The 71413-nt window shown below is 39.6% G+C and overlaps 1 protein-coding gene and 1 pseudogene across 4 annotated transcripts; one reads left to right on the forward strand and one right to left on the reverse strand.

Annotated features, from left to right (window-relative positions):
• LOC129148761 (60S ribosomal protein L24-like) overlaps window positions 1–2113 on the forward strand; it is a 2261-nt pseudogene extending 148 nt beyond the window's left edge.
• Window positions 2114–9605: 7492 nt separating this feature from the next.
• Window positions 9606–60063, reverse strand: SREK1 (splicing regulatory glutamic acid and lysine rich protein 1). Of its 4 annotated transcripts, none has more exons than XM_028139557.2 (12): window positions 59785–60056; window positions 48013–48146; window positions 42105–42220; window positions 37104–37268; window positions 36813–36991; window positions 35479–35609; window positions 34491–34605; window positions 24939–25058; window positions 23943–24317; window positions 17861–17956; window positions 12892–13033; window positions 9606–11796 (listed from the first exon to the last, which is right to left on the reverse strand). In XM_028139557.2, exons 1-12 carry the CDS (start codon window positions 59943–59945, stop codon window positions 11647–11649), a joined length of 1884 nt encoding a protein of 627 aa, XP_027995358.1. In that variant the 5' UTR covers window positions 59946–60056; the 3' UTR covers window positions 9606–11646. The 4 variants fall into 4 exon arrangements, with proteins under 4 accessions (XP_027995358.1, XP_008160108.1, XP_027995361.1 ...); XM_008161886.3 differs by having other exon boundaries at window positions 12892–13036; window positions 59785–60055; XM_054715208.1 differs by lacking the exons at window positions 9606–11796; window positions 12892–13033; window positions 17861–17956 and adding an exon at window positions 22205–22317 and having other exon boundaries at window positions 59785–60063.
• Window positions 60064–71413: the final 11350 nt, after the last annotated feature.

Below are 71413 nucleotides of genomic sequence, written 5' to 3' on the forward strand. Positions count from 1 at the left end.
ACACACACACACACACTAGTGGCCCGGTGCATGAAATTCACACATGGGGAGGTGTCCCTCAGCCCGGCCTGCACCCTCTCCAATCTGGGACCCCTCGGGGGATGTCCGACTGCTGGCTCCTAACTGCTCACCTGCCTGCCTGTCTGATTGCCCCTAACCACTCTGCCTGCTGGCCTGCTTGCCCCCAACTGCCCCCCCTGCCAGCCTGCTCGCCCCCAACTGCCCTCCCCTCTTGGCCCCTAACCGCCTCTACCTCAGCCCCACCACCATGGCTTTGTCCAGAACGTCCGGAAGGTCTCCTGGAAGGTCTCCCAGTCTAATTAAAATATTACCTTTTTATTAGTATAGATCAGTGGTCGGCAAACTCATTAGTCAACTGAGCCAAATATCAACAGTTCAACGATTGAAATTTCTTTTGAGAGCCAAATTTTTTAAACTTAAACTTCTTCTAACACCACTTCTTCAAAATAGACTCGCCCAGGCCGTGGCATTTTGTGGAAGAGCCACACTCAAGGGGCCAAAGAGCCACATGTGGCTGCGAGCCACAGTTTGCCAACCACAGGTATAGATAAGAAGCCTGGTGCACAGGTGGGGGCCAGCTGGGCTGGTTTGCCCTGAAGGGTGTCCCAGATCAGGGTGGGGGTTCCCTTTGGGGAGCGGGGCAGCCTGGGCAAGGGGCCTGTGGTAGTTTGCAGGCCTGCCACGCCCCCATCGGGATGGGGGTCCCCACTGGGGATGGTCCGGCCTGGGCAAGGGGCTGAGGGCTGTTTGCAGGCCCCTTCCTTGGCAGCTGGCCCAGGCAACCCAAGCCTCCCGCACACTCAGGCCGGTTCTGTGGCAGCTGCCCACAGGCCCCTCCTTCAGTGGCTGGCCAGGGCGGGCGGGAAGCTTGGGTCACCCGCTCGTTCTGGCCTGCTCTGTGGCCGCCGCCCACAGGCCCCTCCTGTGGCGGCTGGCCCAGGAGGGCGGGAAGCTTGGCTTCCTCCATCGCCAGGGGCAACCCAAGCCTCCCGCCCCCTGCAGCTGGGTCCGTGACCACCGCCATCTTTGTCCCGCTAATTTGCATATTCCCTCCTGATTGGCTGTGGGTGTTGTGGCGTGATGGTCAATTACCATATTTCTCTCTTATTAGTATACCTATTGATTTCAGAGAGGAAGGGAGAGACAGAAACATCAATGATAAATCACAGATTGGCCATCCCCTGCATGCCCCCTCAAAGAGGATCAATCCCCCAACCCCAGCATGTGCCCTGACCAGGAATTGAATAGTGATATCCTGGTTCATAGGTCAATGGTCAACCACTGAGCCATGCCGACCTGGGCCAATTTCTTAATGCAAAATGCAAGTGGGCATTCCTGTCCAAGAGGAGTCTGCAAATAAAACTGGACTGTCCTCTACAGAAGAAAACACAAAAAAGGGACAGTGTAGGGAGGGGCTATAGGGTTAAGTCTCAGACTGACCTGTTGGCAAAGCCACAAACAAGTCCCAGCTTAGAGGGCACAGCTCTCTTAGCATAATTAAGCTTGACCTTATGACACTCCCTAGATCCTTCCTGGGTAGCTAATGGGCTGTAGGAGGTGCAGCAAGTGCTGCCAAAACAAGTGAAACTCACAAGAACATTGTAACTATGTTGACCACTACCTTGTTTACCTCTTGACTATAAAATAAAGCATCAGCTTGCCTTCTAGATCTTTCTCTGTGGCCTTAGCCAGGCACAGGAGATTCAACTAGACCCAGCTTATTCTCTTTGTCTGACTTTTCTACATCCTTCTCAACCCTCCCTCAGGCTTGCGGAACCCTTGGCTGTGCTGGCACGGCACAGGACAGTTGGAAGAAATTCAAAAGAAAAGACTCTGCCACGCGGTCAAATTCCAGAGGGTCATGACCAATGCATGTCTTGCTGATATAATGGCCAAGAAGAATCAGACACTTGAAGTTAGGAAGGCTCAACAAGAACAACCTATCAGTGCTGCCAAGGAAGAAAAAAAGGCTAAGCAAGTGTCTAAAAAGACAGCAATGGCTGCTACTAAGGCTCCCACAAAGGCAGCACCTAACCAAAAGCCTATGAAGCCTGTAAAGGTTTCTGCTCCCTATGTTGATGGAAAAGGTTAAGTTGGCAGATCAGATCTTTAAAGACAGACCTGACTATAAAAAATAAAATAAAAAATGAGGTCATACTGGACTAAGAAGAGTCCTTAATCCAATGACTGATGTTCTTGAGAATGAATTTCTGTTGTTTAAGCACCCAGTTTAGCATACTTTGTTATGGGAACCTTATTGTCTGACACTTGAGCAAAATGAGGTACTAAATGATTTCTAAAATAAAATTTAGCTCTAAGGTTTGTGGATTTTATGAATAGTAATTAGCAAGGGAGTGAAGTTAGGTATAATATAGGATTTGGAGAACCTGGAGATAATTCCTAAGGCAGGTTTTATTCCTTAAAGGTAAAATGCTCAAGAAAAACTCTAGTATTTCATCTGAGTCAATGCTACCCAAACCCTTGGATCAAAAAATAAGACTTATTTGATTCATCAAATAATTAATTGCACATTAAACTTTTGCCACCTGACCTGGGAAAACAGAAAATCATATTAGAGTGGTTAGATGTCTTACTGTTTAATATCTATTACACTTTTATTTAAAAAAATATATTTATTGATTTTTTAGAGAGAGGAGGGGAGAGGGAGAGAGGGTTAGAAACATCGATGAGAGAGAAACATCAATCAACTGCCCCCTGCACAGCCCCTACTGGGGATGTGCCCGCAACCAAGGTACATGCCCTTGATCGGAATCGAACTTGGGACCCTTGAGTCCGCAGGCCGACGCTCTATCCACTGAGCCAAACTGGTTAGGGCATAACTATTACACTTTTAAAAGTCACGTACTGATAATGAAGTTACCTTAGCCTTTTAGGACATCTCTAAATACAAACTGCATTAACCCAGATATCTCGGTTGGCTCATCAAGTGTGATAGAATTATTACTGCCAGAAGCCACAATTTCATGGACATGAAAATTGTATTTTTCCAAATACTATAAATAATGATGCTTGGAGAACCAAGATGGAAGCATAGGTAATCACCTATACTTGCTCTCTCTCACAACCACATCAAAACCACAACTAAACGGCAGAACAACTACCACCCAGAACCGCAGGAAAGCTGGCTGAGTGGAAGTTCCATAACTAGAGAGGTGAAGAAAGGGCATTGAGACTGGTAAGGGGTGCGGAGGCACAGAAAGTGCTGGCACCTGGATGTGCTGCTCTTTTAACCAGGAGGGAGATACAAGCTCCCACTTGCTCTGAACTCCAGTTCCGGGCAAGACTCTGGGGGACACAGGCACATACGGGGAGAAACTGGACTGTCTGGCATCGGGACAGGAATGCAAAGGCGGCTTTCTTAGAGGTGCTCGCAGCAATCATTGTTTCTACACAGGGGTGCGGGACACAGAGAACCGGGGACTTCTCCGGTTCAGGGCTGACTGGCAGCCATTGCTGTTTGCTCCGCCCTGGTGATTCCCAGAGAACTCACCCCACCCAATTTACAACCCCACCCAAGCTGTGCACATCGGCTTTTGCATATGAATGGCCTGTCCTTTTGCCTATAACCTGTCAAACTGCAGCTGGGTCAGAGAGCCCAGAGCTTCCAAAAGAAGGCCCAAGGCCCGGCAGCAGCAGCGGCCTTGCTTCACAGCTGGGCCTCGGCTGAGCACTTCCAAACCCCATACAAAGAGGAGGAATCTGCAGATTCTCTAGCTCCTGCTGGGCAGCCCCAGACATTGGCTGACCTGCACCTCCTTGGAGATCCAAGAGCCAGTGTATCCAGTGGTCAGAGTGAGACCATACTGGATTACAACTCTTCACATCCATGAGAGACACACTCAAGGGGCAGATTCGGAGCACCAAAGCCCCACTGAAGCAAGTCCTGCCCCATAAGGGTGTCTCCTGCGCAACAGATCTTCCAGTGTAGACACAGCTGGTCATCACAGCCAACTGGCCTGGAAGTCAATTCCTCCCAGTGATACCAACAGCAATCAAGGCTTAACTACAACCAACAAGACTGTGCAAACCGCCCACAAAGGGGTGCAATAAGAGCATCCACCTCAGGTGTCTGGGGAGGCTGAGCCACTGGGCCCTATAGAACACCAGCCACACAAGGCCACTCTATCAACTCAAGGAGACTTAGCAGCTACCCAGTACATAGAAACAAACACAGGCAAGCAGCCAAAATGCAGAGACAAAGAAACAAGTCACAAATGAAAGAAATGGATGAAAGCAAAATACTGGATATAGCGTTCAAAACCACGGTTATAAGGTTACTCAAGAATGTTCTAGAAACCTCTGAGAAATTTAGAGCCTCAAGGATATGAAAAAGGACCAATCAGAAATTAAGCATACACTGACTGAAATAAAGAATAATATGCAGAGATTCAAAAGCAGACTAGAGGATCCCAAGAATCAAGTCAAAGATTTTAAATATGAAGAAGCAAAAAACACCCAACCAGAAAAGCAAAAAGAAAAAAGAATCCAAAAATATGAAGATAGTGTAAGGAGCCTCTGGGACAACTTCAAGCGTACCAACATCAGAATTATGGGGATGCCAGAAGAAAAAAGAGAGCAAGATACTGAAAACCTATTTGAAGAAATCATGACAGAAAACTTCCCCAACCTGGTTAAAGAAATAGACTTACAAGTCCAAGAAGCTCACAGAACCCCAAACAAAAGGAATTCAAAGAGGACCACACCAAGACACATCATAATTAAAATGCCAAGGGCCAAAGACAAAGAGAGAATATTAAAAGCAGCAAGAGAAAAGAAGTTAGTTATCTACAAGGGAGCACCCATACGACTGTCAGCTGATTTCCCAACAGAAACTATGCAGGCCAGACAGGAGTGGCAAGAAATATTCAAAGTGATGAATAGCAAGAACCTACAACCAAGATTACTCTACCCAGCAAAGCTATCATTCAGAATTGAAGGTCAGATAAAGAGCTTCACAGAATAAGAAAAAGCTAAAGGAGTTCATCACCGCCAAACCAGTATTATATGAAATGATGAAAGGTATTCTTTAAGAAGAGGAAGAAGAAAAAAAGGTAAAGATAAAAATTATGAACAACAAATACATATCTATCAACAAGTGAATCTAAAAATCAAGTGAATAAAAAATTTGATGAACAGAATAAACTGGTGAATATAATAGAATCAGGGACATAGAAAGGGAGTGGACTGACAATTCTCGGGGGGAAGGGGGTGTAGGGGTTGCGGAAAGAGATTGGACAAAAATCTTACACCTATGAACAAGGACAGTGGGGGGGGGGGTAAGGGCAAGGGGTGGGGTGGGAACCAGGTGGAGGGGAGCTATGGGGGGAAAAAAGAGGAACAACTGTAATAATCTGAATAAAGATTTATTTTAAAAAGTAATAATGATACTTGGAAGTCCTGTAATCACTGAATCAGAGAAATTATCTTTTTATATGTATTTTTGAGATGGGTTATAAGTGGCATTTTAGAGGGGAAAAAATCCATCCAAATTTTAATGTATAAAAATAGCAGTCAAATATTCTAAGGAAATTGCTGATAGTCAAGTCCTAGGTCATGCATGGGAAGAACACAGCCTAGCACCACAGCATTCAGGCGCTGAACAGACCCTGCTACTTACACGTTGTGAGATGTGGGGCTACTACTTGCTTCCTCTTTGAGCTTTGGGGTTCCAAGTCTGTTAAAGAGCAGGGAGGGAAAAACTAGTTCATTTCCAAAATCCTTTCAAACTCTAAACTACCATTGTCTGTGTACATTTTATTTTTATTCCTTTGCATATTTTTATTGGCACAGAATTTCAGAGTTGGGCTTTCATCCTTTTTTTAAGCTAATAAATGTCTCAGTGATCACTCAATTCCTCTACCTGCCAAACAGGCCAGGCAGTCTGGGGCTGGAGGAAGGCGGCTTGTTGCAGCAGCTTCCTGCCACTGGTGCCCACGGACAGCTGCTATGTCTGTTCATTGCACAAAGATGCCCAGACCAGGAGACAAGGGAGCCTGAACTCCAAACTGAGCTCCATTTGTCAAGCTGCGAACCCATGAGGCTGCACCACCCAGAGGCAGCACCTTTTCCTAACTCACACAAAGGCACCAGAGGTTGTGATAGCCCTGTTCCCACCTCACTGGGTTTAATAGTTCCTTTGGGAGGTTGCCAGACTCCTTTCTTGGTTCAGAGAACGCAGTTAAAGAATATATTCTGCATTATTGCTATCACTTTATTAGTATATTATCGCTGTTCTTAAAAATGAGTGAAGAGCCTTCATGCACAAGAATCTAGGGAGCTCTCAGACCAAACACACTGGCTATATGATTTCAAAATTCTACTTGGTCTTACATCACCATACTCCAAACCTGACAATAGTCTAATTTGCTAGTTTAAGTTTAAATTATTTGGCTTAAATGGTTAGTTTTGTGATTTGTTCTATAATCATATTATTCTGATTAGGGTGCATATCAGTTCAACCTCAGCTCAGGTTTCTGAAATATGCTTGCTCCCACACCCTGCAATTAGGAGAAGCTTGAAGAACAACAAAGATAAAGGCAGGCAAGATCCAGCTCCCGTGGTACTGTAAAGTAAGACCTCTCCTTTGCACGTGGGCAACTTCTAGGGTGGATGGTCCCCACCTCAATCTGCTCCTGAGCCACCTGGACTCCAGGCCATAAGCAGACCAGACCCATTGGGTCCAAGCTACTGGCTGAGTGAATTCCCAGAATCTCTAAGAAAATGAATTCTTATGATCTTGCAAGAAATCAGTCCTTGTAGACACTACCTCCACTGTTGGTTGTTACTGGCACCTGGAAGAGTCTGATCAGACTGAAGCCTCTAGAGTCCTGCCAAATCTTGTCCTTCCTCCTTTCTTAAGATCCAAAGATGGATTTACTATAAAGACAGTAAAGTTTAAGATGTAAATATACAAATAAATGTCTCAGAAATAAGTGAAATTACCACTCAAGACTGGCAAGGTTTTAAGATTTCCATTTTATTAAAAATATAGCAACACAATAGCAGCATCATTTGATAAATCTTTTCTAGTACCATTTAGTAGTCCTACTCACATAAACACACACCACCTATGCAGCATCTTCCTGCTTACATTTTAAACTCTTCCCTTGATAATTCATAGCATTATGTAAAGAACACTATGTATTAACCCAATTAAGATTAAGGAGAGTACTATTTAACCATTAAACTGAACTACCTATACAATTACACAGTATACCAAAATGTGCATCTCCTGTGGAAATCAGGGAATTCTGTAGATTGTTCCCCAACGTTTTTCTGCCTACCCGTAACCTTAAGTTGGTAGAACTAAATCTCAACTGTAAGTCTTTCAGTGTGATTTTCATGAATTTGAACTTAATATACAGGGTATCCCACCTCCCAAATGTGTACACACTTTGAATAATTATTAATTCCAATGGGTTAAATCTGAAAAGAAACATTAATTGAGCTATCAGCTGTTAAGTTGTGGGGGATGCCCTGTAGTTAAGAAAATATCTTTCTAGCAAATAAATGTTAATCAAGAATGGAAGGAACTATTCATTCCAGTCCTGGGAAAATATTTACTGTAAAATATGTGAAGCTTCCCAAAAGGTGGCAATTTTCAAAATTAAAATGTTAGCTAGATACAAGTAAATTTAACAATCAGGCAACAGGCTACAAACCTGCTTTTAAAAATAATATATTAAGAAATATTAGATACAAACTAATTATAAATTAATTGCCAGCAACCATAAAATTACCCGAAAGTGAAATGGAAAAAAAATCTATTATTTATTAAATCCAACTTAACAGAATATGGACCAAAAGTCATTAATAGCTTTAGCTTTTATTTTTAAAATAATGTATCAGTCTTTAGGCAGAATCATCAATAAAAATGTACTAAGAGAAACAAATTAACCCACAAACCCAAGATTAAGTAGGGAAGTCCATTATATTTTAAAGTATTATTTTATTACATTTATACTGGACTCTTGCTTCCAGAAGTACAATTTAGCCCTTTTAAGGGCATTAACTTTTGAAATCTGAAAATAAACAATTCAATTTAAATAAATATTGCATTAGTAAATAAACATAAGAAAGTACTAAGTATATTAAGTAGCAAAGATTAAACAAAAATTAAACATATAAGAAGCATATTTTGTTGAAATGGCTCTATTTCATGGCCCAGTTATATTCAGATACTATTTTTTAGTGAAAATATAAAAAATGACTAATTGAAATGTTAAGTTATTCAATGGATCCCTCCAAAAGGATTCATTCTAATTGCTATACCAACTACTGAAGATTTAAATCAAATCATATTTCTAATAAATTTTTAAACTTTCAAAAGCCTATTACTATATATATGTACTGAATACATATATAACCATGATGTGTGTGTGTGTGTGTGTGTGTGTGTGTGTGTGTGTATCCCTTAAATTTGAACATTATCTTCAGTTAAAAATTTTGTGGGTTTTTTTTTAGTTTTAAATAAAAATAACGACATATATAGGAATGAATGGGGTCATGAAAATGACTAATATCATAAGATATTTTCTTGACAAAATATTAATTCTAAATGTGTTATTTTTGAGTATGCCAAAATTTAAGCCTCTGACACATCTAAAGATCAACATAGCATGCATTTTACCTCTTGATAAAGTAATTCTAAACAGAAAATCACAAGCTGGCTAGTGTTTGCAATTACAAGTTAGATTAGATGGAAAATAACTAAGGAGATGGTTGCAGAAGTGAAGGATTTATACTTGTTTTCTCACATGAAACTGGCTACCTTATGAAGAGCCATCTTATTACCATTTCAGTGTGCAGTGCTGGACAAAAAGAACAAGAGGACCAACAGAATTTGTCCAGAATGATGAAGAGCAATTACAATTTAAAGAACAGAGTATATACTCTCCATATGATCAAACAAAAAGATATTTACAGGAGCTTTCAAGTATAAAATGGCTGTCATCTTGGCCTTACCTCAAGTTTCTCTGACAACATCTACCTGGGATGAACAAGAATAATCTTAAAAGAAAAAAGCAAATTCCTTGAAAAAATAATAAACAAATGGAAACATTTCAACTGTCATGCGTGAACAAGGAGAACCACACCTTCCCCCCCGTCCCCCCACCCCCCCCGCACGCGCGCGCTCTCTCTCTCTCTCTCTCTCGCTCTCTCTCTCTCTCTCTCTCTCTCTCTCACACACACACACACACACACACACACACCAGTATCTATAGACCTAGAACGCTTTCCTTACATAAGCTCTAATTTAAGAAAATTATTTCACTTTCTCTAGATCTCTTGTATTCCTATTTATGCCTAACTTTTACAAATCAGTCTTTCATTATTTTAAAGCTGAATAAATATAGGCAAGAAAAATAAGTAGCAGGACCCAAATTAAATATGCTAATTATAACATAACAAACATTTAGTAGAGTCCAGAATACAAGAAAACACTCAAACTTTAAATGATTGTTTTATAGACACCACACCAAACATGCACCCTCCATGTCAAAACAATTTCTATGGAAACTAAAAAAATAACAAAATAAAACTAAGATGCTGTTTTGAAATGCATAACAAATACTTTCCTCTAAAATACTTAGCTTTATTAAGAAATTGTACTAAAAATAACAGAGTCAAACATTTGCTCTATTCTACTTACATATCATAAATAAGACAGCTGTTGATGCAAGACATACGTACTCCTTCACGATCTTTCCATAGTCACCATACAAGCATTCTTGTATCAGAATAAGCTGTTTACCAGCCAACCGTATGTGGTTGAAGGATTAAAATGACCATCTATACTTTACATAGTAAAGCATTTTCAAAAAATTTAATGTACACAGTGACAAAAAGGGAAAAAATACCACAGTAATTCTGGACACATGAAGAGGAATTAAGCAGCTTCATAATCAAACCAGGCTTCATTATTTGCAATAAGGGCAATTCTTTCCATTCCCCACCCAATACTTAAGTTTCAATAGTATTAAAAGAAAACTCAAGTTGAAACCAAATAACTGATGTGCTACCCAGCTTTGAAATCTATAAGTAACTCTTCCCGTGAGGTAAGGCAACTGAGTAATTTGATTGTATTAGATTGTATTAAAATAATTATACTTGATTTTTCAATAATATACTAATTAAAAGGTATCTCTTTTTTGGAAATATAACAATAATGAAAAGAGTTCTGAAACTATGAGTTATATTTTAGGGTGGTGGGGAAATATTAGCAATGCTGTCATTTTACTGCTTGCATACTTTCTACAAAAAGTGAACCTAAGAATGATGGATGACCTATATTTTAAATCAAGTAAACAAATCCTTAAACATAAAACAACCTCATGTATTCTCCTTTAACTTCAATTTCTGCACATCATTTATGAGAAGATGATTGAGAGGTAATAATTAAGGCCATCCTATATAGACAACTAAAGGATTTGCTTTAAGTAAATTAAGAACATGCTTCATTTTCAATGATCACAGTATAAAACTGATGGTCCCAAAACTGCACTGTTGTTTTAAGCTCTAAAGTCATTCTTGAAAAGAGGAACTTCCCTCTCATATTAGGTGAACTAAGTAAGAAGCTCTTTTGACATATCACTTGCACACTTCTCTATGGGAGTGAATGGAATATCCATCTAAATTCCATGAGCTGAGAATGTCTAGTACATATAAAATTCTAGAAAACAGTATACCACATTGTAGAAGGCACTAAAGCTTCTGCTTGTGCTCCCATAGCCCATTTTGAAAACCCAAGTTTTCTTTTTATAATGACACCTTTGCCATCTACCGCTGACAATACACACTACAATATTATTCATAAGAAGCTTGGAAGTGTCAAGAAAGTTAAAAAAGAAGTGCTTACTTTGTGGGAAAACCCAATGATTCTAAACACTGAATACTAATACATTATTATTAGTATTCAACACAGTTGTTCGTCTTTTTGAAAGAGAACAGTAGTAGCATGCATTGTCAGTTGTTTTTTAATCCACTTATTTAAGGAATCTGAATCTGTAAAAGTATTGTAAAGAAAAACTGTAGTCCTAAACAGTGAGAAAAAGAAACACAATAGTGAGAATTTAACACAATCACTATAAATCCTGTGGAGTTAAGTGTTAAAACTTCTTACATATTCTGCACTTATAAGGGTGGGTATGTATTTGCACCGATTTCAAGCACATCATCCATCTGTATATATTGAAATTTAAAAAAAGTAAAACAATACAAAATTCAGTAACTAACACTTTTTAAAAGAGCCTCCAATGTTTATCTCCAGTCTTTGTGGAGAGTACAAATTTGGATCTTTGATGTCCCATTTATTTATAATGGTTCTTGGCAAACACTAACAAACCACAGGACAAGTGTGTCAGCCACCATGGAAATGCACAGATTTTAGAAGATGAGTTTGGGTAATATCGTTATCTTCATGATGTCCATGCTTTCTTTTCTTACTCACTAACAAGATGGCCACAAAGCCACCTAACAACTAGAAAAGCTGTTAGCTTATCTCTTTATGCTCAAATGGATTCTTCATTATTTAACATCTTGTTAAGAGTAATTAAAAGCTTTGGATTTTATTCCAGCGCGCATTTAGAGGTGCACTTGTCAGTCTTATACGGCTTCTGTTTTGGTAGAAAGGTTTTCTTCATTTGGCTGACAATTCCCATTTTGCTGTACTTGGTTTTCCTCAGTCCTTGGTGCTTCCTTGTCATCTGCTTCTTTGCTCACAACTGATTCTGGTTCTTTATTGTGCTCCTTCTCCTACAATGAATATTAAGAGACACATTTAATATTTTTCTCAAGAGTTGCCTGTTACTACATCTGCTTATGGCTAAAATATGTAATTTTATGTATTGTGAATTAATAAAACTGGGTTATTTTATCCCATTACCATTTCATATAAGTAGGTTATGCAAACATGTATCCATGTCTTTTGCACTTCTCATAAAAGATGGGCAATCCATAGAAATTAAATTCGAAAAAAATAGATCAACAGAAATTCTAAGGAAGTGTTCAGTAAGTGTTGTTCACTGACTTCAAAAAGTGTGACAGACCTGTAGAAAGAGTAAAATAGTTCCCAAAGACACCGGGATAGATTTGTAATCTGGAAACCAAGGAAGCAAAAGTAAGGAAATGTAGAAAAGCAAGTCACTATTCCTCCAAACAAAGACTGTTCAAGAACATTCAAGTTTTGCCCTCAGCTTAAGGAACAATTAAATGAGAACATGGGGAATAGTGCTTGGCACATAGTAAGTGCTCAAGAAATGCATGTTATTGACAATGATAAACTTCTATCAGTATGAGAGTAAATAAAATTGTATGATAAAAGCTCCAGAACTCATGATGTTCAAATACAAATTATACCATAATTCATTTAAGTTCTTAAAATATTCATCCCAAAAAGTTACTTGGTAGAGTTTGGTTTTCCATTAATTATCTAATTCAAAAACCTAATTTCAGTATATATTACAAACCAAATAATGACAGAACATCTGTCAAATTTGTTGAAACAAATATACTGAGGAAAATGGCATCAAGTAGAAATCTGAATATAAATATCAAATACATTTGTTACATGTACCGTAAATAGTCTAAAATTTTTCTTAGTATATGCCATTCCATGATTCTCTAAAATAGAGAATGTGATTGTTTAAATTTTAATAGCTCTTATCTATCTATCCCTTCAAAATTTAGTTTTAAAAAGACTGTCAATTTAACAAATACGAAAGAATACAAAAAACATACAAGACACTATTGCCCTCAAGGACCTTTTAGCCTAAAACTACTTATATGCAATAAAGAACAATCTCAATTATTAATTATTAAAAGTCGAAACACTGAATGTCCATTGCTTACTTTAAGTGAAGTATTGTTCTTCTCCAATTTTTCTTTCCCATCTCGGTCATTAGAATTCTTTCTTGTAGAGGTTGAACGTTCTCTCTCTCTTCTTTCACTAATATGGTCCCTTTCTTTTTCTCTCTTTTTATCTTTCTTATTTCTGCTATAAGAATATTGATAATATGTCAATTAACGTCTAAGAAATAAAAGACCAGCTATTTTGTTGACGAAATGTTCTTACTTAACACTAAAGCATTGTAAATAAGCATATCAGTAACCTAGTTTGATCAAGTAACATAAATGAGACCTACTCTACATAAATGACCACCTACTCTACCCACACTCCAATTAACATTTTTTTAATTTAACTTTTATTTTTTTAAGAATAGTTTTTACTGATTTTTAGAGCGAGAGAAAGGAAGAAGAGTAGAACATCGATGTAAGAGCGCAACATTGATCAGCTGCCTCCTGCATGCCCCTGACCAGGAATTGAAACAACCACCTTTCAGTGCATAGGATAATGCCCAACCAATTGAGTCACACCAGCCAGGTGTTCACATAAAACACAATTTAGTACTGTCAATTTATTAGTTCTGAAACACTTGAGTTTATTTAGCTACTATAATTAGGATAAAATGAAACCAAATACACACACACACACACACACACACACACACACACACACGAGGCCCAGTGCACGAAATCCATGCACGGGGTGGGGGGAGGTGGTCCCTCAGCCCGGCCTGCACCCTCTCCAATCTGGGACCCCTCAAAGGATATCCAACTGCCGGTTTACAGGGATTGGACCTAAACTGGCAGTCGGACATCCCTCTCGCAATCCGGGACTGCTGGCTCCTAACCGCTCACCTGCCTGCTTGCCCCTAACCACTTGGCATGCCGGCCTGCTCGTCCCCAACTGCCCCCACCGCCGACCTGCTCGCTCCCAAATGCCCCCCCTCGCCAGCCTGATCACCCCCAACTGCCCCCCATGCCAGTGTGCTTGCCCACAACTGCCCCCCCTGCCGGCCTGCTCGCCCCCAACTGCCCCCCACCTGCTGTCCTGATCACCTCCAACTGACCCCCACTGATGGCCTGCTCACCCCCAACTTGCCCCCCTGCTGGTCTGCTTACCCCCAATGGCCCCGCGCCCCACCAGCCTTATCACTCACAACTGCCGTCCCATCCTGGCCTGATCACCCACAACTGCCCTCCCCTCTTGGCCTCTAACCGCCTCTACCTCGGCACCGCCACCATGGCTTTGTCCAGAAGGTTTCCCAGTCTAATTAGCATATTACCCTTTTATTAGTATAGATAGAGGCCTGGTGCATGGGTGAAGGCCGGCTGGTTTGCCCTGAAGGGTGTCCCAGATCAGGGTGGGGGTTCCCTTGGGGTGTGGGGCAGCCTGGGCAAGGGGCCTGTGGTGGTTTGCAGGCCAGTTACTCCCCCATGGGGTGAGGGTCCCCACTGCGGGGGCGTGGCCAGCCTGGGTGAGGGGCTGAGGGCTGTTTGCAGGCTGGCCACGCTCCCCGGCAACCCAAGCCCCCAGCCCCTCCTTTTTTTTTTTTTCAGCGCCTCCTTGAGCAGTGGCCAGGGCCTGCTGGAAGCAGGTATCTGGGCTTTATTTATCTTCTATAATTGAAACTTTGTAGCCTTGAGCAGAGGCCAGGGCTGGCCAGGGCGGGCAGGAAGCTTGGCTTCCTACATCGCCAGGAGCAACCCAAGCCTCCTGCTTGCTCCAGCTCTGTGGCTGCTGCCATCTTGGTTGGGTTTAATTTGCATATTCACTCCTGATTGGCTGGTGGGCGTAGCTGGTGGGTGTAGTGGAGGTACGGTCCATTTGTATGTTTCTCTTTATGTGGAATAATTGCTAATGGGTATAGGCTTTCTTAAAAATGACCCAAAAAATGTTCTAGAATTGAGTAGTAGTGATGGTTACAGAACGTTGTAAGCATATTAAAAACACTTAATTGCACATATAAAAGGATGAATTTTATTGTAAGTGAATTATTTCTCATTTTTAAAAAAATAACGTGTAAAGGTGGGGTTGGGTACAGTCACCGACCATACACACATACATAAACACACACACACACACACACACACACACACACACACACACTCTCTCTCTCTCTCTCTCTCTTCTCTCTCTCTCTCTCTCTGTGTATATATTATAGACTGTCCTTTGTGAAAAAAGGGAGAAAATCAAATATATGTATCTGCTCAATTTTGCAAAAAGAAAGGAATAATAAAATAAACAATCTCTTACAGAGGATGGAGGGGAATAAGGTTAAAGGAATAGGGAAGACAGTGACACTTTGTGAATATATCTTTTTGTCTAATCTGAATTCAAAACTGAGAGAAGTCTTGATTTTTATAAGCAAAGCTTTTTTTTCCATAAAAATATGGCTACCTTGCCGAAACCGGTTTGGCTCAGTGGATAGAGCGTCAGCCTGCAGACTGAAAGGTCCCAGGTTCGATTCCGGTCAAGGGCATGTACCTTGGTTGCGGGCACATCCCCAGTAGGGGGTGTGCAAGAGGCAGCTGATTGATGTTTCTCTATCATCGATGTTTCTAACTCTCTATCCCTCTCTCTTCCTCTCTGTAAAAAATCAATAAAATATATTTAAAAATATATATATGGCTACCTCTATAATATCCTATGTCTTTCATTATTCTCACCTAAAAACAATAGCCCACAAGCAAATAAACAAAATACCCCTGCTGGGAACATGCTCCTTACACTCTGGCAAAGCTTTTTATCAATTTCTCTTTCCTAAACCTAGAAAACCAACTAAAAAATTATGACTTACCAATAAAGGAATGAAAAAATAAACAAAAATCAAACCCAACCTCCAATTAGATAATGCAATGAAAGACCTCATTAACAAAAGCAATGAAAGTAAAATATGTGTAAGAATTTAGAAAATACATAAAATCTGTATGAAACAAACACTAAAAAAACACTAAAGATGGCCTGAATAAGCAGAAAGATATACTATGTTCCTGAATAGATTCATCTTCATAAAGTCTTCTGTATTATAAAGCTACTTATAAATTTTCTCTAATAAATGTAATATAACTGTAATACAAATCATCAATAGATTTTATTTCTAGAATCTAGACAACTGACTCTTATGTTCAAAGGGAAAAATAGACATGCAAGCATGGTCAGGAAAGCTCAAAAAAAGAGCCATGAGGAGTGTGGGGAAGAATAGGCCTTATTAACTATTAAGAAATACTATGTAATCTGAATAATTAAAACCATGACACACAAATCATCAGTCAAACCAATCCAACAGCACAGAACAGTGATTTTCAACAGTATGCCGCAAGAATTTTTAACACATGCAATACCTGACTATTTAATCAGGGGCACCAACCTTTTTTCCCTTAGACTGTCAAATTAAAAAATGACAACCAACACAACACAATAGTCATCCTATATGACTGAAACAAAACTATTTTGTCTCATCAGCAAAAATGTATTTTTTTACTGTGGCGCAGAATTTTAGTAATTAGTTTATGTGTGCCATGAGATGAAAAAAGATAAAAATCGCTGGCCTAGAAGGCTCAGAAATAAACCCAAATAGAAAAATTTACTACATAATAAAAGCAATCTTTCAAACTAGTATTAGAAAAATTGAGTTTTTGATGAATGGTATTAGGACAACAGTGAAGCATTTGGAAAAATAAAATAAAATTGGATGGTACATTTGGATAAACTCCTAATGGATCAAAGATATAAATGTAAAAATAAAACCAAAAATGTAGAAGAAGAAACAATTGGGGAATTCTATCATAACCTTGGAATAGGAAAAGACCTTTCTAAATTTATGACAAAATCTAGAAGTTAAATAGAAAAAAATTAAGTTATATAAAAATAAAAAACATTTGTATTTAAAAGCTGGGATTTAAATATGACAAAGTAAAAAACAGTTACTGAATAATTATTAAAAACTATTCTGCTTAACATATTAGCAAAATTATATACTCTAAATTACCTCATTAGTAAGGGTGGTCAATCTAGAAACAATAACTTAGAAGGGTAAGTTTTTAAACTAGGGAAGATACTTGAAATCAAATCACTAAAGAATAGTCTCACCAATACAGAAAAAGCTTCTGAAAATATTAAAAAACAGACTCCATAGGAAAACTGGCAAAATATATAGACAATTCACAGGAAATGGCCTTCAAATATAGAGATGATCATTGCATTTCTTTATTCTTAAGAGAAATGCAACTAAAATTACTATGATGGTATCATTACTCATCAATTAAGTGGGCAAAAAGCCACAACCTTGATTACATAACCTGTTATAGCTGTAGGGAAACAAGCACTCTCATGCACAGCTAAAGCACAGGGTGTTGTCAATCCGTATGAAAGGCAATATGGAAAACTCTCAAAATTACAAACACAATCCTCTGAGCCAACATTACCATTTCTGGAAAATTTTCCTACATACTTACACATTACAAAATGAATTAAGTCCAAAGCGATTCATTACAATATCTTATAATTTAGAACAGAAAAATTAAGAAAGCCCATTCTACCGCAGGCTGGTTAAATAAACTAAGGCACTATCATACAACAGAAGTCCATGCAGTTGTAAAAATGAATAAAGCAGCACTCTCTGACAAATATGGAAAGATCTGGTTGTGAAAAAAGCAAGTGCACAATAGTGTATATTCTGTACTGCCTCTTTTATTAGAAAGATGAAAATAACTACATATCCTCACCTTGTATGTGTATATGAAACTGAAAGGATATACAAAAAATGAATAGTCATTACTTATGGGAACAGAGTAGATGGGCACATGGGTGAAAATTAAGACCTATCACTGTATAACTTTTTATACGGTTTTGATTTCTGAACCATGCAAATGTATTACATATAACTCATTCAAAAATATAAAGTTTTAAAAATAGGCTGAAAAGAAAATTGTCCCCCTGCTTCCTCCTTAATATGGGCACATACTTTCAACCTACCTCCTAGGGGATGGAGACCTAGAAGATTTCCTTTTTATGGTTTTCGATGTTCTTGGGGATCTAGAAGAACTCCTGCTCCGCCTCCTTCGCCTTTCCCTGAAAGTCAAAGATATGCCATTTATAACAGCAATTTAAATAAAGTGCAATTCGTATCAGTAGACGAGTGGATAAAAAAGGTGTGGTACATTTATACCATGGAATACTACGCAGCAGGAAAAGAATCTCTTACCCTTTGAAACAGCATGGAGGGATCTAGAGTATCATGCTAAGTGAAATAAGCCAGTGAGAGCAAGACAAGTATCACATGACCTCCTCATATGTAGAATCTAATTAACAAAATAAACTGATGAAGTGGATCCAGAGACATGGAAGCATGGAACATAGTGCAGAATCTGAGAGAGAAGGCCAGGAAGGTTGGGTGGGTGGGAGATAATCAACCAAAGAACTTGTATGCATATATGCATAACCCATGGACACAGACAATAGGATGTTGAAGGCCTGGAGTGGGGCAAGCTGGAGAGGATTAATGGGGGCGGGGGGAGAGGGGAAGAGAAAGGGACATATGTAATACTTTCAACAATAAAGATTTTTTAAATCCTATATAATAAAAAGGATAATATGCAAATTGACCGAACTTCAAACGACCGGTCCCTATGATGTGCACTGACCACCAGGGGGCAGACGCTCAATGCAGGAGCTGTCCCCTGGTCATCAGCGCACTCCCACAGGGGGAGCACCACTCAGCCAGAAGCCAGGCTTCCGGCTGGCGAGTGCAGCTGCGGTGGTGGGAGCCTCTCCTGCCTCCGCGGCAGAGCTAAGGGAGCAGGCCTAAGACATCAGCTGGACATCCCCTGAGGGCTCCCGGACCGCAAGAGGGCACAGACCAGGCTGAGGGACCCCTTCCCCCCTGCCCAGTACAAGAATTTCGTGAACCAGGTCTCTAGTAAATAAAGAAAGGGCAATTCAAATACACAAAAGCAGAAGAGTCCTTAATACTCTCAAGTGACCAGTATTCTTGGGAAGCCAGTTTAAGCACATGTCCTTTATGAGCATGTTCTACTATCCAATTTTAGTGCAGGTCAAATTATGAACCATAAATCTTACAGATTAATAAAAAGATCTCCTAACATTTCATATTAGAAAGGGTATAGGACCTCCAACTCTTCTTGTTTATTTGAACAATAATTTCTTGAGTTAAAAAAAAATATTACTGGATGTTTTGGATTCTCTCAAGTTAGGTATGTTCTTCCTTAGCACCTAAAACATGTTTTGCTTATCAGACCCTTTGTCATGCATCTAGCTCCTTGCTGCCCCACTGTGGATTACTTTGTAATAAGGTCACTAACATGCCTTTTTCAAGAAAAATAAGTTGGCTTGCAAAATGTGAACTTTCCAGACCTAAGTATTCAGAGTATCTCTAAAAAAGTATTTACATTAACTCATCTTATGCTTTGCCCTCCCATCTCCTACCATTTCATTACTGTTGCTCTGTTCATTTAAAATTGAGTGCAGAGTTGCTTAGAGATAAGTAAAATACTTAAAACCATGGATTTAAATATGACAAAGTAAAAAATAATTACTAAGATTGTGTTTGTTATTAAAAATTATTTTGCTTAATATATTAGCAAATATGAATACTCTAAATTACTTCATTAGTAAGGTCAACTTAGAAACAATAAATTTCAAGATGTCCATAATTCAAGGATGAGATATGAGATATAGTTATTAAATGACTAATGTATCCAACAAACTCACAAGGAGTTCTGATAATTAGTGGCCATTGGCCATATAGCTGAAAGAATAAACCTTATAGAATTCAAATTGTTCTTACCACCTCAGTAAATTGATTCTAGGTTAATGAAACATTCTATGTTTTCATTTATAAAATAAAAACCTAAATAATGTTTTAGATGTGGTATATATAATAGATATTAAGACCAAAAGAGCTTAAAAATTTTGAGAACACAAATAAATCAATTCCAACTCTACCTGAAGCTCTCTTCTCCATTACCCAACTTTATTTCCAGGATACCCCAAAATTATACTTCTGACTGATGAAGAAATTAGATAACAATATTCCATTAAATCAATGTCTATTCAGCACAAGAACCCAGAGCACTTTTTCCATAGCTTGAGAACATCTGTGTATTCCAGACTTTAAGTATACACAAAACGGGCTCCCTCTTGATCAGTGTGACTCTGTTTGTTCAGGAAGTACTATGTACAGGTGGATATCTAATAACTACCAATTGATGGTAAGAGCTAAGGCTGAATAGACAACAATCTAGAATACCAAATAGTTGAAAAAGAAGTAGGCAGCTCTAGTAGGAAGAACTGCAGTTGGCTAGAATTAGATTTAAATTTTAGTTCCACACCTTACCAGCCGCACAACTGGGGTCCATGTTGCTTTTAACCTGAACCTGTTTTTACAACTGGAAAATGGAAATAACTCAAGCCTTACAGTGTTGCTATGAGGATTTAGAATACCAGTAAAGTACCAAGCATAGAGCTTGGCACATAATAGGTACTCAATAAATATTTTCTCCTTCCCTTCCTTGGTCTATTGATAGTAACTTTTTTATTTTTTTTTAAATATATTTTATTGATTTTTTTACAGAGAGGAAGGGAGAGGGATAGAGAGCTAGAAACATCGATGAGAGAGAAACATCGACCAGCTGCCTCCTGCACACCCCCTACCGGGGATGTGCCCGCAACCAATGTACATGCCCTTGACCGGAATCGAACCTGGGACCTTTCAGTCCGCAGGCCGACGCTCTATCCACTGAGCCAAACCAGTTTCGGCTGATAGTAACTTTTAAACATTAAAAGGTTTTTAAACATTGCCCGTCGGATGGCTCAGTTGGCTGGAGCATCGTCCCTGCACCAAAAAGGTTGTAGGTCCGATTCCCGTTGGGGGCACATATGTAGGTTGTGAGTACAATTCCTGGTTGGAGGGTGGGGGGTGTAGGAGAGGCAACCAATAGATATTTCTCTTTCCCTCTCTCAAAGCAATAAAAACTTATCCTTGGGTGAGGATTTTAAAAATAAGTTTCTATATATCAATATTTTCTTTTAAAAAGTAGAATATTGGAAATAAAAATATTACGTAGACTATTTTTCTGAGCAGTTGAAATGTTTCCCCCACTTACTAAACAAATCAGAGCAATTGAAAAGCAGGAAAATGCTAAAAATTGAGAAATTGTATCTCTTCACCAAGCTCCTCTGAAAGTATGAAACATTCTAAACAGCATTTATTTTCCAGACCCAGAGTTTATTTAGGAATATATTTAGCACTGAATGTGAACATCTGAACTTTCTTAAATATCAACTGACTTTAAAATGGGCCAAGAAAAAATTAAGCATTTCATTCATAGTCATCAGAAAAAGCAAATTCAACTAAACGGCATCAAAAACATTATTTGGAGTTGTGAAGAGCGGTATCTAAACAATTACATTAACACAAAAGAATATGTGACACAGAACCATTAAAATCACTGTGTCATAAACATGCAGTTGCAGGGCTCAACGATACCCACAGTAAATGAGGTTAAATTAATTCTTCAGTTTTGGTTCAAAGTGCTAAAATATTACCAGCTTATTTTAAGCCCATTTTAACATAAAGTGTTGCTTTCAACTCTATACTTCTGAATCAAGTTTTCTTAAAGCAAGTAGCCAAGAACTAGTTAGAGAATTCTCAAGTAAACTTTAACCTTTTGCACTCGGATGTCGAGTGTGACTCGACACGGTTAGCATTAGAATAAAGGAATTGAGAAAAAAGCAAGCGAGTGCAAAGGGTTAATTTCTAAAAAGAGAAAGGGCTACTATACCTCTGATACTAAAGTACAAAGTAGATGGAAAATTTCCTCTAACCTTCAATTTCCTCATGTTTTACAACCATGATAATAATCTTCTCATAGACTTATTTTGAAGATTAAATAAGGTTAGTCATGAAAAATTGCTGAGACATAAAATCTGGCATATAGTAAAAGCACTCAAATGCTTGAATTATCTTGTATTATCTAAACAAAGACTCTAAGAATAAAACCAGGAGGTCACCGTTTGATTCCCAGTCAGCACATATGCCCGGGTTGCAGGCTTGATCCCTAGTAGGGGGCATAAAAAAGATGGCTGATCGATGCTTCTCTCATCGTTGATGTTTCTATCTCTCTCTCCCTCTCTGAAATCAATAAAAATATGCATTTTTAAAAGAATTTAAAAAGAAACATATTCCTGTTTCTGAAATTATTTTCTATGAAAAATTATGCTTAAAATACCTTTAAAGCTTGCTAAAAATATGTATTTTAATAAATAGCTTAACACAAGTTAAGAACTTCTATTTATTTACAGCCAAGGTATCATCCAGAATAACGGATGTAGGTTTACATATCTTGAATCAATGAAGGTCCTCATTTTGCTGCTGTTACTATGGCAACCTACTCCACCTGGTGGCAGAGTACCTATTAATAGATTAAGGGAACAGTCCTAAGAAAAAAGCAAAACCTTAAAACTGACAAAACAAAAAATGTAAATGTTCATGCATTCAACAAAATAGTGCAGTAAAAACTAATTTAGATGGAAAAGCACTAACACTACAACTTCAGAAATCATTTCACGTAAAACTTACACCACTCCAAAGAAATAATTCTAAGAGGTCAATTCTTCTATATTTAAATTTTTAAAAGGCCTTTCCACATTTCCATATCTTGGCTACTATGAATAATGCTGCAATGAACATAGGGGTACGTATATCTTTGGGAATAAATGTTTTCAAATTTTGGTGGTAGAAATCCAAAAGAGTTCCTGGGTTTATGCTTCATTTTTTTGAGAAACTTTCAGTTTACATTCCCACCAGCTGTGAATTAGGGGTTCCTTTTCTCCACAACCTCTCTAACACTTGTTATTACTTATCTTGTTGATAATACCCAACCTAATAGGTGTGATGTGATGTCCAACTGTCCTTTGCTAGATGACTGGACAAAGAAGATGTGGTACAAAAATACAATGGAATACTACTCTGCCATAAAATGCAATACTGCCATTTGCGACAACATGGATGGACCTTGGGAATATCATGGTAAGTGAAATAAGTCAGACAGAAAAAATCAAGAACCTATGATTTCACTCATATGTGGGATATAAATCTGAAAGCAAAAAATGAACAAACAAAAACTCAGACACACAACAGTATGGTCGTTACCAGAGGGAAAGGGGACTGGGTGGTACAAAGGTAGAGGGTGTTAAATATATGGTGGTGAAAGGAGATTTGACCTTGGGTGGTGAACACACAATGCAATATCCAGGTGATCCTATATAAAAGCCTAATATGCTAAGTGTCCGGTCGTCTGTTCAACCAATCAAAGCAGGATATGCTAATGATCTAAGGCCGCTCAACCGCTCGCTATGACGTGCACTGACCACCAGCGGCAGACACTCTGACCAGTAGGTTAGCTTGCTGCTGGGGTGTGGCTAATTGAGACTGAGCAAGAGGAGCCGGACACGCACTGGGGCCCTCCCCAACTGGCCAACCTCCCGAGTCCCTCCCCAGCCCCAACTGTGCACCAGTGGGATCACTTGGCCTGCCCTGTGCCCTCTCAAATCCAGGACCCTTTGGGGGATGTTGGAGAGCCGGTTTCAGCCTGATCCCGCAGGCCAGGCTGAGGGACCCCACTGGTGCACAAATTCGTGCACTGGGGTTCTAGTATATTATAAAATTGTACACTTGAAACCTATATTATTTTATTAATTAACAAAACAAAACAAAAAAAACTTGCCCCTGCCATCCCACCCTCCAAAAACACCAGCAGCAGCACCATCTGCTAGTGCTACCACCATGTTAAAATAATGGATCACAAAAGAGAAGTAAAACTTTTCAAATAGTTTTGCCCAATACCATGCATCCTTCCTCCTCAGATTCAATCCTGTGGCAAGCTCTCTTAGAGAAATGCTTACTCTGAAAAGGAAAATGTTTTGATATTACTGTACTGATTCTACTTGTAAAGGAAATCTTGTCCCCCTCAGTTAAAATTCTTATTTTCATTTGTCATCAGTAAACACCTTGGTAAAAATTTTAAGCATATCAAACCTGCTGGAACTACGAGATCTTCTTGATGCATTGTAACTTCTGGGTGGTGTTCTGGATTTTTTATCCTTCTTTCTTTTCTCATCTATCTCTTTGGATCTGTCCTTTTCTCGTTCCTTTTCTTTATCCTGTTCCTTTTCCTTCTCTTTGTCTCGCTCCTTTTCATGCTCTTTTTCCCGCTCTCTCTCTCTGTCCTTTTCCTTGTCTTTATCCTTATCCCGGTCCTTTTCCCGTTCTTTATCTTTGTTTTTACCACGTTCCTTTTCTTTTTCACGTTCCTTTTCCCTGTCTCTCTCTTTTTCCCTTTCCTTTTCTTTATCTTTTTCTTTCACTCTTTCCTTTTCCTTGATCTTTTCTCGGGTGTCTTTTCTCTTGTCCCTTTAAAAACAAAAATAAGTAAATAAATTCACAACTGAAATAATTCTACTCCCCAAAAGGACCATCCTCTCTATCTTCAATAATTATCAACACAAAACAATTTATAATACTATATGACATAACAAGTTTCTATATAACTCAGTTGTAACTGAAGCTACTAAATAAAATAAACATCACTTTGGCCAGTGTTACTAAATTGTTAGAGCCCACGCACCAAAGGGTTGCAGGTTCGATTCCCAGTCAAGGGCACTTACCTGGGTTGCAGGTTTAATCTCTGGACCAGTTGTGGTGTGTGCGGGAGGTGGCCAATGTGTCTCTCTCACACCAATGTTTCTCTCTCTCTCTCTCTCTTTTCCCTTGCCTATCTCCCTTCTACTCTCTCTAGATATTGATGAAAAAAAATTACCTCAGGTGAGGATTAAAATAAATGATTAATTAATAAAATAAAAACAAATACCAGGTGAAATTAAGTACAGAAACCTCATGAGTCATAATGGCAATCAGATCCAAATCAATGGCAACCAATATTAATCATCACTAAAACAATCAGGAAAAAAGTTTACCTTCCCTCACAACAGATTTTTAACAAATGAAGCCTTCCCCCCACCCCCCAAAACTCACCGTGAATGTGAACGACTCCTTGACTTTCGTCTTTCCCTGGACTTAGAGCGTTTTTTATGTGGGCTCTTAGATCTACGTCTATCTTTTTGTCTTGAACGTGATCTATTATGGGATCTACTCCTAAAGAAAAACAAATTGTTAGAACGTCAAACCTTTTTCTTAGAATTTCAATTTTTAATGTCGTCTTTCAAATAAGAGAATTTTAAAAACTATCCCAAAGTATGTATCAATATTTTAAAATTCTCCACTATGTAGTGTTTCAGTTAGATTATCTAAAATACTTTATTTATGGAAACTTTTATCAGATTGGTCATTATCCAGAACACCAAGATAAAAACAGAGAAAGAATGTAAGTTATTTTCTGTGTCAGATTTAAGTTAGTATTTCTCAGGTGTGGCTTTCTTTTGCTAATTTATTTTCCTTTTTTTCCCCCTCCAGAACGTCTCACAAAACAGAATATACCTCTGTGAAAACAGGAGACAAAATAATGCTAGCTCTGTGCATTATGTTCTCTTCTCATGTGAAACTCTTTTGCCAATTATTACGTGGCTTAGTATAGACAACTTCTCCTATGATCCAAGTTTCCAAATCATAAATTGTCTTTAACTCTTGACTAGCATGCAATGACTGCTTACAACTACAACTTATCTTGACAAGTTGGAACTACAACTTATCTTGACAAGTTGTAATCTTGAGTAGTGATTACATAGTTCAATAATTTCTATAAATGGCTGTGTGCCGTTTGTCATAATACATACTAAGAAGATATAAGCAGCATAGTACTAGTGACAGTATAGTGTGACAGAAAAATAAACATCATTACTTATGAGTTAAAGCTAGACATAACCAAACGTTGGATTTGTAAGGCCCTATACTAGTGATTGGCGCCAGCGAGAGCTTTATATGTATTGTGCATGTGCGAGTCAACTTAGCTTTTTATATAGTATATACTTGAGGCCCGATGCATGAAGATGCGTGCAAGAATGGGCCTTCCTTCCCCTGACTGCTGGCACTGCCTTTGCTCCAGCGGGAGCCACCTTTCTGCCTTCCCATGCTGCCCAGAGGCCCAGAGCTGCTGGGGCGGTGCAGAATGCCGCTCAGCGCCTGCATATGCAAATCAACCCACCATCTTTGTTTGGTTAATTTGCATACTCACTCCTGATTGGCTGGTGGGTGTCATGAAGGTACGGTCAATTTGCATCTTTCTCTTTTATTACTGTAGCTAGAATAAACTTGCTTAATTAGACCTGCTTTCTGATTTAGCTAAGCTTTTTTCAGCCCAATGAAGCCCCCCAACTTGTAATTGTCACCAACACAGCAGTAAATATCAACACAAAGCAGATTATTATTGTTGATCACACAGGGAGAACAAAGGGTAAAATACTGAACTGCAACAGTGTTTGACTATATTCTGAGGAAAACCTGAAGTCATTTTCAAAGTCTACCATTTCTTCTTTTCAGTCAGGTCAAGTTTCTAAATTTTCTAAATCTCTGTTTTCCAGCTAATGAAAAGAAAATAGGATTCTATCAAGTCTCCTAGCTACCTACTCCAGGACTTCTGTGAGGATCAAATGAGATGAGGCATGTGAAAACACTTCACAGACATTTGGTTAAAGTGTACAATATTTGCACCTGGCTATAAAGCAAGTCATGTTCCTGGGCTGAAGAAACTCCAAGGAGGCTAGTTGCTAGGTAGAGGAAACCGGGCATTGTTACCTGACGTCATTACCCAGCACCCACAGTGACTGTTTCCAAGCTGGGCTGGGCAGTAGGCCGCATTTTGCGCCATGGGGTCTCGGCAGCGTTGGCTGCGATTTGGTGGGATGTCGCTCTGGGAAGGTGGTGGGGCCTGTTTCCCACTTGGGGGAAGCCAAGTGTTGCTTTGTTGGTGCCAGGTCCGCGGTACCGTTTCTTTGCAAATGGTCGGTGCATGTCATGGCAGCTCCTGTGTTGAGTGTCTGCCCCATGATGGTCAGTGTGCATCTTATTTTCAACTGAACCGGTTGGACGTACACTTAGCATATTAGCCTTTTACATATATAGATAAAAATAGCTATTAAAAGAAACCTTATTACTGGAATTCTAGAAGTAAAAAAATAATAGTTTTTCTAATTGTGAAATTGTCTAGGCTCCTCTCCCCACTGAAATAACTGCTTATGTGATATCCTATCTAATAAAAGAGTAATATGCAAATTGACCATCACTCCAACACACAAGATGGCCACCCCATGTGGTCAAAGATGGCCGGCAGGGGAGGGCAGTTGTGGGCAATCAGGCCAGCAGGGGTAGGGGGCAGTTGGGATGGACCAGTCCTGCAAGGGAGGGCAGTTGGGGGCAATCAGGCCTGCACGGGAGGGCAAGTTAGGGGTGACCGGGCTGGCAGAGGAGGGCAGTTGCGGGGGGGGGGGGGACCAAGCCTGCAGGGTAGAGCAGTTGGGGGCAACCAGGCCTGCAGGGAGGGCAGTTTGGGGGAACCAGGCCTGCAGGGGAGGACAGTTAGGGGCGACCAGGCCTACAGGGGAGGGCAGTTGGGGGTTCCTGGGCCAGCAGGGGAGGGCAGTGAGGGGTGACCAGGCCAGCAGGGAAGGCAGCTAGGGGCAATCGGGCCGGCAGGGGAGCAGTTAGGCATCAATCAGGCTGGCAAGGGAGTGGTTAGGGGGTGATTAGGCTGGCAGGCAGAAGCGGTTAGGGGAAATCAGGCAGGCAGGCAGGCGAGCAGATGGGAGCCAACAGTCTTGGATTGTGAGAGGGATCCCAGATTGGAGAGGGTGCAGACTGGGCTGAGGGACACACAACCCCACCCCTGCACGAATTTCATGCACCGGGCCTCTAGTCTATATATATAAAGGCCTAAGCGACGAGCTGACTGGCCGGTAGCTATGACACATACTGACCACCAGGGGGAAGACAGCAATTTTGCAGAGTGCCCTCTCGCACTCCAGGACCCCTCGGGGGATGTCAGATTGCCAGTTTTAGCCCAATCTCCGCAGGCCAAGCCAAGGGACCCCACTGGTGCACGAATCCGTACACCAGGCCTCTAGTCTTTTTCATAATGAAATATCATAGGAACTATAAAAATATAACAATACTGAATGCACACAACCTTAATAATAAACTGATGATTCACTGGCTTTGGAGTCAGACAATCTGACCCTAACACTCAGCTCTGCCACACACTAGCTGTGAGAACTCTGACTAGTCAACCTCTCTAGTTTGAGTTTCTTCATTTGTAAATGGAGTAAGAATTATACCTACATCTACTAGGGTTGAGTTTCTTCATTTGTAAATGGAGTAAGAATTATACCTACATCTACTAGGGTTGTCATGAGGATTAAATCAGATGATGTATGGAAAATTAACTGTCTAGCAGTCTCTGGCACAGAGTAAATGCTTAAAATTCCTAACTCTCACTATCATCACCATCAACAATATAAATGAAAACTTTAAATTCTATATTTATTCCAAGAGGTCAAATGAGCTTCCATAAGTATGCTTTATATAATTAAAACTCATTTTGAGAGTCATGTTTTCATGAATTAAAACAAATATCTATAAAAGAAACATATAGTTAAATGCTTTTGGTATACTATGAAACCAGACAACCCTCGATTAATAATGAAATTTTTAAACACATTTTTCAGTCAAAATTTGTTTTCTAACAGCTAATTTTCAACTGAACCACTCATCTATTATGTATGTAAAAATTATACATTTATCTTCATACTACAATTTTAATATCAGAAGACAGTAAGTCAGAGTTTGTTGAAATTTTTTATCAATAATAATCTAAGAGATACAAGGTTCAAGTAATAGGTATTAAGGCAAAAATGCAAAACTGAGAAAATTTTTAGTCCATTTACAGACATCCACATATGATAATGTAATAAAGGGCCTTTGCTTCTATGTACTTAATAAAAAGTCTTAAGATTTCTGTTCTTAACTTTACTAAAAATATAAATAATGTTTTAATCAAACAGTGCTTTCCACCTTAATTAAGCAAAGAAACCCCTTTTAAAATATTTAACCAGACCCCTGATAAAAGTTACTTGGCTTCCTACCTTACCCTATAGGTCTTCTCAGAATTTAAAAGTTACTGCCCAAGAATAATTATTGTATTTTAATTTTGACATTAAATATTTTCGTGTCTCTACATCACCCTCTAGTCACCTACAAGTTTTTTAACTAGGAATGCTAAGTTTCTAACTAGGAGTGCTAAAAGCTTCAAATCAAGAGTAAATCTAATCCAAAGGAGAAACCAAGATGGCAGCATAGGTAAACACCTAAACTGCTGCCTCGCACAACAATTTCAAAACTACAACTAAAAGACAAAACAGACATCATTCCAGAACCAGAGGAAGGCTGGCTGAGCAGAAATTCTACAACTAGAAGGAAAGAGAAAAGCACACTGAGACTCAGAAGAGCTGCAGAAGGCAGAGGTACCAATGTGTGCATGCGGAGAGGGCTGGCAACTGAGTACGCAGCTGGCTTTCTCAACCAGGAGGGAGACACAAGCTCCCGACGGCTCTGAACTCCAGTTCTGGGCGAGACTCTGGGGACCCAGAGTCATTCGGGGAGAAACTGGACTGTCTGGCAGCGGGCGAAACTCGAGGGCAGCTTTCCCGCAGAGGTGCTTGCAGCGATTAACGCGGGACACTGAGACCCAGGGGCCTCTCAGGGTAGGGCTGATGGGAAGCCATTGCTGTCTGCTCCGCCCTGAGACTACATCCCATCCAAGCTGAGCACAGAGGCTTTTGCAAGTCTTGTCTCATAAGGGTGTCTCCAGCACAGAAGTTCTCCCAGAGTAGACACAGCTGATCCTCACAGTCAATTAGCCTGGAGGTCAATTCCTCCCAGTGATACCAACAACAATCAAGGCTTAACTACAATAAGACTGTGCACACAGCCCACAAAGGGGTACACCAAGAGTGTCCACCTCAGGTAACTGGAGAGGCTGAGCCACTGGGTCCTATAGGACACCTAGCACACAAAGCCCTCTATCAACTCAGGGAAGCAGCCAAAATTCGGAGACAAAAGAAACAGGTCACAAATGAAAGAAATGGAGGAAAGCAAACAACTGGATATAGAGTTCAAAAACAAGGTTATAAGGTTTTTCAAGAATTTTCTAGAAAAGGCCGATAAATTTAGCGAGACCCTAAAGGATATTAAAAAAAAAAAAAGGCCAACTAGAAATTAAGCATACACTGACTGAAATAAAAAATATTATACAGAGACCCAACAGCAGACTAGAGGATCCCAAGAATCAAGTCAAAGATTTGAAATACAAAGAAGCAAAAAAACACCCAACTGGAAAAGCAAAAAGAAAAAAGAATCCAAAAATATGAAGGCAGTGTAAGGAGCCTCTGGGACAACTTCAAGCGCACCAACATCTGAATTATGGGGGTGCCAGAAGAGAGAGAGCAAGATACTGAAAACCTATTTGAAGAAATCATGACAGAAAACTTCCCCAACCTGGTGAAAGAAATAGACTTACAAGTCCAGGAAGCTCAGAAAACCCCAAACAAAAGGAATCCAAAGAGGACCACACCAAGACACATCATAATTAAAATGCCAAGAGCAAAAGACAAAGAGAGAATCTTAAAAGCAGCAAGAGAAAAACAGTTAGTTACCTACAAGGGAGCACCCATACGACTGTCAGCTGATTTCTCAACAGAAACTATGCAGGCCAGACTGGAGTGGCAAGAAATATTCAAAGTGATGAATAGCAAGAACCTAAAACCAAGATTACTCTACCCAGTAAAGCTATCATTCAGAATTGAAGGTCAGACAAAAAGCTTCACAGATAAGAAAAAGCTAAAGGAGTTCATCACCGCCAAACCAGTATTATATGAAATGCTGAAAGGTATTCTTTAAGAAGAGGAAGAAGAAAAAGGTAAAGATAAAAATTATGAACAACAAATACCTATCTATCAACAAGTGAATCTAAAAATCAAGTGAATAAAAAATCTGATGAACAGAATAAACTGGTGAATATAATAGAATCAGGGGCATAGAAAGGGAGTGGACTGACAATTCTCGGGGAGGATAGGGGTGTGGGAGGTTTGGGAAGAGACTGGACAAAAAGCGTACACCTATGGATTAGGACAGTGGGGGGGGGGGGTTAAGGGCAGAGGGTGGGGTGGGAACCGGGTGGAGGGGAGCTATGGGGGAAAAAAGAGGAACAATTGTAATAATATGAGCAATAAAGATTTATTTAAAAAAATAAAATAAAAAAATAAAAGCAGTGAACAAGAGGAAAAACTTAAAAAAAAAAAAAAAGTAAATCTAATTCAACCAAAGATAAGATTTAAATTACTGTTAGCAGTTCTCATTTTACAGTCATGTGCAAAATTGCATTTATAAATTAAAGTGAATAAAGGGCAACTTACCATCATGTTGCAAAAATCATTTTTAAGTCAGTTGTTTGCCATAAAATGTTATTAAATGTTTTATAGGCCTATGCTGATCTGTAAAAGTTACTTAACTTTAAAATATAATAATTAGAATGCTACCCATCTTTCCTAACACTGTCCTGATGAAAACACATCAAAATTTGGAAACAAAAAGTGGGAACAAATCATCCCAGTCCTAACCAAGATCACAGTGATAAAAAAACCCTTCCTCCTCCTAAGGGGAAGGAATAAGAAGGTTGCGGGCTTTAGAAGCACCTGAGGACAGTGAGAACGTAGAAAGGGGGCCTTCAAGAGAAAGGGCTCCTGCCCTAGCCGGTTTGGCTCGATGGATAGAGCATCAGCCTGCGGACCGAAGTGTGCCAGGTTCAATTCCGGTCAAGGGCACATGCCTGGGTTGCAGGCTTGGTCCAACCTGCAGGAGGCAGCCAATCAATGATTCCCTCTCATCATTGATGTTTCTATCTCTCTCTTCCTCGCCCTTCCTCTCTGAAATCAGTAAAAATATTTTTTTTAAAAAGAGAGAGAGAAAGGGCTCCTACAACCCACACTCCTGCTAAATCTAGCAGGTCAGAGCTAGCACTCAGGGTATCCAGCATGGGAGGGAAAGCCTAGAAATGTCTGCCATCCTCTCCCCTACTAGGGTGGGGGAAGTTACTTCCATGTCAAGATCCTTAAGTTTTCTGAGTAAGGGTAGTTTGTTTTTTTCCCTTTAAACACAAATCATCCTCTTATGTATTTAAGAACTTAGTAAAAGCCATATATGTTTCTATAAACCATGTATAAAAATAGTATATGCTTACCAAAAACGTGTATAAAAGTGTGTGTGTATTCATATGTGTGTGTGTGTGTGTGTGTGTGTGTGTGTGTGTGTAGATATGTGTATGTGTGTATATATACAGTTGACCCTTGAACAATGCAGCGGTTGAAGTGCTGACCCACCGGACAGTCAAAAATCTTCTGACTCTCCCAAAACTTCAGTCATCCCTCAGAATCCACAAAAGATTGATTCCAGAACTAACCCCTTCCACCACAGATACCAAATTCGGCAAATGTTCAAGTCCCTTATACAAAACTAGAGGCCCAGTGCACAACATTTGTCCGGGGAGGGGGGAGGGTCAGCCCGGCCTGTACCCTCTCGCAGTCCAGGACCCCTCGTCCTTACTGCTCGCCTGCTCGCTGCTCCTTAGCACTGTCACGGAGGCAAGAGAGGTTCCTGCCATCGCCGCTGCACTCACCAGCCATGAGCCCGGCTTCTGGCTGAGTGGCGCTCCTCCTGTGGGAGTGCACTGACCACCAGAGGGCAGCTTCTGCATTGAGTGTCTGCCCCCTGGTGGTCAGTGTGCATCACAGTGACCAGTCATTCCAGCGGTTGTTCTGCTGGTCAATTTGCATATTAGGGTTTTATTATATAGGATGGCATGGAACCATGCATATGGTAGGCCTCTCACTTTTGTGGATTCCTAACTGCAGATCGAAAATATGTACTGTCTTCGATATGTGGTTGATTGAATACATAAACCCTAAACCCACAGATATGGAAAGCTATATATTTACTGAAAAGAATCCACATATAGGTGAACCCATGCAGTTCAAACCCATGTTGTTCAAGGGTCAATTGTATGCATGCCAAGAATAAGTAATTTATAATGCTATGTAGTTAGACCTACATGAAAGCAGTTCCATGAATGAGAAACATAATTAACTAATTTCAGTTTAGGAACAATCCTCCTCCCCATTAACCCTTGCACAAAGGGAAAATATCCAAATATACTTAAAATGATGAGAGCAAAAACCTTAAAGTGAACACTTAAAATATTTGCCCCAACAGATAAAGCTTCCCAGAGATTATCAAGGAAACAATGATGTCAATCATTAAGTTTGGTTTTATTCTAGCCTAGAAAACCACTAAGGTATTAGATTTGGAGCCTGGCTCTTGTAATCAACACAAAATGAACTCTTCAATTCAATTCTGTATTTCCTTGACCTCCTTTATGTTCAACACATCCTGTCAACCTATACTAATGTCGACAATCTAGCACCACTGCTTCTATACCCCTTTCCTTCTCCAGTTCTGGCTTCTGCTGCACTAGTCATTCCTTTTACATGAAACAACTTCCTTCACTTGGATCTGAACTTGCCTTACTGTAAGGCCATGGGTGGGAGAATACAGTAAAACCACATCCCAAAAGAGATTTTGCAAACTAAGAATAATAGAGAAGTATAAACCAGTAAATAGCAAGAAGTATACCCTATTAGAGTCATAGAAATAATATTTTCCTATCTCATTGTTTCAATCTCTTTGAACAACACAGAAAAACAGACTAAACTGAGCTTGCCGGTGAGGTTCAACATACTGCAGCATACTGGTTCCCTCCCCTCATATCCTCCCCTCCTTTTCTAATACCCTCACACCACAAACACATAAACATGCACACACTTTTCTCTACCTCTTCTCTTTAGGCCTAAGTATATGTGTGCATATAGCATGCAGTTAGAATCCACTATATACATTTCCACATTTCAGTAACAGTCCCTCCACATCTTAAAGAAGACAACTGAGATCCCCTTTGAGTCAAACACAACAGATTTAAAAAGAAAAACAACAGAGCTATGCTCAAAAATAAAACAAAACAGAAACGGAGCTTAAGCACAATACAATAGTTGGAACTAAAGCTGCAATTTACTCCTGTTTCAGGTCCCGAAGTACTAAAGAGAGGTAAGGACTTGAAAGCAAGATCTGGGATGGTACTTCCAATACTTGAGTGGACTGGGAAAGGGAAGGGGGCAGCAACTTCAGCAATCAGCCATCAGCATCCCCATACACATGGTTCCCTTTTCTCAATATGCAAAGTTTCTGCCAGTCTGTATAAACACTAATTTACTCTTAGAAAAATCAGAAACATTGCATCTTAAGATAGAAAACCAACTTCTAAAACTAAAAATTCATTGAAATAACAATGACATATTAAAAATTGCATTTTTAACTACAGTTAATTATAATTAAAGCAATATTTCATGGTAACCATACTTTCTGGTAAACTCTATGAAATTTCCAAATTCTGACATTAGGACAAAAACTCAGAAATCTTAACTATTTTTAATACAAAACCAAAAAATTTAAAGTGATAGCAGAAATTCTCACCTGTGTTTTGATTGTGATCTTTTCCTTCTAGAATGGGATTTTGAGCTAGACCTGGATTTGGAACGAGTGTGGGAACGAGATCGACCGCCTTTTCTTTCATTGCTCTTTCCAGACTCTGGGAGGAAAAAACCACTTTGCAGTGTAAGCTCAGAACAATTAAAGATCCCAGTTAATAATCAGGCACAAGTGGAATGTACCACATATAGTGCAAGGGGCCTACTCTCTGTACATCCTCCTCCTGTGCAATTATCCTTCAGAAACATCCAAGAAAGTCATTGCATAAACTCGTTGAGTGCAGCCACCCTGCAGCAGTACATATAAACCAGATGATTATAAACAGCTGTTCGTAATATTTTGTTGCTGCCATAATGTACGATTATAACATGTCTGTAATTCCTATAACAGTGATTTTAAATCCTTCTCCATTTATTTTGCTAGAATTGAGTCTTAAATTCTGAGTGCAACTTTAGAAAACTTGCTCAAATGTAAACCACCTAGACAGTTTTAAATTGGATTTTTAAATTTTAGTTAGCAACACAAAAGTTTGAAGAGGTAAGTGTTCTCTTACCTTGCTAATAAAACAGTGTATTTTCCCTAACTCACAGAATCTCTTGTTTATATTTACAATTAAAACTTTGATGAAAAGTGAGTCTGCTTAATCATCACATTTTAAATATATTTTTGGTTTTGGTCTCACAATAACATTTATACGTTGCTTTAAGCAAGACAGTTTTGAGCACTAATTTTGCTCTTAAAGTATAAAACTGATTAACTCAAGCTAATGTGCCTCAATTCAGTATCATGGGAAAAGAATGTGCTAAGTACTTCTTTGACCTTTGACATTAGTAAGTCACTTACTCTTTCTTGAGTTTCAGTCTTCTTGTTTGTAAAATGAAGGAACTGAACAAGATTAATTTCTAAAATTCCTTGCAGTTCTAAAATTCTGTGATCTTAAACTATGACCTATGTAACAACACTATGACCTTACCTGGTTCAATAGCAGCTGAGATAAATGACTGAGCCTCTCGTACTCGCTTCATTACTTCTTCTAACTCCTTAGCTGCAGCCTGAGGTGTCATCTCAGGGGGTTTTACTATTGCATTGTTGGAGTGATTTATTCTAAATTAAAAACATTAGCATATCACAAATACACACCATCTTTTACAAAACATGAAACAATTAAGTGTTTACATGATACATATATTTATGAATTGACGCCTCAAAAGCACATTAAAGAGTAATATAGCTAAATACAGAATAACCACAACCAACCTCAGAACCATAATGAATCTCATTTCTACCTGCCATCATCTCTTGCTAACAAAGCCAAAAGCAAGAGGAGAAAAAAAACCCTGAATGTTAGCTGACTTCTTTAACAACTTTAAAGACCAGGACAACTGCTTCCCCAGCACAGCTTAGAATTATAATAAATTAAAATGTTGACACCAATATTAAAATCAATCACTTCTATTCTTAGATTATAAGAATTTGCTGATAACTTCTGCACCCTGGGAAGAGCAAGGGAAGCTGTATATTCTGTACACTATTTTAATCACCCCTGGACCACAGCTGAGTCAAACACAGCTTTGAATGTGGGAGGCATTTGATAAAACTCTTTAGATCTACCAGGCAACAGTGGTTTCTCTGATGCACATAGAAGAATTTCTTCAGTCTCACCCCTTCCACAATAGAAGACAAGCATTCACTAGGAAGTTATTTATCCTTTAAAGCAGAATCCTTATCAAACTGTATAACTAAGGTAATTACCTCAATAATCTGCATAAAATAGAGTATCTGATAGGCTACATCAATTTCTCATTTTGCAAACAAAGATAGAAGCCAACCTTAAAACTCAAAATGTATGATTCAGATAATTTCTGAGTACTTAATATTATTTTCTTCCTGGGATTTTGGATTTACCAAAATTCTTGTTACTGTATTAAATAAATAAATAAATAAATAAATAAATAAATAAATAAGTTCAACCCATATGTTAAATTGTCCATTAGTCCCGTCATAATGCAAAGCCCACCTGACTTGATAAAGCTTATGGAAAAATACCTATGATCATTACATAGGGTATATAACCAACATTAGCATTAAACTAGACCTTATAAAATAGAAAATAAGATGTCTTCAAATACAACCATAAAGGCTAAAATGGTAAGTATCTCAGGTATTCATTTAGTATACTTAACACAAAGTCTTCCTTTCCACCAATTGCCAATTACTATTAAAACGGGAAAAAAAAGCCTTAATTACATAAAAAATACGTTCAAGTTTTTCAAAGTCATTAAAATTTCTTTGTTTAGGGTTTCTTACTTCAATGGCCTGTCTCCAAACATAACTCCATTAAAAGCAAGGGCCCTTGGTACAGAATTTTGGTCTGCAAATTCCACAAAAGCAAACCGAGTTGGCTGAGTCTCATCACCTGCCATCCGTACAAACTTCACTTCTCCAACTTGTTTAAAAAATTCAAGTAGCTGGTCAGCTGTCGTTGTCTGAAGAAACAAAGCAAAATTTTAATAAAGTATATTCTTTAAAAAAATTCATAAATATTACTTTATCAATCTATATGATTTTTAAAAAGGGGGAATCAGTTGTCTTCGTTACCTGGGAATTCAAATTGCCAACATAGACTGTTCTCCTGATTTCATCAATTTTGGAAGGATCCACATTTCCCATAAGTGGTGGCTGTGGTATCTCTCCAAGTGTTGCAATATTGGGGTCTAGTGCTGCTGCTGGTATAGCTCCCAAACTGCTAAGGGAAACACCCAGCTATTAAGAAGAAGAAGAAAAAAAAAAAGCACATTTTTGGTTAGTATCAAAAATTACCATTCTCTAATCTTGAAAAGAATTGATCAACTCAACAAGAATGGGAAGAAACTAGGAGCTCCTAACTTTAAGCCAGGGATATGTCTGAATTATTAAGAGGGAGGTCACAGTAGTTTTTAATGTAATTTGAAATGCAACCTATTTCTTGACTATCTGAATATTTTTATCTACTCTTAATCTTAACACTAAAACACTCAATTCTCATTATTTGCAGTAGTTATGTCCTACTGAATTCTCATTATCTGCAGTAGCTATGTCCTATCAAGTTGCCACAAACACTGAACTGTTGAATACTGAATCCCTGCTCCTGGGGAAAATTAGAAGGCTAGGTTCCTAACAAGCCTCTGGTCATAATATTTTCATCAACCAATACATAACCTTGTTTTACGTTGTTTCTGTTTAAAGACACCTTATTTAACATTTATTGTTGATTCATTAACACTGAACTCACAGTCAGAAGCACTATCAACTCATTCCTGAATGAACCCTAACATATTTTCTCTGTAAGCCACATCACACAGCCTTCCAGCCCTTAGAAACACTAGACAGCACTTTAGCACTACATTTGGGAGCTAATTTAAATGGTGAAATCATTAACAAAAAGTACAAAATGTGAAAAACATGGCACTGAACAGACCACAAAAAGGACTCTTATTTATAGGCATACCCTGGAGATATTGCTATTTCAATTACAGACCACCACAACAGAGCAAGTTGTAATCTTTTTGGTTGGTGCAGGGTATTGCTTTCAATTTATAAAAACAAAACAACACATGTAAGGACATAAAGCACAGTGCAATAAAATGAGGTACACCTGGCCCTAACCAGCTTGGCTCAGTGGATAGAGCTTTCAGGGCAGCAGGAGCACTATGTGAAAAGCCCAAGGTAGGCCCGGGCTGGGTGGCTCAGTTGAGTGGTGCATCATCCTGTACACCAAAAGGTTGTGGGTGTTTGATTTCAGGTCAGGGCACATAAATTGTGGGTTCAATCCCCATTTGGGCCAAGTATAGGAGGAGCCAATTGATGTTTCTTATATGGATGTTTCTCTCCCATTCTCTAAACATCAATGAACAAACATATCCTCCGGTGAGGATTTCTTAAAAACCCTAAAATTTGAAAAACTTGTGTGTTCAAGGCACAGAATTGTAATCAGTATGGTTAAAGCATAGTGAGTTAAGGGAGGGATAGATAGGGCTTTCAGGTCATGGAAAGGAATTTACCAGTAAATTTTATTCAAAGGTAATGAGAAACCATGGGTGAGTTTTAGATAGGGGTAAGACACGATTTAAAAGATCACAAACTGGCTGTTTTGACAAGCATTAAGTGGTACTTTTTTCATCAACTTGTATTTTAACCTTTGGGAAGTGTTATTACTTAACAGTTGTTAAATCTTAGTAATTTTGCAATAATATATCCGTATGTAGTCAGTGCTCAAAATTTTCTTAAATTGTATAAGTGGAAATGGAAGTGGTAGTGTTTTTGTCCTTGAAAGGGTTTTTTGTTAATTCTGCAAAACTTTTCCATTTTCAAATTCTGAGATTTCCATCTTTTCTAGTTTAAGTACACATTAAAAATATGTTCTTTAATGCCTGAACTAAAAACTGAGTTTACTAGTGTTATGAAAAAATCACTCAAAGGTTTTTGTCCTTTTCCTGCATTCTATACTAATAATCTATACTAATAAAAAGGTAATAGGCTAATTAGACCAGGAGACCTTCTGGACATCCTTCTGGACAAAGCCATGGTGGCGGGGCTGAGGCAGAGGTGGTTAGGGGCTATCAGGCCAGGATGGGAGGGCAGTTGGGGGCAGTCAGGCCAGCGGGGACCGGGCCTAAACTGGCAGTTGGGCATCCCCCAAGGGGTCCCAGATTGGAGAGAGTGCAGGCCAGGCTGAGGGACACCCCCCCCCCCCCGCGCACGAATTTCGTGCACAGGGCCACTAGTATTATAAATAAGGGTTTAATATTTTAGGGGTTTTTTTCCTTAGGTAAGTTTTGCCTCTGTTTTCATTTTAGTCTGTGAATGATGGTACCCTGCTTTGACCATGTGTTAGCTGAGTAGCTTTGGGAAAATTAATTTCTCTCAGTCTTATCTGTGATAATAGTAATAACTGTCTCTTAGGGTTGATACGAGGATTAATAACCCAGGAAAAATTAAGTACTATGATATTGTTAACTAGTACACACAATCAGTGTTGGTGAATGCCCAAGATCCAAACAGTTCTCATTGTTGTTTTTATAAATTGAAAGTAATACCCTGCACCAACCACACACACACACACACACACACACACACACACACACTCTATCTAGCTAAAATTTATTTGAAGGCTCAAAATCAATACTTGTGGCACTTTTGCAGTCATTCATTGTCACACACAGAATCATGATAAATTTGAGTTTTTTGATATGTACATTCCCAGATGAAGTTAAACAGAGGAGTGCTCTTTTAGATTTAATGCTGTTCAGGTGTACCTTTTTTTTGTTGTTGTTGTTGTTAATCCTCATCTGAGGATATTTCCCCATTGGTTTTCAGAGACAATGGAAGGGAGGGGGAGAGACAGAGTGAGAAAAACATCGGTGTGAAAGAGACACATCGATTGGTCCCCACCCCACCCACAACCTTTTGGTGTACAGGATGATGCACCACTCAACTGAGCCACGCAGCCCGGGCCTACCTTGGGCTTTTCACATAGTGCTCCTCCTGCCCTGAAAGCTCTTCTCCCTGCTTCTGCCAGATGACTTCTTCGAGTATCAGCTTAATTATTCGCTCTAAGACGGTTTCCCTGACCTTATTATATGAAGCTTCATTTACTCTCTACCACATCACTGGTTTTTTTCCTTCATAGTATTTATTATAATCTGTGGTATCTTGCTACTACTAGATCTTAAATTTGTTGCTCACCATCACCATTTCAAGTTATCATAAAATTGTAGAAAATATCTTAATTAAATATTTTCTATATTGTTGAATATGAAGTTTGATTTTGATTTTTAATTAAAATTCAGTGCCTCAGTCACACTAGCCACATTTCAAGGGCCTAATAGCTCAGCTGCTGGTGGCTACCACACTCAATAGTACAAATACAGACAGGCATTTCCATCATGGGAGAAAGTTCTATTGGATGTGGCTGCTCTGTAATACTAAAATTGCCCTTCTTTAGATTAATCTACTTTCTAGCCCTGGACTAAGGAACCTAAATATTTAGTTGCCCTTTGGTCTTTGATGAGTTAAAGATGATCTGGTCTCCAGATGTAATACATTTTGCCTTTTTATACAGAAACTTTGGCCTCCCTCTTAGAAACCTGATGAACAGTTTCACTGTTATGAAAAAGTTTAAAAGTAAACCTTTCTAATGTCTGAAAAATAAAGTTCTAGGCAGAGGATAAATAAGTACAAAAACCCTAAAGCAGAAAGGTACTTGACATGTCTAAGAAATGGCAAAGGTGAAGTAGAGTGAGCAAGGAAAAAAGGTCAGAGAGGTAACCAGGAGCGAAAACACAATGGGCCACCTTTCTTCTACTTTCTAACTAAAATTATTCTTCATAAACTAAGTTCTATAACAACAGATTCTCTACAGATAAATTAAGAAGAAACTATTCTCCCTAAGGGCAACAAATTAAACAATAAAAACTTTATATTGTTGATAAATAAACCCTAAGGGTTTTCAAAATAGCAAGAAAATACTTGAGGGTGGCAGGGGGAGTCAAGGAATTAAAATATACCAAAATATACCCAAAATAAAATTTCTAGAAAACTCAATACAAATGATCAACTGTTGAATATAAAAAGCATTTCCCCCTATAAATCACAATGCAGATCTCCATCAGAACAATGTCATGTAAAATTAAAAGACCTAAAATTTTGCACTTCAAAGTTTCAGAACCCACTTTTATAACTTGGATACATTAATTATAATCATAAAACATGAGTTCACTCCCTAAATATCCAGTACCACAAAGCTAGATAAAACTTTCAATTTAAGGTGATATTTTATCTTGGGTTTGTTTTCGAAGAAAAATGACCCTTTTTTTTTAAAATGGTTTTGTTTGTTTTTTTGCTTTCAGAGAGGAAGGAAGGAAGGAGAGAGAGAAACATCAATTATGAGAGGGAACCATTGATTGGCTGCCCTCTGCATGCCCCCCACTGGAGACCGGACCCGCAACCTAGGCACAAGCCCCTGACTGGAATTGAACCCCGGACCACTCTTTTAAAGTAATTATGACCCGAATCTTTTACATAAAAACCAAAGTACAGTAACAGCAATATCTTTTTTTAACCCCACTTGGAAATCACAAAGGAGACATTAAACTACTATTAATTCTACAGAATTCATTAAAAAATATTTTGTCATGTTTTTACCTTGTTACATTTTCTCAGTTAGATAAATCCTTCTCTGAGATATTTTTTTCCATTATCAGGTTGCAAATCAGTTCAGATTTTTTAAATAAATGTGGTACTCATGAATTGGGAAATATAGTTACCTAAATTCTTCAATTCACCATGCTGTCTAAAATGCTGAATTTCAATAACTGATTTGCTAATGAATAATCAATTTTAGTTCTAAATTTAAATGACTCTTCAATTACTTCAGAATTTCAAAAGATAGTTTAAGTACTAGTAAGTGACAATTGAGGGGAGGAAATTAAGTAAATATTTCGGATCTCTCCATTTAAATAAAAAAGATTCAAGATAAAAATTTTCTAAGCCCTTCATTCAACTGATTAAACAGTTGAACATTCATCCCTTTTAGAAGAATGTATATATATAAATACTTACTGTAGTCAAGGGATTTGGGGTCGGTATGGGAAGCAAGCCTGCACCAGGCATCAGACTTGTCATGGTTGGAGCAGGAACCAATAAAGAGAGGGCTTTTGATTCCTCTGGGATTTTACCTGCAGAGGCAAGTTTCAAACATTACAGAAAGCACAAACACCACACAAACTTTACACTATGATTTTACAATTACCCTTGTACTTAAAAAATAATAATAATAAATGAATCTATCTATCAGATCCGTATAAAGAAATAAATTACAACTTAAGTCTTTCCTTTTATCCTGCTCTACTAGGAAAAATAAAAGTGAGCAAAATTTCAAAGACTAACAATCTCATTAATGGAATATTATTTTAAAAATTGAATAATGTAGACAATTATTTAACACTTTGAGCTATGGGTCACCTGTACTGGAAACTTAATGTTCATGAACCAAACGATATCAAGCATGGACGCTTTCCCAGGACGGTGTTTTCGCGGTGATCGTAAGTTGTGTTACACATGACAACCGTTCGTGTTGGCTGCATCACTAATAGCACACAGAACATCAGATACAGAAAAGAAGAACATTTTTTAAAGTTTAATCCCCAGAAATGGCAAATAACCAAATTAGTCAAAAAAAAGAAAAAGAAAAAACAAATATGTGCGAATTGAAATTTGTTCCTTTACTGAGTGCCCCTATCCTGTTATTTAAACTACCTACTTGTGATGCAAACAATTTTGATAACCCTTCCAATAAATTCCATTTAATTTCAAGTAGATAGAAAAAAACAAACACCTACTGCATGAAATCAGCTTCAACTTAAAAAGAAGCTTACACCCATTCAGTTAATAAGTCACCTCCCAACGACGTCAGGAATGCTCAAGAGAACCCAGGTCTAAAGAATATGCCTTGGGAAATTGCTAAAACTTTTTAGAATAACTAACAAAATTAGTTCCCTAATCTCAGCAAACTTTTTAAATCATTGACTTTTAGAACCAATTTATGTATACTTATCTGAAGAGGAATAGCTGATCCCTAAATGTGTTGCTTATAAACATCTTCTAATAATAGCACTGAAATATTCGTATATGCTAAGAAAAAAATTCCTGACTAAAAACTAAAAATTTACTCTGACATAAGTCCATCAATTTGTGTTATTTAATTACTGAATTCTAATCAATTAATTTTAATAAGGACTTCAACAACTTCCATGCATTTTTCCTGGTCCTCTCTCTCTCTCTTAAAGCCCCCCCCCCCCCAAAAAAAAAAATAAACTTACTCCTAAAAAAGTTGACTACAGAGCCCTAGCCAGTTTTGCTCAGTGGATAGAGCATCGGCCTGAGGACTGAAGGGCCCCAGGTTCAATTCTGGTCAAGGGCACATGGTGGGTGCGGGAGGCAACCAATAGATATTTTTCTCTCTCTCTGTATCTCCCCCTTCCTTCCACTCTCTCTAAAAATCAATGAAAAAAATATCCTCAGGTGAGGATTAACAACAAAAAAAAGTTGACTACATGTAGCTATTTTGGAAGAACTACTCATAATTAGTTAGCTACACATTTCCATTATGAATTCCAAAGTAATTTAAGACAGTTTATAAATCATGTTAAGCTGAAAATAGCACAGAGTAAATTTTTCAAAAGCACCATGCTAGGTTTTAGTGGTAAAAACTCTTATTTAAAGCAACCAGATATGCAGAGATAAACCTCTAAACAATATTATCTAAACATATCTCTAAATGGAATTCAAGATGGATTTTAAAACTTGCTTTTAAAAATGGTTACAATTATTTACAGGAACAAAAAAATTACATTAGCTTTAATAAATGCCTACTTTTTTCTAATCTTTGAAACATCTAAGTCTATATTACTTTAATCTACTAACTTCAAAAACAAAGCTATTTTATTATTTGTGTAAATTCTGCATAAGCATAAATTTTTTAACATGCATAGAGATAAATGAAAGGTAGGCCTTACTGAAAATATCAAACAATATTTTATATTTAATAGTTACTAGTATTAACACATATTTCTGTATACCCACAAATATACTATACTATTTATATTGCTATTAGGCATGTTTTGTTATAATAGAAATTATTTTTTAAATGTTTGTAAAACCTAAACACATGCTGATAAATCAACTGAAGTCCTAGGATATAAACTCTGTGCTCTGCTACCCTAATGTTCCAATCTAAAATCCCAATTTAATATACTGTCAATTAAATAAGTCAAATTATCCATACAAAAGATGTAAAAAGATTACACAAACAATAAGAGTATTCAACACAGGCCAAATGTTGAATACTTAATATGATAAAGCCTTTCACTGTGGGCTTCAAAAAAAAAAAGCATCAGTAGATTGACTCCTACTGCCTTTCATAGTAGTAAAAAACTACTATAAAGTCTAACTGTAAGCACACTAATTTTTTCTTATCCTAATTATTATTAAAGATACTTAAAGAAAGTTCCATTAGTTAATTTCCAAGATAGAATTCTATCAAACTTACCCTCTAAATACTATTAGCATATAAAGGTATAAAACAAATAAGCATTTAGCATTTTTCCCAAATTATACTCAATGACAACTGAGAGAACAATGTTTCTCACTGTATTAAATTAGTAGTCCTAAATCTCAGAATCCATTTAGAAGCTAGTAAACTCTGAATATTTCTCAACAAAAAATTCAAGCAAACAGAGAAACACACACATGTAAGTATTTAATAGCTTCTCTAATATCCATTCCCCTCACAGGCAACTAGGTCTTTATAAGGAAATGTTATTTTCTATAATGAATAACTATCATTAAAGTGAAAGTCTCTTTGTGTCCTCTACCCCAGATTGTTATAAGAAATTAATTTATTTTCCATGATTCTGGATGGCTAAAATTCTAGCGGGGAGGATGCAATCAGTTGATTTTTATAAGAAATATACATTTGGGAGAAAAACTGCAAAAATGTTGCATTGAGGTCAGAAAATGTTTCTAATAATTTTATCAGTGTTTCAAGAACAAATGTACCTGATCAGTCTATAAACACCAATGAACATTCCCACTGAGCCTCCTAATACTCACTGTATCCTAATTTGCTGTGAACATTTATTTTATCTTAAGGTTGAGCTCTGCTGATCATCTCCCATATATTTTGCAATGCAATGTTATGAATCCTTAATGGAATACCATTTACAAAGAACTGGAAAACCAGCTCACAAGTTAAAGTGAAAGAGATTTAACAAAACAAAAACAAAAAAGGGACAAAATAAAGAAAAAGAAATGAAATTAAAGTAAAACAATAAAAAACAGAGACAGGGCGTCCATCTTCTGCGGTTCAGACTCCGATCTCATTTCCCCAATGAAGGTTTCACTTGACGGCAGGTTTAGTGGCATGGCAAACAATGCCTAACTCAGGCAAGTGTCAGGCAAGTGTAACAGGTCTGCCTTGGCCAGTCTAGTCATCTAATAATGCACAAATATCACATAGAGAAAACATACAAAACCAAATTAATAGTCAAAATCCATCTACCAGAAAATGTGGACATAAAGTTATGACTGATGATTAGGCTGACAATCTTGTTATGTCTGACCTTATCTTTTTTTTTCTAAGTGTTAACATTTATAAAAATAAATCTGAGATGCACACAACAACAAAAAGAGGTCAAGCATAATGAAAATATATTTATTTTGAAATGGCATGTTTCATTGACAATAGCTAATGCTTAATATGTATGAAACTATTACACATCGAACATTACATATACAGCTTACAATCTCCTCACAATGTCTATTTTATTTTTTTAAACCCAGCAAATTGAAAGAAACTAAAATTTTTTTCTATGGTTTTCTCATTTCTTTCATAATGCTGTTTCTATAACATCAAGGAAAGAATGCAATATGAAATAAATAGAACACTGTTTACAGTACCACGGTACATCTCTCTTATAGAACTTACTCCACTAGAACTCTTTCTTTGGTTTATTTCAAACTCACTTTGCTATCTTTTTTTGGTACAATATATAATACTTTATTACTTTGCTTGCAGTGTATAATCAGATCTTTAAAAGCTCACTATGACATTCTTTAGGTTCTATAAATTTATCTCAGATGTATTTTATTTAAGGAAAAATGTGTGTCTGAATGTTTTTCTAACACCAATTATTTTATAGGTAAGTATTCTAAACCAGCGGTCGCCAACCTTTCGGACCCCGCAGACCACCAGTGGTCCACAGACCACCGGTTGGCAACTGCAGTTCTAAAACACCTAACTAAATTGCAATGAAAATATTTAAATTTTCATGTTCAAAAAGGTGAAACTTTGTCTCAAAATGATATTAAAAATGCATTTATTCATCTCTATCAACTAAAACAAACAAAATAAGAAACCTCTACCTGCCCATTACTTTGAACATTTATGACAAATTAGAGCCAAGGTTTCTCAAATACTATAATAAAAGGTTCTATGGGACTACAGTAAGGTGCCAACAAAGCAACAATTGATAAAATTCTTCCTTCTAATTCAGTAATGAGCCAACAAAATATAATACCTGGTGCTGCTAGTGACTCATTTTTATGATATAATTAATATTCCCATTTAATAAACCTTCTACCTGACTTTTCCCCAAGGAAATTTACTTCTGTGAAATTGGTATGAACTTGGTTTGCAGAACTAAACCATTACCAGCTCTTTCCTCACCTGGTTCTCCAATTCTAGGCTCACTATCTCCTTACAGTAGATAAGGCCAGAATTAGCAAATAATAAACTTTAATCCATTTTTATTCTTCCCCACTCCACTCTAACCCCAAGGTATAGGAAAAATACTTTCAAATGTATCTGAAAAAAAATCCAGAATGTTCTATTCTGGGTCTTCAAAAATAAAAGAATGATACTTGCAGTATCTGATTAATGTTTTTGACATCTCAGAATAGCATTCTGAAATAAGCATAAAACCTTAAAAGTATGGCAAATTGTTTAGTATCATTATTTTAATGTTGGTCTGGTTTTTAAAAGAGGTTTTAAAATATTACATATGAAAGTACATTAAACTGTTTCAGGTAAAATTATTATGTTGCTAAGTTACCACCATCCACCAGTAAAAATACATTTTAAAGACATTTAAATAACCCAATTCTAAAATCCATGTACACGTGCCATAGTCAGTGCTCTAGATAAAAGTTAATTACACACCAGAACTGTCAAATTCGGCACAGCTTATTATATGAGTGGCTCTGTAAATAGAAGTTACTAAAAAATAAATATTAGTAATAATTAGCTTTTAAAGCAGGTTAAGTTATAAAATTTAACGAGTAACTATAAGGCCTCAGCCTTGTTCACATCTTCAACAACTATTTCTTTGATGAAGGAAATTTACTTTTCATGATTTTTCTTCAATTACTCCTTCCCCCAGAAAAAAAAAGCCAGAAGAAAAAAGCAAATTCCAGTTGCATAGCAACCTTAGGAGAATACTTTAAAGCTTCAATTACAAATATTTTCTTATAACCATAAATATCACTTAACCCCAATTTGGCAAAATGTGCACTTTTTTTATTTATGTAATATCACTAATATTGTACACACAGAGGCAAGTGCTTATTCATGTATACATTTAAAATAATTTCCCCAAACAACCTTTTTTATTTTTTTATTTCTAGAAGCTTTCTTTACAGCTTGCAAATTAACTACAGAAAGCCAATGTAAACCGGAGAAGCCAAATAATTTATATAATTTTTTAATGTTTAACTATTTTCCAAACTTACATTAAGTAACAAATGAACCATTTTAATATATTTTATTAGTAAAAATGCTTTCCTTCTCCAAATTTCATTCTCACACACATACACACATGCCAGAGTACTACTTGCCAATTTCTAAGAAATTCAAAGGTAATTAACAGACAGAACAGAGATTAAAATAGAAAAAAACATGTAGAGTACCAACCTTCTGCACAAGGAACAACTATCAGAGCTCTGTCAATAAAAACCGTGTTAGTTAGATGCTGGGCCACGCCAACACTTGATCGGTCACGAAACTTAACATAACATACTTTGGAAGAAAAAGCAAGAGGTGCATTGCTGCAAGATAAAAAAAACAACAATTAGACAAACATTTGGCTGGTTCTGTCGTTTTCACTAAAAAATTTTCTGAGATCTTTACAGAATCAAGACTTACAAAGTTTTATTGCTAAAGATCATTAAGACATGAAATAGCAAAACTTACTCTTTTAATGATGATCTGTCTGCAAAGACTAGTGATAACTAAGCAGGCCTTTAGCCTTGCTTTTAAAAACTTTAAATTTAAAAACTTTACATTTAAATTATTAATCTGAGCAAAATGTGAAAACGGCTTAACCCAAAGATGTTGAACCACATAAATGAGCAAAATACCTTTATAAAAGCGCCAATCCACAAGACTTAAAATTTTGTAACCACTTCTAAGCCTTCCCTGGCACATTTAAATTTCTAAAAACTTCATTAACAATCTTAGAAACAATGAGATAACGTGGAATTAAGGTCTTTTGTATATAGTAGACTACTTCAGGCTAGGCACTGTGATTTTCCAGACAAAAGATTTCACAAACAAAATGTTACATATTATATGCAAAAGAGCAAACATTCTTACAAGTCCTACTAAGATTTAGCTCAATCTAGGCAAGCCTATAATAAAAAGGAAATGGCACAGATTAAAGCAATTTTTCCATAATATGAACCTATCTTTTTTTAAAATATATTTTATTGATTTTTTACAGAGAGGAAGGGAGAGGGATAGAGTTAGAAACATCAATGAGAGAGAAACATCGATCAGCTGCCTCTTGCTCACTCCCTACTGGGGATGTGCCCGCAACCAAGGTACATGCCCTTGACCGGAATCGAACCGGGGGCCCTTCAGTCCCCAGGTCGACGCTCTATCCACTGAGACAAACCAGTTAGGGCTCAACCTATCTTTTTAGATTGCAAAATACACTATACTTGTGGATGATCATTTTGTCAACCTGTCCATAATTATTTTTAATTAAAGTGTTTAATTATTGTCTTTAACAAGAAAAAATTACCCAAACAAAATATATATCAGATGTACCGATTAATAATGCGGATTTTTTTTCAATAGATGGAGTTACACATATGTTGATATACAGTAGGTCCTCGGGTTACATCAGAGATCTGTTCCTATGGCAGTGCGACGTAATGCAATTTTCGCCATAAGTCGGAACCCACCTACATAAGCACCTACATCACCCACATGGAGCACATGTACAACAGTAATGAAGTGAAACAATAAAAAAATTTTAAAAGATAACAATTCCTGACCTTCACTTGTAGTAAATAAATAAAAAACATAAAGCACATATGTACATACGTCGAAATGACAGAACATTTTTTCCTTATAAACTAGAGGCCCTGTGCACAAAATTCGTGCATAGGGAGGAGCGGGGGGAGGGGGGGAGATCCTCTCAGCACAGCCTGCACCCTCTCCAATCTGGGACCACTTGCTCCTAACTGCTCACCTGCCTACCTGCCTGATTGCCCCTAACTGCCCCCCGCTGCCGGCCTGGTCACCCCCAATTGCCCCCCTCACCGGCCTGGTTTCCCCTAACTGCCCCTCCCCCTTGCTGGCCCGGTCGCCCCAACTGCCCCCCCTAACGGCCTGGTCACCCCATGCAGCCTGTTCAGTCGTTTGGTCGTCCCTCACTAACCCCCCTGCCGGCCTCGTCGCCCCATGCAGCCTGCTGTTCAGTCGTTACTATTACTATCACTGTGATGGCGTCCCAAACAGTTTGCATATTCCTCTATAGATAGGAGATGGCGACATAACCACGAAACAATGTACGTTGAGTTCGACGTAACCCCAGGACTGCCTGTATATGCAATTTGATATGTATGCTATTTTGTTGCATTAACAGCAAGCTTCAAAACTTTATATGTCAAATTTGCTGAAGGTGTTAACATTATAGATATTTTTACGTTTAAAAATGTCGAATTTCGTGCCAAAAAAAAGAGCATTTGTGGGAAGTTTTAATTCATTACTTTATTTTGAAGAAAAGTGCTGCTGAAAATTATCGTATACTTCAGGAAGCTTATGGTGAACATGCTCCATCCTATCTAATAAAAAAGTAATATTCAAATTGACCATAACTCCAACACAAGATGGCCGCCCCATGTGGTCAAAGATGGCTGCCCCCATGTGGACACAAGATGGCCACCACAAGATGGCCTGCAGGGGAGGGTAGTTGTGGCCAGTTAGGGGTGACCAGGCCAGCAGAGGAAGGCAGTTGGGGGTGACCAGGGCGGCAGAGGAGGGCAGTTGGGGGAGACCAGGCCAGAAAGGGAGGGCAGTTGGGGGGAACCCAGGCCTGCAGGGGAGGGCAGTTGGGGGGGACAAGGCCTGCAGGGGAGGGCAATTCTGGGCGATCAGGCAAGCAGGGAGGGCAGTTAGGGGTGACCGGGCCGGCAGAGGGCAGTTGAAGGAGACCAGGTCAGCAGGGGAGGGCAGTAGGGGGGGAAACAGGCCTGAAGGGGAGGGCAGTTGGGGGGGACCAGGCCTGCATGGGAGGGCAGTTGTGGGCGATCAGGCCAACAGAGGAGGGCAGTTGGGGGAGACCAGGACAGCAGGGGAGGGCAGTTGGGAGGACCAGGCCTGCAGGGGAGGACAGTTGGGAGGACCAGGCCTGCAGGGGAGGACAGTTAGGGGCAGCCAGACTGGCAGGGGAGGGCAGTTAGGGGTGACCAGGCCGGCAAGAGAGGGCAGTTAGGGGAAATTGGGCCGGCCGGGGAGCAGTTAGGCGTCAATCAGGCTGGAAGGGGAGTGGTTAGGGGGTGATCAGGCTGGCATGCAGAAGCGGTTAGGGGCAATCAGGCAGAGGCAGGCAAGCAGTTGGGAGCCAGCAGTCCTGCATTGTGAGAGGGATGTCCTACTGCCCGTTTAGGCCCCATCCTGGTGAGATCGGGCCTAAACGGGCAGTCAGACATCCCTCAAGGGGTCCCAGATTGGAGAGGGTGCAGACTGGGCTGAGGGACACAACCCCCTCCCCCGTGCACAAATTTCATGCACCAGGCCTCTAGTCTCAAGATACTTGTGAACGCTGGTTTAAACCTTTTAAAAGTGATGATTTCAATGTGAAAGACAAAGAATGTCCAGGTCAACCAAAAAAGTTTGAAGACCAACAATTACAAGCATTATTGGATGAAGGTGCGTGTCAAACTCAAAAACAATTTGCTGAATGATTAAACGTTGCTCAGCAAATAATTTCCGATCGTTTACAAGCAATGGGAAAGATTTTAAAGGAAGGAAAATGGGTGCCACATCAACTGAACGAAAGACAAATGGAAAACCAAAAAGTCATCAGTAAAATGTTGCTTCAGTGGCACAAAAGAAAGTCTTTTTTGCATCAAATTGTGACTGGCGATGAAAAGTGGATTTGAGAATCCCAAACACACAAAATCATGGGTTGATCCAGGTCAACCATCACCATCGACTGCAAGGCCAAATCGCTTCAGAAAGAAGACAATGCTCTGCATTTGGTGGGATCAGGAAGGTGTGATGTATTATGAGCTTCTAAAACCAAGTGAAACCGTTAATACTGATTGCTACTGACAACAAATAATCAATTTGAACCACGCTTTGATCGTGAAACAACCAGAATGTACCAGAAGACACAGCAAAGTAATTTTGCTTCATGATGACACACCCTCACACACTTCAAAACCAGTTAAAGACATGTTGAAAGATCTTGCCTGGGAAGTATTAACCCATCTGCCGTATTCACCAGACCTTGCTCCTTCAGATTACCACTTGTTCCAATTGATGGCACACGCACTTTCTGAGCAGCACTTCAAAACATACGAAGAAGTGGAAAATTGGGTCTCTGAATGGTTTGCCTCAAAACAAGAAAGTTCTATTGGGATGGTATCCACAAATTACCTGAAAGATGGGGGAAATGTGTAGCTAGCAATGCACATTACTTTGAATAAAGCACTTTTGATGTTTCCCTTGAAATTATCGTGTTTTCTTTTATTACAAAATCCGCATTATTAACTGGTACACCTTGTATACCTAGTATATAACGTAAATGTACAATACTTTAAAACTTTAAGGATTTTCATACTAAAAAAAAGAGATTATTTGAAAATATCAGATATGCCTTGTGCAATAACAGCAATCTATAATAATAAAAGGGTAATATACTAATTAGACCAGACGTCTTCCAGACATCATTCCGAATGTCCTTCCTGATGAAGCTGGGGCCGGAGGGAAGCCAACCCGGGTCCCAGGTGCCTGCCAGCAGCCAGAGGAGGGAAGCCCAGGTCCCGGGTCCCGGGTGCCAGAGGGAAGCCGGTGCCAACAGCCAGGGGAAGGAAGGCCTACTCTTGCACGAATTTTCATGCATTGGGCCTCTAGTTTAGTTATAAAACAGGTCAAGGACATTTACCATAATCCTAAATTTAAATAAATGGCAAAGATAGAACTTAAAAGTCTAATCATCTAATTTCCAAATTTCAATCAACCTTTACCATTCAATTAATCAAGAATTTTAAAACAATCTTAATATACTATTTAAGTAGTAAATATTCATCATTTTTTAAATTAAAAAATCTTTCATATATAGTAACAAATCCATCTTGATACTGGTTAAATATACATATTTATGCTGTTGATCAAAAACTGTGATAGCTCAGCTGGTGTGGCTCAGAGGTTGAGCGTGGACCTATGAACCAGGAGGTCACAGTTCGATTTCCCCGTCAGGGCACATGCCGGGGTTGCGGGCTCAATCCCCAGTGTGGCGCATGCAGGAAGCAGCCAATCAATGATTCTCTCTCGTTACTGATGTTTCCATCTCTTTCCCTCTCTTCTTCTCAAATCAATTAAAAATATTTTTTAAAATAATATAAATGCGATAAAATATATTTGCATTTGAAACTATTCATATTATTAACATAACTAGGCTAATTAAAGTTGCAGATATAAAAATAGAGCTACCTCTTTCTCACCCAACCTAACTCAATTCAATTCACTCCTGTCTAATGCTATCCAATTCAGGTTTCTGGCCAGCTCACTCCAACTCACCCTCCCCCGGCCCCCAACTCAACAGCTAAGCCAACCACTTCATGTATGTGTCACTGAGGTTAAATACACACATCCACAATTAATTCCTTTACATTACCAAGTCTCCAACTTAGGTCTCTCCTAGCCCTAGACTCCCAGATCCAAGAGTCTTCTGAAATACTACACCTTGATAGTCACTGGGCCTACCATTATTCAGTCTTAAAACTCATTCTTCTTCCCCACCAGTCCTATCCATTGTCCTGTACTTTATATCTCAGTTAAAGATATCACATTACCCAAGTCAGAAATCTGGGAGTCACTAATGTGAACACAATTAGTACTATTCACCAAATATTTCCAAATCTGCTTCTGGCTACATGGTAACATTCCATTGCTTTGTTCTTTGAAGTTAAATGTAGCCATGCAAATTGCTTTGGCCAATTAAGTTCAAGCAGAACTGCCATGTCACTATTCAGTAGTTTTAAGGGCCATTGCTCAGCTCTTTTCCTCTGCCAGTGACCAGCAACATTCAAGAAATGAGTGGCTGATACATCAGCTTCATCCCAGAAAGAGTGACCACAATGAGTTCCCCACCATACCAGTTTAGTATAAGAAATAATCTTTTTTTTTTACATTTTTTTTATTGATTTCAGAGAGGAAGGGAGAGGGATAGAGATAGAAACATCAATGATGAGAGAGAATCACCGATCAGCTATCTCCTCACACCCCCCACGGGGGATCGAGCCCGCAACCCATGCATGTGCCCTTGGCCGGAATCGAACCTGGGACCCTTCAGTCCACAGGCCGATGCTCTATCCACTGAGCCAAACTGTCCAGGGCAGAAATAATCTTTTTTTAATCAAACTCCTGAGATTTGGGGGTTGTTTCCCTCCTTGACCTTTCCCTCTTTCTTCATACAATTGTTCATTAAACCCTGTGTTACATTAATTCAGGCTTCATTTCTAATCTGTATTACTACAATGACTCCTAACCAATCATACTGCCTACATCTTAACTCCTAATTAATGGTCTTCCACAAAAGCTGCCAGTGATCATCCTAGACACTAAATGTCATCATGTCACTCCATTGCTTAAATTTCTTCAAAGACACCCTCTGTTCTTGCTTATCATCTAAATCCGCCCAAAAATCCAGGCATAAAAATACTTGTGGTTCCCAGAACACTTCCAGAACATCTGGGCCAACTTTGTACATAATGTTCCATTTGTTTATGATGTCTTCTGCAACTCCCTTTTTGAATGGCAATTCCACTTTTCTTCAAGGCTCAAGTTTCCTGGAAAGCCATTTTAAGATATCAAAGTGATTAGGTACCCATCCTATATGTGCTACCAAAACATTCTACGTACTTTCAGCATGTGAAACCCTCAACAGATGTAAACTTTAAGCCACAACTGATTAGCCACTTTTCACTGGCTAGCTAGCAACCTATAATTTGGGTGGCTTGACCAAATTAACTGGCAACAATCAGATTCTCTTTCTTTTGCCTGTAAAGTCACTTTGAGTCAGGGCTTGAATCAGATGCCAGATGAGTAGAGAATAGGTCTGTAAAGAAATTGAGCAAATACACAGAAACAAACTGAGCTCACAAAGCTCTAAGAAGAGGCTTTATACCTTAGATGCTGAAACCTTTTTGATTCCCAGTCCCAGGTCTCATGAGGCCTGGCTGTACTCTAGTCATTATTCAATTAACCCTTTGCACTCGCTTGCTTTTTTCTCGAGCTGCTACCGATGCTAACCGTGTCGTCACACTCGACATCGAGTGCAAAATGAAATCTCCATTTTTTTCAATGTCTCTTCTTGAGGTAGGTTGCATAGCACTGTTTCTGTCTTTTGCAACCAAAAAAAAAATCTGATTACAATCAGCTATTAAAGTCCTAGCAACTGCAACAAGTACCAGTATACTCTCTTTTAGGACTGAAATTTAGAATCTGACAAACCACCATTGAAACTACATTTTCCAAATTGACAGATCTTTTTGGCAAAGAATGAAAACCTAAATAATCACTGTTGAAAACTAAAATATATTTCCAAATGTTTGAAACCCATATCACTTCAAAAACCCATATCACTAGAAAATGTGAGTCTGGTCAGTAAAGCAACTACATGTTAAAACATGCCACCAAGATTAAGTCCAGGAACAAATGAAAAAATTCTGGTCTATTCTGAACAGCATTATCATAGGAGCATGAGAAGTAGATATGACTACATCATTGCCTTAAGCATTTTCTTCACTTTTATTTCCAATTACCTTCCTTAAAACAGAGTAAAGATCAATTTATAGTTACTTATACAAATGTAAACATTTGAGCTTTTCAGAAGAGGTAGTAACACTTTTACTTTTAATATGATAGGCTAAATTATGATACAGTAGCAAGCGTAAGTACAGATAATTAGTATTTCAGTAAACAAATGTGTATTTACTTATATAACAGGATGTTTTCAAATCTTATATTTAGTTTTCTCTCTAGGTGGAAGAGGGAATAAATGGTTACAGAAAAAATAAAATTAAATAAAAAAGCAAAGCTAGTATGTATAAGCTATTAAATAGATGTCTTTAATTTAATAGGATTATCATTTTATAATGAAACTAGAGGCCCGATGTACAAATTCGTGCACGGGTGGAGTTCCTTGGCCTGGCCAGTGATCAAGGCCTATCTGGGGGCTGGCTGGATGGGGGGAGGAACTGCGGGAGGTTGGCCAAATGGCCCCCCAATCAGGGCCACTGGGGGGCAGCCGGCCGGTGGGGAGGAGCTGCGGGAGGTTGGCCACTGGTGGGGGGGGGGGGCACAGGAGGGTGGCTGGCTGAGGGGAGGGGCCATGGGAAGTTGGCTGTGGGAGTGTACTGACCACCAGGGGGCAGCTCCTGTATTGAGTGTCTGTCCCCTGGTGGTCAGTGCACATGATAGTGACAGGTCGACTGATCGTTCTGGTCATTTCAGTCATTCAGTCATAATGGTTGTTTAGGCTTTTATATATATAGATTTTTACTTTTTGAAAGGGGGTTACATCTTTCATTTGGTCTAAATGTATGCCTCTAAAGAAAGGAGCAGTATCCAAATAGCGGATTATATTTTGACCTCATTTGTTGAATTTTGTTTTTTAAAATATAAGACTTCTTACAACTGTTGTTTTTAAGTCAGAATTTCTGAGGATTTATGCAGAAATCACAAACCAACTTTTTGAGCATATTTTAAATTTCCTGGGCCCTAACTGGTTATTTTGTCTTTCATTAAACATGATGACACTGTACAATTTTTTAAAAGGCAAGTTGGTAATAATATACCCAATATTTTATTATATTAATACACACCCTTTGAGGATCTATCACCAAAACATGGACAAAGTACATAGTTTTATGTATGAAAATACTGACACATGAATTATAACAGGGTTTCTCAGTAGGGCTCCAGTGATTCTCTGTATGGCACAATTCTTCCTTGTGTAAGACTTTCTAATATGAATGACTGACACCCAATAAATGCCAAAAGGCCCTCCAATTATTGTTGACAATCAAAAGTACACATTTCACATGCTTGCTTCTCCCTAAAATCCACTGACTTACACACACAAAGCAAAACAGGCAGCCAATGCATCTCCAATGATATAATTTCAATGACACAAACACTAAGGATGGATTCGTCTGTAAAATATTATAAGTAAAGCACTGAAAAATGCTTATTTGTATAAATCCTTTGATCACACCATATTAAAATAAACACATATAAAAAGGACTTGAAGAAAACACATGGAAATGGAGATAGATTTTGATAGGGTGGTATTTCTCTTTAATGTTCATAAAGTGACTATATAGGTTATATTTTTTTAACTAAATAAACTTAACTAGTTGACAGATTTTGCCTTATTAGTACTTTTGAAGACCAGAGAGGAGGAGAAAACCAGCAAGCAAAAAATCAACAGTGTTGATGTTAGAAATGGTATTAGAAATCAGGGACAGGATCACCCTTTGAAGGGAAGCACAATTCTAGGGTGTAGACAATTCTGATCTGGGTGCTGGTTACACAGAAATGTTCACTTGGGATAAATAGACTTATTCATGCACTCTTCCGTTGCACATTATACCTCAATAAAAAGCTTGCTGCAAAAATGTCATACTGTCATTAATACTCAAATGTATATCTTCCATACAACTACTACTATTGCATTTTTATCCATTTCAGCCCAAACCTGCAAACACATCTGTAATGTATCAACCATATTATAATGACTTCATTACAGAGCAGAACACATGCTGTTAGTAAAGTATGTCAGTATTTTTTAAAAACAGGAATAAGGGATTGCACTTAGGGAAAACTGGTTAAGGATTTTGCCTGCCCCATATGTGTTATATTTGTTACAGTTTCATTAAACATATTACAGTTTGTGACACACTTCATATTAATGTACTATCTATCTATCTATCTGTCTATCGGCCTAATATGCAAGAGTGTCCCCTCGGGAGTTCAACCGACTGGGTGTTCCATCGCTTGCTATGACGTGCCCTGACCACCAGTGGGCGGCGCGGAATGAAGGAAGGCCCCTGCAGGTGGCCGGCAGCTGGGGAAGGGAGGCCCCAGCCGGTGGCTGGCAGCAGCTAAGGACCCTACCCATGCACCAATTTCGTGCACTGGGCCTCTAGTGTTTAAATCAAGAGCTCTTTATTCTCTTTGACTTTTAAAGGGCAAGTAATTAACACTAGATTTCAAAAAACAGTTCATTACCAAGTGTCAGGTAATTACTGGCAGCATGTTGCCACCCAAGCCCACATTTCAACTATGTAAGTGGTACTATGTTGCCAATGAAGACTATTCTGTGATGTAGTTCTACCTACAAGATACCTTATTACCACAACCTTACAAGCAAAGCTAGTTTACAAAGATTTAAATACAAAATATCTTTACGGCATGATTCCAATTCTTGCAGGATACAGCCCTCCTCCAAGCACTTCTCAATTATTAAGAAGTTTCCAGTGCTTAAATGGATAGCAGAAAGCATTTTCGAAAGTTAAATAAGATGTTCAAAGCTATATATGCCACAGCTAGTCAACAAAGATGTACGTGTACGTACACTTATGAAGTATGCTTGGTAAAATATTACCTGAATGTATTCATGTAGAAGCAATCTATATAAACCCAGATTATGAGTCATTCTACAAAACAAACTACAAGACATAGTATCAATGTCATGACTTTTAAAAAGGTGACAGGGGGCTGTTCTAGATTAAAGGAGATAACCAAATGCAATGGGTGGAGTCTGATTACAATCTAGATCAAAAAAGAAAAAAGAAAAAAACATTATTAGAATATTTGGGAGAATTTAACTATAAACATATTACTTATCAATGTTAAATTCCTTGGACATGTAAATAGTGTGGTATTGTCGGAGACTGTGCTTTTCTTAAGTTACATACTTAAATGTTGAGGGATGAATGGCTATGGTGTCTACAACTACTGCACATACTTCCAAAAGGATGGGAAGGTGGGAGAGGAGAGGTGGGGATAAGAAGGGGGAGACAGACAGAAAGAAATCAACTGTGGCAAGCGATGAACGCAGGTGAAGGAAACCTGAGTGTTCTTTCAACTTTCTTGTATGCATAAATTACTTCAAAACAAAAAGTAGAGGGCTTTTTGAGCCAACTTTTATCAATACCTAGGAAGTAGCAATGCGATATACCAATAGACAGAAAACCTAGAGATTTAAATGCCTCACTGAAATAAAGCAAAAAGTCAAATACAAATTTAAAAAAGAAAAAGAAAAATACTGGACAACTCCTCTCCCTTCTTTCACAGGATTTCGACAGAATAAACAAAATATTGAGGATTTTAAGATTCTAAGCTCTATCATTAAAATAAAAAATAAAAAACCTTTATGCGTGTAAGAATTTGAACCACCCATAAACCCCTTACAAATTCTAAGTAGAGAGCACTGTAAAAGGGAAATCTTACTTCAAAACACACTACTTAGGAAGTGTCCGCGACCTGGCATATCTGGACTTTTAAGAATACGCAGCAGAGATAATCCTGCACCAACTAATACTTTTTCTGGAAGGGTTAGGACAGTGTGACCTTCCAGGAGGAAAAACTAATCTGCTGCCAAAAGGGTGACTAGACCTGATGTTTAACCGCATGGATGGGCTCGGTTAAGCTGACCAAGAAGATGCTAAATTTGTGAACACCGCCCTGAGAACAAACATAGCCCAATTCCATGCAATCCCAGGCTTCCCCGTCAGCAATAACGGCCTGGCATTAGGCCCGAAGAACGGGACAGTTCTCAGGCGCCGTCCCCGCGATTTTCGCATCGCGCACCAGGCGTCCGCCCGGAGCGCAGTTCGGGGCCCACCTGCGGCCATCTTAAGTTCTGGAAAAAAGGGGAGGGGGAGACCCCGAATTGCAGGATTCGGCGGCGAGCACTAGCCCTGGAGGCACGAAAAAAGGCAGCCTTTGAAAGAGCTCGGTGCAGAGATTAAGGCCCCACAGCCCGGCTCCCAAAAAAGGTGGGACCGCGGTGCCCTCGCCGCCCTGATCAAACGTGGGCACCCAGGTAAGGCCGGGCGGTCACGTGACGGGCACCGCGCGCCCCCGTCCGCGCTCCCCCGCGCCAGTCCCCAGGTCCCCATGGCGCCCGCGCCCCTCCCCCCGCCGAGCTCGAGCACTTACTCCGGGGGGTAGAGCCGCAGCTCCTCGATTTCTCCTAGGAAGGAAAAAAGCGTCCGCATCTGCTCGCTGGTCACCGCCGATGACAGGTTCGTCACCTGAATCACCGTCGTAGGGGTGAGGCCGAAGCCTAAGCCCAAACCGAAGCCGCCGCCGCTGTTCATCCCGCTCCCACGGCTGCTCCCTTCAGTTCCCCAACGTCTGCGACGCGTCAGCGACGGAGCCGGGAAAGCGGAGCACGCGCGGCCGCGAGCGCGCTCCCGCTGGCGAGTTCGCGGCGGCGGGCAGGTCTAGCCGCTCATTTCCCAACTCGCCTGCTCCCGGGGCTGCGCGCGCCGCCGGAAGCGTCGCTCCGGCAACGCGGCAGATCTCGCGAGGCTACGGCCTGGGGCTTACAGTCTACGAGGCCGTGGCTCTTGCTCCTCTTCCCTATGAGGTGTATCGCCTTTTTTTACCCGGATGTAACTGGGTAATGTTTGGGCTCCTATAAACGTAGGAAACTCAGCTCTTTCCGGCCTCTAGATAGGACTAGGGAACGGAAAGCCCGGCCTGCTGTTGCGGGAGAGGAATGACTCTGACATTACAGATAAATACTTGACCAAACTATAAACGCGTCATTTTAATATACAGGCAGCTCCCTCACCCCAGCTATTTAAAAAAAATTGGCCGGCCTCATAATTGTGGAAAAGAAAAAAACTTGGAAAGTTTTACAAAACGTGTAAATTAAGGACAGAGGTAGTAAGATCAAGGCTGTGCGGTCGTTGTTTATAATGTCATTTATGCGCTCATTCCGCAGGTATTAATATTTATTGTTCTACACACCAGACACTTAGGGGCACACAGAAAAGTTACAGACGGCCCATGGAAAACTTGCCACCTAATGAGAGGCGGTGACGGCAGTATGTGCAGCAGCAGCATGTGAAAACGCCATCCCCAGAACTCTGAGGGTCCTAGAGGCAACTTTCAATGGGTCCACAAGGTCAAACCATTTTATAATAATATTCAGGCTTTGTTTACCTTTTTCACTTCGTTAACATTTGCACTGACGGGCGTAAAAGCAATAGATTTAACTGCTGGCACTCCCGCAGGAATGAAGGCTGTGGCACCAAACTGGACTAATAGCAGAATTTTGTATTCTTCACCTGCTCTCATAGCATACAAAATGTAAGATTTTTAAAATAAGCTAACTAACGCCCTAGCAGGTTTGGCTCAGTGTATAGAGCGTTGGCCTGCGGACAGAAGGGTCCAAGGTTCGATTCTGGTCCAGGGCACATGCCTGGGTTGCAGGCTCCTTCCAACCTGCAGGAGGCAGCCAATCAATGATTCCCTCATCACTGATGTTTCTATCTCTCTCTTCCTCTCCCTTCTTCTTTGAAATCATTAGAAATATATTTTTAAAAAAATAATAAGCTAACTAACCTAAGAATGACAACGAATGACAAAGGAGTAAAAACTACTAATTTTATTAAGTCTCACCCTAGCAGACATGTCATTTTAATATGTGTAAAGAAACGGTAAGTCCTTCTGCTGCATGCCCAAGGAAAACGGTTGTCTCCAGAATAAGCATTTGTAAGTTTGAGTTTTCAAGCAAAAATCCAAATTTTGTTAAACTTACATCCACCACCGTGAGCTTGAGAGTTTTCCAGTACTTAAAGACTTTTCTGCTGTAAATACCACTAATGTTAACAAGTGTACTTTTGACATTATAAGGAAACTAGAGGCCCGATGCATGAAATTCGTGCACAGGATGGGGGGGGGGGTCCCTCAGCCCGGCCCGCACCCTCTCACAATCCGGGACCGCTGGCTCCTAACCACTCGTCTGCCTGCCTGCCTGATTGCCCCTAACCACTCTGCCTGCCTGCCTCATCACCCCTAACCGCTCGCCTGCCTCTGCCTTGGCCCCTGCCACCACAGCTTCTTCCGAGATGACATCCGGAAGGTCGTTGGGCTGTCTCATCTAATTAGCATATTATGCTTTTATTGTTATAGATATGTAACAAACATTGGGAAGATCTCTGCAACCCATAAATCTCTTAGGGTCTTCAATACTTTTCAAGAGTATAAAGATGTTTGAGAACTACTACCAGAGGGATAAGCACAGGTCATGGGAGTACCTAAGAGGGCCACTTAAACTTAGTCTTAATGGAAAACTTCCCAGGAGAGATGTTGCACTGAATCTTGAATAAATAGGAATTAGCCAGGCAAGGAGGAGGGGAGTAGTAGTGAGGGGCCTTCCAGAATAAGCATGCAGAATATACAAAGACAGAGAGCCTAAATGAGTTCCAGAATATTCAGATTTACTATTGCTAGACCAAAGGCTGAGACGGACTAGAAAGGCATACAGAATAATAAGCCTTGATAAAAGGTGGTGTTTGTTATACTTATAGATCACTGAATCATAAGCTGTTGGGAGCCATTGAAGTCCCTGGAGCAGCAGAGTAACCATGATCAGAATCATGTGTTAGAATTATTGTCTCTGCAGCATGGAGATACATTGGAAAGGGTGCAAATCAGAAGCAATGGGACTGGATCACAGGTTAGGTGGTGGTGGTAATGGAAAGCAAGGGGGCAGTCCTAAATATGGATTCCTTGATCATTTGAAAATAAAGGGAGTAAAAGCTATCCACTCAGAGAAGTATATATAGATATACATTCAGTTGTAGACACAATTACAAGTGCTTTTTGGTCCTTCTAAGTGGATCCCTAGGATTAAAAACTTCTAGTTTAGAATACTGGCCCTCAGACTTTAAGGTGAATCAAAATCACCTAGATGGCATATTAACACAGATTGCTGTCTCCATCCCCAGAGTTTCGCATTAGGTCTGGAGGGGGGCCTGAGAATTTTAATTTCTAACAAGTTCCCACATACTGCTGCTGCCAGTGGTGATCTGAGAACCCCACTTTGAGAACCACTGGTTCTAAAAGCAGTACTTAGTAAATTTAGTAATCTACTATTGATGATAAAGCAGAAGAAGGAATTTATGTTTCTGGCCCTGGAGGACTGTATAATAGTGCTATAATTTAGGCCCCAAAATATGAAGAGCAGCTTTGTGAGGAAGGAGCAGAAACTACTGAGATCCATTATGGACACATTCTGGAAAAGAAATGTCAGGGAACTGTCTAGAACTAAGATACAGTGATTTAAGCTTGAGGGTAGATACAGCTATTCCAGGCACACATAAGCAGAAGTGCAGTGGGTAATATTAAAGAAACAAATAGTCAAAATAGTCAAAGACAAGTAAAACCAAACAAGGAGGAAGGATAGTCACAAAAGTAAGGGGAGGAAAAGTTTTTGGGTTTGTTTGTTTGTTTGTTTGTTTGCATTTTTATTCATTTTATTTTTTTTCAGTTTTTTTTATTTCAAGAAAAACAATTTTAAATATAATAATGTTACATGCAATAAAAAATATTTCAAGAAAAATCATCTTAAGTATAATGTTACATGCAATAAAACTTAATATTTCAAGAAAAATCATGTTAAATATAATGTTACATGCAATAAATAATATCTCAATAAAAACAATTTTAAATATGATAATGTTACATGCAATAATCACCAATTATTCAAGAAAAATGATCTTACATATAATATTACATGCAATAAACATTAATATTTCAAGAATAAAAGAATTTTAAGTATAATAATATTACCAAAACTGTACTAACATCTATATCTATAAAGAGGTAATATGCAAATTAGCCAGGATGTCTTAAGGCATCACGACTGGCTCAGGAGGAGGCTGCATCACAACCGGCTCAGGAGGAGCTGTGCGCACAGATGGGTGGGAGGGGACTGCGTGCCGCCCCCAGCCCCAGCGGCTGCAGGGAGGCTGGGGCTGGGGGCAGACACAACACCAGTGTCTCTGCGCATGAGCTGCAGAGGAAACACCTTTTCTGACAGCTCATTGGCTAAGCTCCCTGTACACCGCCACTCGCAGTGTTCTTGGTAACTTGGGTAATAAGAATCCAAGAAGGTGATCTAGGGTTTTTCCACCTCACTCTTGGAGGAAAAAACGAAGGTCTGCTGCTGGAGGGGCTAAGAAATGTCATATCCTGCCCTAGCTGGTTTGGCTCAGTGGATAGAGCATCGGCCTGTGGACTGAAGGGTCCCAGGTACGATTCCGGCCAAGGGCATATGCCTGGGTTGTGGGCTCCATCCCAGTGTAGGGGGGCGTGGAGGAGGCAGCCAATCAATGATTCTCATCATTGATGTTTCTATCTCTCTCTCCCTATCCCTTCCTCTCTGAAATAAAAAAAATACATATTTTTTTAAAAAAAGAAAGAAATGTCATATCCTATGAAAGACACATCTTGAAAATGCCTAAAGAAAGTTGTCATTTTTTCGCGGTGAAGGGACTGGAGTCCGTGTTGATGAAAACACCTTGGTGGCTGCGGTGGCCGGCAGTGGCAGCAGCAGCGGGGTGATGGGGGTGGCACCTCCCCTGATCAGCCCGGTCACCTCCTGCAGAGGGAGGCCAGACTTCAACTTAGGCCCACTTCCCATGGGGAGAGGGCCTAAGTCGTCAGTAGGACATCCCTTGTGGGCTCCTGGACTGTGAGAGGGGGAAGGCTGGGCTGAGGGACCCCCATCCCAGTGCATGAATTTCATGCACCAGGCCTCTAGTAGTATGATATTACAAAAGTTGTAGGAAATATTAAAAATCTGAAAATAACAGGATTACCTCCATTATATTCTAGAATATCCCCCCCCCCCCGGCTCTATTTTTGTTCATCAGTGTATGTTGTTCATTATATTCCACAAATGAGTGAGAGCATATGATATTTATCTTTCTCCAACTGGCTTATTTCACTTAGCATGATGTTTTTAAAGTGTATTTTGTCAGATATGAGTATTGCTACTTGGTTGTTTTTTTCTTTTCCATTTGCATGGAAAATTTTTTTTCATCCCTTCACTTTCTCCCTGTGTGTGTCTTTTATTTTGAGGTGGGTCTCTTGTAGACAGCATATAGTGGAATCATGTTTTTGTATTCATTCAGCTACCCTACATCTTTTTATTGGAGCATTTAATCCACTTACATTTAGGGTTATTATTAAGAGTTACTTATTTATATCCATTTTAATTCCATATGGCTAGGTTTCTCTCTGTTTCTTCTTCTCAGCAATCCCTTTAGCATTTTTTATAATGCTGGCTTGGTGGTGATGAATGCCTTTAGCCTTTTTTTTTTTTTTTTTGTCTGGGAAGCTCTTTATTTGACCATCTATTTGGAATAATAGCCTTGCTGGATATAGTAATCTTGGTTTCAGATCCTTGCTTTCCTTTGCCTTCAGTACTTCATGCCATTCCCTCCTGGCCTGTAGAGTTTCTGATGAGAAATCAGGTGTCAACCTTATGGAAACTCCTTTGTAGGTGACAATTTTCTCTTGCTGCCTTTAAGATTCTCTCCATCTTTAATTTTTGGCATTTTAATTATGATGTGTCTGGGTGTGGGTCTGTTGGGTTCTTCTTGTTTGGGGTTCTCTGTGCCTTCTGAACTTGTGTGACTTTTTCCTTTACCAGGTTAGGGAAGTTTTCTGCCATTATTTCTTCAAACACCTTCTCTATTCTTTTCTCCCTTTTTGCCTCTTCTGGCACACCTACTATTCTAATATTGTTATGTTTCACATTTCCCCACAGCTCCCTTAAGCTTTCTGTTTTTTAATTTTTTTTTTTCTTTTTGGTTCTCTGAGTGATATTTTCAACTCTGTCTTCTAATTTACTGATTCGATCCTCAGCTTCCCCTAATCAGCTGCGTATTCCTTCCAATGTCTTCTTTGTGTTATGTCATTCTTTATCTCAGACTGTTCTTTTTTCATAGTTACTATGTCTTTTTCTCATACTGTTGAGCATTTTTTTAAATTGATTTTTTACAGAGAGGAAGGGAGAGGGATAGAGAGTTAGAAGCATCGATGGGTGAGAAACATTGATCAGCTGCCTCCTGCACACCTCCTACTGGGGATGTGCCCACAACCAAGGTACATGCCCTTGATCGGAATTGAACATGGGACCCTTCAGTCTGAAGGCTGATGCTCTATCCACTGAGCCAAACTGGTTAGGGCCTGTTGAGCATTTTTAACATCATTACTCTGAACTGTTTCAGATAAATTTCTTATCTCTGCTTCATTATCTCTTCTTCTGGAGAATTCACTAGTTCTTTCATTTGGAGATTGTTTCTTTATTTCCTCATTTTGGTTGTCTGTTTGGGTTTGTGACTATGTATTAGGTAGATCCTCTACACCTCTCAATCTCTAGTGCAAAACAGTGTTAAAGGTTGTTTCTGACTAATTGGATCAGGCAAAGACTCAAAGCCTCCAGAGACTGCCTCTGCGTACAGACTGATAGGATTCCAACTTGAATTGGCCTGCAGGCAATCGTCCTCAGGTGTGGTGAGATTTTTTTCAATAGGGTGGGGCAGTTGCTTCTTCCTGGGGGTTAATTATTACCTTTAATCTTTTAAGTGGCCTCAGGGCAATGTGTTTTCCAATAGGGTGTGTCGACTGTCTTCTCCCCAGGCAAGGCAGGTGTCTATGTGGGAAAGATGTCCTCCACTGTGTTAGGGAATGACTCAGCCCAGGAAACTTGGGGTATCTGCCTTCTGAGCTCTGTCCCCTGAGTCCCCAGGCCTGGATTCTGCTCTCACAGCTCCAGTCCACTTCACCCTCCCTCTGCCAGAGCACAAGGTGGGTGGCTCCATGGGGAAATTTTGTGCATTGGCCCTTTAAGAGGGTGTTTGAACTTTCAGCTGCCACTCCCTGGCAGACAGCACCCCACTGCTTTTTACAGCTAGATGTTATGCGGGTACCCTCCTCAGCTTGGTGCTCTCTGCTGGGGAGCCAAGCTTTGGGATTAGATCCCAAAGTTCTCAGTGGCGCGCGCGCACACACACACACACACACACACACACACACACACAGCTGAGATATCTCTCTGGGACTTCAGTTGCTGTCTGTGGGATCCCAGCCAGCTCTTTCATGCCTCCACCCCTCCTACCAGTCTCTATTCGGTCTCCACCTTTGGTCCTTGTGTATCAGGGTTCTCTCCTGTGAGTTTTCTGTTGATTATTCTGGGAGGAAATGTTTTAAGGAAGAAGTGAAGAGTGGTCAGAAGAGAATGATGAAAAGTGTCAAATTCTGCAAAGATGACAAAATCAGGGATAAAATGTGTCAATTGATAGATATAATGTGACTATTTAGAAAAAAAAAAAAAAGCTACATGAACCAGTTTAGAGAAGCAAAGGCCATAGTGTTACATCCATTATGAATCTCCCAGCAGAATTTCCCAAGCCTGGGCCTGTCCTAGTCCTGCCACTCTGGCAAATGTCAGACTGCTCCACCCTGGACCTCTGAGATAATTTCATTTTTGTTTCCTTGGGGGAGAGGGAAAGAAGCAACACCTATTTATTCTTGACCTAGATTCCCCATTGTCATAGTTTTATTACATACTAGAGGTCCGGTGCACGAAATTCGTGCACTGGGGGAGGGGGTGTCCTTCAGCCCAACCTGCACCCTCTCCAATCAGGGATCCCTCGGGGGATGTCTGACTGCCTGTTTAGGATCGGGCCTAAACAGGCAGTCAGACATCCCTTTCACAATCCGGAACTGCTGGCTCCCAACTGCTTGCCTGCCTGCCTGATTGCCCCTAACCGCTTCTGCCTGCAAACCTGATCACCCCCTAACCACTCCCCTGCAAGCCTGATCGATGCCTAACTGTTCCCCTGCCAGCCCGATCATCCCCAACTGCCCTCCCCTGCATATTCCCTTTTTATTAGATAGGGATTTTTCTTTAACATATTGGACAGCCCTAATTGGTTTGGCTCAGTGGATGGAGCATCGGCCTGCAGACTCAGGGTCCCAGGTTCGATTCTGGTCAAGGGCATGTACCTTGGTTAGGGGCACATACCCAGTGGGGAGTGTGCAGGAGGCAGCTGATCAATGTCTCTCTCTCATAGATGTTTCTAGCTCTCTAGCCCTTTCCCTTCCTCTCTGTAAAAAAATCAATAAAATATATGTAACAAAAAAAGGAACATTTAAGACTTCTCCATATCTGCCTGGCTGGTGTGACTCAGTGGTTGAGACCACAGGCTGCCGCCACTGTGAGGGGGATCGTGCCATGGGGGTGTGCGCCCCTCGCAGGCTTAGACTCAGCCCAGGCTACAGCCATTGTGGTGAACACCCCTCGCAGGCTTAGACTGAGCCCAGGCTATGGCCGCTAGGAGGGGGATCGCGCTGTGGGGGTGCACGCCCCTCGCATGCTGAGACCCCAGCCCAGGCTAAGGCTGTTGGGGTGCACACCCATCACTGGCTTAGACTCAGCCCAGGCTACAGCCTCTGGGAGGGGGATCGCGCCATGGGGGTGTGCGTCCCTCGCAACTGAGACCCCAGCCCAGGCTATGGCTGCTGGGAGGGGGATCATGCTGTTGGGATTTATGGCCTTCACAGGATTAGACTCAGCCCAGGCTATGGCCGCTGGGAGGGGGATCACACCGTTTGGATTTACGTCCCTCGCAGGCTTAGACTCAGCCCAGGCTAAGGCCGCTGGGAGGGGGATCACGCTGTTGGGATTTACGCCCCTCGCAGACTTAGACTCAGCCCAGGCTAAGGCCGCTGGGAGGGGGATTGCGCCATGGGGGTGTGCGCCTCTGCAGGCTTAGACTCAGCCCAGGCTATGGCCGCTGGGAGGGGGATTGCGCCATGGGGGTGTGCGCCTCTGCAGGCTTAGACTCAGCCCAGGCTATGGCCGCTGGGAGGGGGATCCTGCCATTGGGGTGCAGTGCCCCTCGCAGGCTGAGACCCCAGCCCAGGCTGCCGAAGCTGGGCCGGAATCGTGGTGTGGGGGCGCAGGCACCTCCGAGCTGGACAACCTGCTCTGCCAAGGCTGGGTGGACTGGGGGACTCCAGCAGGAATGAGAGGACTGGGCGCTGCCATCTTGTGGCCATGGGTGCCGCCATTTTGTTGCAGAGTGATGGTTAATTTGCATATTACTGTTTTATTAGATAGGATGCTTTATCTTCAGACTTCTTTTTTTACTGAACCATTTGATACTCTGACACTTCATCCTTGCTATTTTGGCATTCTTCTCCAAATAAAAAAGCACAATGTCATTATTTTACCCAAAATATTAAAAAAATACTGTCATAATCCATTTGTGTCAATTTTCCCAATTGACACAAAACTGGTTTTTATAACTCTTATTTTGGTCCAGGAAGCAACCAATAAACAAGCATTTGGTTGTTAGCAAAATTATATCTCCAGTCCCATTTGATTTCCATAAAGATAGAGCCTCTTGATGTCATTTTCTGCACATGAACTCATGGAAGGATGCATACTTCATGAATCCTTAAATTAACCATTTTGGGTAGGACACAAATCCTCATAATTGAATGCTTATTTGATAGGGCTTTCAGGCTTGACATGGCTTCTTCTGTATGTCCTTAGTTATAGGACTTCTGTTCAGCTAGACTTCAGGCAATTCTGAATGATGGTTGTTCTGCAGCTTAGTTGTAATTTTGATGTGGTCCTGGGAGAATGTGAGTACCATGTTTACCTACTCTGCCATCTTGACCATAAGCTTGCGTCTGAGATATTTTAGAATTCCAACCTCCATGCCATGTTCTGTCTCCAACCTCTGTAATCTTTCTCATAGTCCCAACTTGCATATATTTCTTCAGTACTAGTCCTCTTAGATGAGACAATCAGTGACAGAAAAGCTTCAGCACAGAGAGAACTTCTTACAAGCAGGCCCAGGCCCACAGAGCAAACCAGAAACCAAAAATAAGAAAGATCAACTCCAGTAAGTAAATTAGGAGAGAGAGAGAGAGAGAGAGAGAGAGAGACATTAAAATTTTATGGGTGTTGAACCAAGAGGTGACTTTGGAGAGAGCAGTTCCAGGGAGTAGAGACAGACAGGGAATGCTTGTGGTGTGAAGGTATGCAGATGAGTGTGGACTGTATTTACAAGAAAAGGTTTTGGTGTCTGCATTTACTTTTTGTTTTTGCTTTTCAAACAAGTGAGATCTGCAAAGAATCTACTCTATGAAATGTTAAAGTAAATTTTGACAGTAGAGACTAATTTAGAAGTAATTTCAGATAAGGAAGAATCTGTAAGTGGCCCCCTCTTTAAAGGAGTGCTGATATATTCTGAGGACAGCAAGAGAGCCCTGGAAGGGGACTTACTAGGCTATACTAAAAGGAATCAGAGGAGTGTGAACTATGCATTTGGAGTGCACCTGAGTGTGGATATGGGTGTAGTAGTGTGTTTCAAAATAGGACTTCCAGAAGTGAAGCAGAAACTCTCTCAGTCTTTTCCTGTGCTAAATCACACTGTCCTGTCCTTTTTTGTATTCAGAACTCTCAATTAGTTCATATTTCCAGTGGGCTAGCTCTGGAGTCCCATCATTGGCATAACTTTTTTTTTTAATTACAAAAAGTTATTCTAGCTGGCTTAAACAGAAAGTGTAGACAAAGATGGAAAGTTTATTTCATGGAATGGAAGAAATAATTGCACAACCCAATCTTGAGAAGGGGTGTGACTATGGCATATTTAGAACAGACTTTGGATAATCTAAATAAAACAGAAAATATGTAGGAAGACAACGAAGGTATTTAATGGAATTGCAGAAAGAATTGCCTGAAGAAATCTTAGAAAGGGAAGTGACAGAGCAGCTCTGGGAACTTCAGTAGCAAACATTCAGACAATCTCAATAGTGTTGTGAATCAGCTCCAATAATCCCCCAGCTCCTGGCAACCATGCTCTGCTTCCTGTCTTCATACATTTGCCTTTTGGGGGAATTATACATAAATGTAGTTACGCAACACATCATCTTTAGTTACCTGGCTCCTAACACTGAGCATAAGGTTCACCAGGAAGATGTATCAGTAACTTATTCCCTTTTAGTGCTAATCGCAGACCATTACATCAATATTCAACATTTTATTTGTTCAACAGTTGATGACATCTGGATTGTTTGCAGTGTGGGGCTACTGTAACTAATGCTGCTATGAACACTCCTGTACAACTTTCATTTCTCTTGAGGAAGTGCCTGAGAGTGGAATTGTTGGTTCATACGATAAGTTTAACTTGTTAAGAAACTGCCAAACTGTTTTACAAAGAGGCTGTACTATTGTACATTTCCACCAACACTGGATGAGAGTTACCATTGCTCCACATCTTTACCAACACTTAGCATTGTCATCCTTTTTTATTACTACCATGCTAGTGGGTATGTAGTGGTATAACATTATGGTTTTAATTTTAATTTTCCTAATGGCTAATGTTGAGCAACTTTTTATGTGCTCATTAGCCATTCATATATCTTTTCAGGTGATATGTCAATTCAAATATTGGAATCTTTTGTCATTGTTTAATTTGATTGCTTGTTTCTTTTTATCGAGTTGTAAAAGTTCTTAATTCTGGATAAAAATCTGTTATCAGACATGTGACTTGCAAATGTTTATTCTCACTCTGTAACTTCTTTTATTTTTGAACGTATATCAATGTTTTGTTTTTTCATTTTTTTAAATTTCGTGATTCTCCACTGAGCCAAACCGGTTAGGACTGTTTTTTCATTTTTAATAGTGTCTTTGAAAGGGTAACAGTTTTTTACTTTTAAGGTGTGGTTGTGTTGCCACACCTAA

This window comes from Eptesicus fuscus, chromosome 4, assembly GCF_027574615.1.
Source record: "Eptesicus fuscus isolate TK198812 chromosome 4, DD_ASM_mEF_20220401, whole genome shotgun sequence".
In the NCBI taxonomy this organism is placed as follows: Eukaryota; Metazoa; Chordata; class Mammalia; order Chiroptera; family Vespertilionidae; genus Eptesicus; species Eptesicus fuscus.

What these genes read in the sequence shown, in the direction of transcription:
- SREK1 (XM_008161886.3), bottom strand. Translation starts at nt 59,945, where the DNA reads ATGAACAGCGGCGGCGGCTTCGGTTTGGGCTTAGGCTTCGGCCTCACC. An exon ending in CTGCGGCTCTACCCCCCGGA is followed by an intron (nt 48,147 to 59,784) that starts GTAAGTGCTCGA and finishes TTTATCTTGCAG; the next exon opens with CAATGCACCTCTTGCTTTTT. An exon ending in TTTGGAGACAGGCCATTGAA is followed by an intron (nt 35,610 to 36,812) that starts GTAAGAAACCCT and finishes TTTTTAATTTAG; the next exon opens with AATAAATCACTCCAACAATG.